We start from the raw sequence: 68,347 nt of genomic DNA, 5'->3' as shown, positions 1-68,347 counted from the left end.
TGGCCTGTGGCCTTTTCGGGGTCGATTCTCGTTTTGGGCATCAGAGCATGTTTCTTCTCCTAAAACCCAATATTTGTTTATTAAGTCTCGGAACACATTTTTGTTCTCGTGGACCCATCATGGGTCTTGGAACGCATTTGTGGTCCTTGGGTCCCATTTTGCATCCCGAAACTTGTGTTTTGGTGCTTGATCCGTATTTTGGGTGCCCACCTTGCACCAAGTGCGCACCCGGGGCAAACCGAGCGCCTTGGTGCACCGGGGCAAGATCGAGCGTGCACCCGAGGCGCCCCGAACATGCACCAAGGTGCACTCGGCCCACATGTGAGCGCAGGTCGTTGCGCCCGAGGTGGTGTGTGGGCACCGCGTTGCAGACGGGACACTGCACGCACACGACGCCCCGTCCAGGTGCACGCACGTAGGCCGGGCCGGGTGCACACCCGACGCCCTAGCAAGGTGCGCGCACCCGGGCAGGGCTCACACTTGGCGAACGGGGCGCACTTCGCGAGGGAGGGTGTGCACCTCGACGGGGGTGGGTGGCCGGGGTGGATTCGCACGTGGGTCGCGGTTTGCTAAGTACACACTGCGACAAGCTCATAACGGGTGCGATCATACCAGCGTTAGTGCACCGGATCCCATCAGAACTCCGCAGTTAAGCGCGCTTGGGCCGGAGTAGTACTGGGATGGGTGACCTCCCGGGAAGTCCCGGTGTTGCACCCTTTTTTAGTTTTTCGCCGGGCGTCGCAATGCTATTTGAATAAACCTTTTGCCCGTTTGCGTTCTCGTCGGGGCCGGGCCGGGCCGGGGTGCGCTGCCCGCACTACCGCGCGCGCGGGGGCGACACCGAGCGCGCACCCGAGGCGCCCCGAGCACACAGGCCACGGTGCAACCCGGGCGTTGTGCGCGCACCCCGGTGCGCCCGAGGTGCTGCGCGCGCACCCAGGTGAAATCGGTGTGCACCTCGGCCAGTGCGCGCTCGGTCGAGTCGCGCACGTTGGCCAAGGTGCACGGTGATGTTTCTTACTCTAAGGTTCCGCACCAGACGCCCGGGACAGGTGAGCGAAGCTGGGCGGGGCCGGGTGCGCGGCCGGGGCAGGTGCACGCAGCTGGAGAGAGCTTTGGAGCACACCAGAGGTGCGCACCTTGGAGCACACTTCGGAGCGCACCAATGATGCGCTCCATTCAAAAGTTTCCTGAAAAGGCAAAAAAAGTTGAGATTATAGAATTTCCCACTTGAGAGATTGTAAAAAAAAAAAATTTAAAATGAAGGAAACGCGGGTGCCAAGGTGTGCGCGCCCGGGTGCGCAGCCCAGCCAAGGTGTGCGCACCAAGGCGCCCACCCTGGCGAAGGTGCACGCAAGGTGCGCACCCGAGGCAAACCGGACAATTAACCCAACTTTCGACTTCGCGCGCACCTGCGCACCTTGGAGCGCACTTCGGAGCGCTCCTTGTTGCGCACCAATCTTGGGCACCTCGGAGTGCACCATGGCGCCCACCAAGGTGCGCACCCGGGGCAAACCGAGCTCCGACTTCGTGCGCACCTTGGAGCGCACGAAAGGTGCGCACCATGGCGCCCACCAAGGTGCGCAGCCCAGCCAAGGCGTGCGCATCAAGGTGCGCACCCTGGCGAAGGTGCGCACCCGGGGCAAACCGAGCTCCGACTTCGTGCGCACCTTGGAGCGCACAAAGGGTGCGCAACCCAGCCAAGGTGTGCGCACCCCGGGCAAACCGAGCTCCGAATCGTGCGCACCTTGGAGCACACTTCGGAGCCCTCCTTGGTGCGCACCGATGTTGCGCACCTCGGAGCGCACCCGGGGAAAACAATGCAATTAACCCGACTTTCGACTTCGTGGGCACCTCGGAGCGCTCTCGGGTTCGCACCTCGGAGCACACCGAGGTGCGCACCTTTGATGCGCTGCCTTCACCAATTTCCAGAAAAGGCAAGAAAACATTGAGAAGGTGTGCGCACCGAGGTGCCCACCCTGGCGAAGGTGCACGCGAGGTGCGCACCCGGGGCAAACCGGGCTCCGACTTCGTGCACGCCATGCTGCGCACCTTGGAGGGCCATGGTGCGCACCTTGGAGCACACTTCGGAGCGCTCAATGGTGCCCAACCCAGCCAAGGTGCCCACCGCGGCGAAGGTGCACGCGAGGTGCGCACCCGGGGCAAACCGGGCTCCGACTTCGTGCACGCCGCACCTTGGAGCACACTTCGGAGCGCTCCTTGGTGCGCACCAGGGCGCGCAACCCAGCCGAGGTGCCCACCCCGGCGAAGGTGCACGCGGGGTGCGCACCCGAGGCAAACCGGGCTCCGACTTCGTGCACGCCATGGTGCCCACCGCGGCGAAGGTGCACGCGAGGTGCGCACCCGGGGCAAACCGGGCTCCGACTTCGTGCACGCCGCACCTTGGAGCACACTTCGGAGCGCTCCTTGGTGCGCACCAGGGCGCGCAACCCAGCCGAGGTGCCCACCCCGGCGAAGGTGCACGCGAGGTGCGCACCCGGGGCAAACCGGGCTCCGACTTCGTGCACGCCATGGTGCCCACCGCGGCGAAGGTGCACGCGAGGTGCGCACCCGGGGCAAACCGGGCTCCGACTTCGTGCACGCCGCACCTTGGAGCACACTTCGGAGCGCTCCTTGGTGCGCACCATGGTGCCCACCAGGGCGCGCAACCCCGCCGAAGGTGCACGCGAGGTGCGCACCCGGGGCAAACCGGGCTCCGACTTCGTGCACGCCGCACCTTGGAGCACACTTCGGAGCGCTCCTTGGTGCGCACCAGGGCGCGCAACCCCGCCGAAGGTGCACGCGAGGTGCGCACCCGGGGCAAACCGGGCTCCGACTTCATGCACGCCATGGTGCGCACCAGGGTGCCCACCGCGGCGAAGGTGCGCACCCGGGGCAAACCGGGCTCCGACTTCGTGCACGCCGCACCTTGGAGCACACTTCGGAGCGCTCCTTGGTGCGCACCAGGGCGCGCAACCCAGCCGAGGTGCCCACCCCGGCGAAGGTGCACGCGAGGTGCGCACCCGGGGCAAACCGGGCTCCGACTTCGTGCACGCCATGGTGCCCACCGCGGCGAAGGTGCGCACCCGGGGCAAACCGGGCTAGGACTTCGTGCACGCCGCACCTTGGAGCACACTTCGGAGCGCTCCTTGGTGCGCACCATGGTGCCCACCAGGCCGCGCAACCCAGCCAAGGTGTGCGCACCAAGGTGCACGCGAGGTGCGCACCCGGGGCAAACCGGGGTCCGGCTTCGTGCACGCCGCACCTTGGAGCACACATCGGGGCGCTCCCGGGTTCGCACCGGCGTTGCGCACCGTGGTGGGCACCTCGGAGCGCACCGTGGTGGGCACCTCGGAGCACACCAAGGTGGGCAGCGAGGTGCGCACCTTTGATGCGATGCCTTCACTAATTTCCATAAAAGGCAAAAGAAAACGAGATTTTAAAATTTCCGTTTTGAAAGATAGTGAGAAAAAGGGAATGCTGGTGCCATCTTGAGCCCGCCCTGGTGCGCAGCCCAGCCAAGGTGTGCGCACCAAGGTGCCCACCCTGGCGAAGGTGCGCGCCCGGGCAATTAACCCAACTTCCAACTTCGCGCGCGCCAGGGTGGGAGCGCACCCAACAACCGGGCCTGGGAAGAGCCAATGCGAGAAACCCCACCAAACGCTCTGACAAAAAAAGAGGGGGCGCTCCAGTAACCCCGCTTCGGAGCGCACCCTGGGCAAACCCAGCCAGGGTGCCCACCCCGGCCAAGGTGCAGGCGAGGTGCGCACCCGGGGCAAACCGGGCTCCGACAACGTGCACGCCGCACCTTGGAGCACACTTCGTAGCGCTCCCGGGTGCGCACCTCAGAGCACACCAAGGTGGGCAGCGAGGTGCGCACCTTTGATGCGCTGCCTTCACTAATTTCCAGAAAAGGCAAAAAAAAGAGGAGATTTTAAAATTTCCGTTTTGAAAGATAGTGAAAAAAACGGAACGCGGGTGCCATCTTGAGCCCGCCCGGGTGCACAGCCCAGGTAAGGTGCCCACCCTGGCAAAGGTGCGCACCCGGGCAATTAACCCTACTTCCGACTTCGTGCGCGCCAGGGTGGCAACCGGGCCTGGGAAGAGCCAATGCGAGAAACCCCACCAAACGCTCCGACAAAAAAAGAGGCGGCGCTCCAATAACCCCGCTTCGGAGCGCAGCCGGGGCAAACCCAGCCAAGGTGCCCACCCCGACGAAGGTGCACGCGAGGTGCGCACCCGGGGCAAACCGGGCTCCGACAACGTGCACGCAGCACCTTGGAGCACACTTCGAAGCACTCCCGGGTGCCCACCGGCGTTGCGCACCGTGGTGGGCAGCGAGGTGCGCACCTTTGATGCGCTGCCTTCACTAATTTCCAGAAAAGGCAAAAAAAAATGAGATTTTAAAATTTCCGTTTTGAAAGATAGTGAAAAAAACGGAACGCGGGTGCCATCTTGAGCCCGCCCTGGTGCGCAGCCCAGGCAAGGCATGCGCACCAAGGTGCCCACCCGCGGTGCACGCCCGGGGCAAACCGGGCTCCGACTTCGTGCAGGCCGCACCTTGGAGCACACTTCGGAGCGCTCCTTGGTGCGCACCATGGTGCCCACCAGGGCGCACCCGGGGCAAACCGGGCTCCGACTTCGTGCACGCCGCACCTTGGAGCACACATCGGAGCGCTCCCAGGTTCGCACCAGCGTTGCGCACCTTTGATGCGCTGCCTTCACTAATTTCCAGAAAAGGCAAAAAAAAACGATATTTTAAAATTTCCGTTCTGAAAGATAGTGAAAAAAACGGAACGCGGGTGCCATCTTGAGCCCTTCCTGGTGCGCAGCCCAGGCAAGTTGTGCGCACCAAGGTGCCCACCCTGGCGGAGGTGCGCGCCCGGGGCAAACCGGGCTCCGACTTCGTGCACTGCATGGTGCCCACCAAGGCGCGCAACCCAGCCAAGGTGCCCACCGCAGCGAAGGTGCACGCGAGGTGCGCACCCGAGGTGCACACCCGGGGCAAACCGAGCTCCGACTTCGTGCACGCCGCACCTTGGAGCACACTTCAGAGCGCTCCTTGGTGCGCACCAGGGCGCGCAACCCAGCCAAGGTGCTCACCCCGGCGAAGGTGCACGCGAGGTGCGCACCCGGGGCAAGCCGGGCTCGGACTTCGTGCACGCCGCACCTTGGAGCACACATCGGAGCGCTCCCGGGTTCGCACCAGCATTGCGCACCTTTGATGCGCTGCCTTCACTAATTTCCAGAAAAGGCAAAAAAAAAAAAAAAACGAGATTTTAAAATTTCCGTTTTGAAAGATAGTGAAAAAAACGGAACGCGGGTGCCATCTTGAGCCCGCCCTGGTGTGCAGCCCAGGCAAGTTGTGCGCACCAAGGCACCCACCCTGGCCAAGGTGGGTCACGGGGTGGGTCCTAGGGTGGGTAACGGGGTGGGTACTAAGGTGCGTGCCAAGGTGGGTCATGGGGTGGGTGCCAAGGTGGGCACCAGGGTGGGTGTGCACCAACCCTAGCCAGGGTAGGTCACGGGGTGGTTGTCGGGGTGGGCGTCAAGGAGCCAAGGTGGGTGGCAAGTAGCCAAGTTGCGTGCCAAGGTGGGTGTCGGGGTGGGTGCCAAGGATCCAAGGTGGGTGCCAAGGAACCAAGGTGGGTGTCTGGGTGGGTGCCGAGGTGGGAGCCAGGGTGGGTCCCAAGGTGAGTGCAAAGGTGGGTGCCAGGGTCAAGGTGAGTGCCAATGTGGGTTCCAAGGTGCCAGGGTCAGGGTGAGTGCCAATGTGGGTTCAAAGGTGCTAAGTTGGGTGCGAGGTTGGGTGCGAGGGTGGGTGGGTGCCAAGGTGTGCTAGGTGGAAGCCCGGGTGGGTCGGCATCCCATGGGTGTCGAGTTGGGTGCCTGATGGGTGCTTCTTGTCAAGTTTTAGTCGTCGGGACTCATTTCGAGCCTTAGAGGTCGTTTCTTGTCCGGTTGCCCTGTCTTCGACCTGGGAACCCAATTTTGGTCCTCGGGTCCCATTTTTTTTTGTCTCGCATCCCACTTTTGGCCTGTGGCCTTTTCGGGGTCGATTCTCGTTTTGGGCATCAGAGCATGTTTCTTCTCCTAAAACCCAATATTTGTTTATTAAGTCTCGGAACACATTTTTGTTCTCGTGGACCCATCATGGGTCTTGGAACGCATTTGTGGTCCTTGGGTCCCATTTTGCATCCCGAAACTTGTGTTTTGGTGCTTGATCCCTATTTTGGGTGCCCACCTTGCACCAAGTGCGCACCCGGGGCAAACCGAGCGCCTTGGTGCACCGGGGCAAGATCGAGCGTGCACCCGAGGCGCCCCGAACATGCACCAAGGTGCACTCGGCCCACATGTGAGCGCAGGTCGTTGCGCCCGAGGTGGTGTGTGGGCACCGCGTTGCAGACGGGACACTGCACGCACACGACGCCCCGTCCAGGTGCACGCACGTAGGCCGGGCCGGGTGCACACCCGACGCCCTAGCAAGGTGCGCGCACCCGGGCAGGGCTCACACTTGGCGAACGGGGCGCACTTCGCGAGGGAGGGTGTGCACCTCGACGGGGGTGGGTGGCCGGGGTGGATTCGCACGTGGGTCGCGGTTTGCTAAGTACACACTGCGACAAGCTCATAACGGGTGCGATCATACCAGCGTTAGTGCACCGGATCCCATCAGAACTCCGCAGTTAAGCGCGCTTGGGCCGGAGTAGTACTGGGATGGGTGACCTCCCGGGAAGTCCCGGTGTTGCACCCTTTCTTAGTTTTTCGCCGGGCGTCGCAATGCTATTTGAATAAACCTTTTGCCCGTTTGCGTTCTCGTCGGGGCCGGGCCGGGCCGGGGTGCGCTGCCCGCACTACCGCGCGCGCGGGGGCGACACCGAGCGCGCACCCAAGGCGCCCCGAGCACACAGGCCACGGTGCAACCCGGGCGTTGTGCGCGCACCCCGGTGCGCCCGAGGTGCTGCGCGCGCACCCAGGTGAAATCGGTGTGCACCTCGGCCAGTGCGCGCTCGGTCGAGTCGCGCACGTTGGCCAAGGTGCACGGTGATGTTTCTTACTCTAAGGTTCCGCACCAGACGCCCGGGACAGGTGAGCGAAGCTGGGCGGGGCCGGGTGCGCGGCCGGGGCAGGTGCACGCAGCTGGAGAGAGCTTTGGAGCACACCAGAGGTGCGCACCTTGGAGCACACTTCGGAGCGCACCAATGATGCGCTCCATTCAAAAGTTTCCTGAAAAGGCAAAAAAAGTTGAGATTATAGAATTTCCCACTTGAGAGATTGTAAAAAAAAAAAATTTAAAATGAAGGAAACGCGGGTGCCAAGGTGTGCGCGCCCGGGTGCGCAGCCCAGCCAAGGTGTGCGCACCAAGGCGCCCACCCTGGCGAAGGTGCACGCAAGGTGCGCACCCGAGGCAAACCGGACAATTAACCCAACTTTCGACTTCGCGCGCACCTGCGCACCTTGGAGCGCACTTCGGAGCGCTCCTTGTTGCGCACCAATCTTGGGCACCTCGGAGTGCACCATGGCGCCCACCAAGGTGCGCACCCGGGGCAAACCGAGCTCCGACTTCGTGCGCACCTTGGAGCGCACGAAAGGTGCGCACCATGGCGCCCACCAAGGTGCGCAGCCCAGCCAAGGCGTGCGCATCAAGGTGCGCACCCGGGGCAAACCGAGCTCCGACTTCGTGCGCACCTTGGAGCGCACAAAGGGTGCGCAACCCAGCCAAGGTGTGCGCACCCCGGGCAAACCGAGCTCCGAATCGTGCGCACCTTGGAGCACACTTCGGAGCCCTCCTTGGTGCGCACCGATGTTGCGCACCTCGGAGCGCACCCGGGGAAAACAATGCAATTAACCCGACTTTCGACTTCGTGGGCACCTCGGAGCGCTCTCGGGTTCGCACCTCGGAGCACACCGAGGTGCGCACCTTTGATGCGCTGCCTTCACCAATTTCCAGAAAAGGCAAGAAAACATTGAGAAGGTGTGCGCACCGAGGTGCCCACCCTGGCGAAGGTGCACGCGAGGTGCGCACCCGGGGCAAACCGGGCTCCGACTTCGTGCACGCCATGCTGCGCACCTTGGAGGGCCATGGTGCGCACCTTGGAGCACACTTCGGAGCGCTCAATGGTGCCCAACCCAGCCAAGGTGCCCACCGCGGCGAAGGTGCACGCGAGGTGCGCACCCGGGGCAAACCGGGCTCCGACTTCGTGCACGCCGCACCTTGGAGCACACTTCGGAGCGCTCCTTGGTGCGCACCAGGGCGCGCAACCCAGCCGAGGTGCCCACCCCGGCGAAGGTGCACGCGGGGTGCGCACCCGGGGCAAACCGGGCTCCGACTTCGTGCACGCCATGGTGCCCACCGCGCCAAGGTGCACGCGAGGTGCGCACCCGGGGCAAACCGGGCTCCGACTTCGTGCACGCCGCACCTTGGAGCACACTTCGGAGCGCTCCTTGGTGCGCACCAGGGCGCGCAACCCAGCCGAGGTGCCCACCCCGGCGAAGGTGCACGCGAGGTGCGCACCCGGGGCAAACCGGGCTCCGACTTCGTGCACGCCATGGTGCCCACCGCGGCGAAGGTGCACGCGAGGTGCGCACCCGGGGCAAACCGGGCTCCGACTTCGTGCACGCCGCACCTTGGAGCACACTTCGGAGCGCTCCTTGGTGCGCACCATGGTGCCCACCAGGGCGCGCAACCCCGCCGAAGGTGCACGCGAGGTGCGCACCCGGGGCAAACCGGGCTCCGACTTCGTGCACGCCGCACCTTGGAGCACACTTCGGAGCGCTCCTTGGTGCGCACCAGGGCGCGCAACCCCGCCGAAGGTGCACGCGAGGTGCGCACCCGGGGCAAACCGGGCTCCGACTTCGTGCACGCCATGGTGCGCACCAGGGTGCCCACCGCGGCGAAGGTGCGCACCCGGGGCAAACCGGGCTCCGACTTCGTGCACGCCGCACCTTGGAGCACACTTCGGAGCGCTCCTTGGTGCGCACCAGGGCGCGCAACCCAGCCGAGGTGCCCACCCCGGCGAAGGTGCACGCGAGGTGCGCACCCGGGGCAAACCGGGCTCCGACTTCGTGCACGCCATGGTGCCCACCGCGGCGAAGGTGCGCACCCGGGGCAAACCGGGCTAGGACTTCGTGCACGCCGCACCTTGGAGCACACTTCGGAGCGCTCCTTGGTGCGCACCATGGTGCCCACCAGGCCGCGCAACCCAGCCAAGGTGTGCGCACCAAGGTGCACGCGAGGTGCGCACCCGGGGCAAACCGGGGTCCGGCTTCGTGCACGCCGCACCTTGGAGCACACATCGGGGCGCTCCCGGGTTCGCACCGGCGTTGCGCACCGTGGTGGGCACCTCGGAGCGCACCGTGGTGGGCACCTCGGAGCACACCAAGGTGGGCAGCGAGGTGCGCACCTTTGATGCGATGCCTTCACTAATTTCCATAAAAGGCAAAAAAAAACGAGATTTTAAAATTTCCGTTTTGAAAGATAGTGAGAAAAAGGGAATGCTGGTGCCATCTTGAGCCCGCCCTGGTGCGCAGCCCAGCCAAGGTGTGCGCACCAAGGTGCCCACCCTGGCGAAGGTGCGCGCCCGGGCAATTAACCCAACTTCCAACTTCGCGCGCGCCAGGGTGGGAGCGCACCCAACAACCGGGCCTGGGAAGAGCCAATGCGAGAAACCCCACCAAACGCTCTGACAAAAAAAGAGGGGGCGCTCCAGTAACCCCGCTTCGGAGCGCACCCTGGGCAAACCCAGCCAGGGTGCCCACCCCGGCCAAGGTGCAGGCGAGGTGCGCACCCGGGGCAAACCGGGCTCCGACAACGTGCACGCCGCACCTTGGAGCACACTTCGTAGCGCTCCCGGGTGCGCACCTCAGAGCACACCAAGGTGGGCAGCGAGGTGCGCACCTTTGATGCGCTGCCTTCACTAATTTCCAGAAAAGGCAAAAAAAAGAGGAGATTTTAAAATTTCCGTTTTGAAAGATAGTGAAAAAAACGGAACGCGGGTGCCATCTTGAGCCCGCCCTGGTGCACAGCCCAGGTAAGGTGCCCACCCTGGCAAAGGTGCGCACCCGGGCAATTAACCCTACTTCCGACTTCGTGCGCGCCAGGGTGGCAACCGGGCCTGGGAAGAGCCAATGCGAGAAACCCCACCAAACGCTCCGACAAAAAAAGAGGCGGCGCTCCAATAACCCCGCTTCGGAGCGCAGCCGGGGCAAACCCAGCCAAGGTGCCCACCCCGACGAAGGTGCACGCGAGGTGCGCACCCGGGGCAAACCGGGCTCCGACAACGTGCACGCAGCACCTTGGAGCACACTTCGAAGCACTCCCGGGTGCCCACCGGCGTTGCGCACCGTGGTGGGCAGCGAGGTGCGCACCTTTGATGCGCTGCCTTCACTAATTTCCAGAAAAGGCAAAAAAAAATGAGATTTTAAAATTTCCGTTTTGAAAGATAGTGAAAAAAACGGAACGCGGGTGCCATCTTGAGCCCGCCCTGGTGCGCAGCCCAGGCAAGGCATGCGCACCAAGGTGCCCACCCGCGGTGCACACCCGGGGCAAACCGGGCTCCGACTTCGTGCAGGCCGCACCTTGGAGCACACTTCGGAGCGCTCCTTGGTGCGCACCATGGTGCCCACCAGGGCGCACCCGGGGCAAACCGGGCTCCGACTTCGTGCACGCCGCACCTTGGAGCACACATCGGAGCGCTCCCAGGTTCGCACCAGCGTTGCGCACCTTTGATGCGCTGCCTTCACTAATTTCCAGAAAAGGCAAAAAAAAACGATATTTTAAAATTTCCGTTCTGAAAGATAGTGAAAAAAACGGAACGCGGGTGCCATCTTGAGCCCTTCCTGGTGCGCAGCCCAGGCAAGTTGTGCGCACCAAGGTGCCCACCCTGGCGGAGGTGCGCGCCCGGGGCAAACCGGGCTCCGACTTCGTGCACTGCATGGTGCCCACCAAGGCGCGCAACCCAGCCAAGGTGCCCACCGCAGCGAAGGTGCACGCGAGGTGCGCACCCGAGGTGCACACCCGGGGCAAACCGAGCTCCGACTTCGTGCACGCCGCACCTTGGAGCACACTTCAGAGCGCTCCTTGGTGCGCACCAGGGCGCGCAACCCAGCCAAGGTGCTCACCCCGGCGAAGGTGCACGCGAGGTGCGCACCCGGGGCAAGCCGGGCTCGGACTTCGTGCACGCCGCACCTTGGAGCACACATCGGAGCGCTCCCGGGTTCGCACCAGCATTGCGCACCTTTGATGCGCTGCCTTCACTAATTTCCAGAAAAGGCAAAAAAAAAAAAAAAACGAGATTTTAAAATTTCCGTTTTGAAAGATAGTGAAAAAAACGGAACGCGGGTGCCATCTTGAGCCCGCCCTGGTGTGCAGCCCAGGCAAGTTGTGCGCACCAAGGCACCCACCCTGGCCAAGGTGGGTCACGGGGTGGGTCCTAGGGTGGGTAACGGGGTGGGTACTAAGGTGCGTGCCAAGGTGGGTCATGGGGTGGGTGCCAAGGTGGGCACCAGGGTGGGTGTGCACCAACCCTAGCCAGGGTAGGTCACGGGGTGGTTGTCGGGGTGGGCGTCAAGGAGCCAAGGTGGGTGGCAAGTAGCCAAGTTGCGTGCCAAGGTGGGTGTCGGGGTGGGTGCCAAGGATCCAAGGTGGGTGCCAAGGAACCAAGGTGGGTGTCTGGGTGGGTGCCGAGGTGGGAGCCAGGGTGGGTCCCAAGGTGAGTGCAAAGGTGGGTGCCAGGGTCAAGGTGAGTGCCAATGTGGGTTCCAAGGTGCCAGGGTCAGGGTGAGTGCCAATGTGGGTTCAAAGGTGCTAAGTTGGGTGCGAGGTTGGGTGCGAGGGTGGGTGGGTGCCAAGGTGTGCTAGGTGGAAGCCCGGGTGGGTCGGCATCCCATGGGTGTCGAGTTGGGTGCCTGATGGGTGCTTCTTGTCAAGTTTTAGTCGTCGGGACTCATTTCGAGCCTTAGAGGTCGTTTCTTGTCCGGTTGCCCTGTCTTCGACCTGGGAACCCAATTTTGGTCCTCGGGTCCCATTTTTTTTTGTCTCGCATCCCACTTTTGGCCTGTGGCCTTTTCGGGGTCGATTCTCGTTTTGGGCATCAGAGCATGTTTCTTCTCCTAAAACCCAATATTTGTTTATTAAGTCTCGGAACACATTTTTGTTCTCGTGGACCCATCATGGGTCTTGGAACGCATTTGTGGTCCTTGGGTCCCATTTTGCATCCCGAAACTTGTGTTTTGGTGCTTGATCCCTATTTTGGGTGCCCACCTTGCACCAAGTGCGCACCCGGGGCAAACCGAGCGCCTTGGTGCACCGGGGCAAGATCGAGCGTGCACCCGAGGCGCCCCGAACATGCACCAAGGTGCACTCGGCCCACATGTGAGCGCAGGTCGTTGCGCCCGAGGTGGTGTGTGGGCACCGCGTTGCAGACGGGACACTGCACGCACACGACGCCCCGTCCAGGTGCACGCACGTAGGCCGGGCCGGGTGCACACCCGACGCCCTAGCAAGGTGCGCGCACCCGGGCAGGGCTCACACTTGGCGAACGGGGCGCACTTCGCGAGGGAGGGTGTGCACCTCGACGGGGGTGGGTGGCCGGGGTGGATTCGCACGTGGGTCGCGGTTTGCTAAGTACACACTGCGACAAGCTCATAACGGGTGCGATCATACCAGCGTTAGTGCACCGGATCCCATCAGAACTCCGCAGTTAAGCGCGCTTGGGCCGGAGTAGTACTGGGATGGGTGACCTCCCGGGAAGTCCCGGTGTTGCACCCTTTTTTAGTTTTTCGCCGGGCGTCGCAATGCTATTTGAATAAACCTTTTGCCCGTTTGCGTTCTCGTCGGGGCCGGGCCGGGCCGGGGTGCGCTGCCCGCACTACCGCGCGCGCGGGGGGCGACACCGAGCGCGCACCCGAGGCGCCCCGAGCACACAGGCCACGGTGCAACCCGGGCGTTGTGCGCGCACCCCGGTGCGCCCGAGGTGCTGCGCGCGCACCCAGGTGAAATCGGTGTGCACCTCGGCCAGTGCGCGCTCGGTCGAGTCGCGCACGTTGGCCAAGGTGCACGGTGATGTTTCTTACTCTAAGGTTCCGCACCAGACGCCCGGGACAGGTGAGCGAAGCTGGGCGGGGCCGGGTGCGCGGCCGGGGCAGGTGCACGCAGCTGGAGAGAGCTTTGGAGCACACCAGAGGTGCGCACCTTGGAGCACACTTCGGAGCGCACCAATGATGCGCTCCATTCAAAAGTTTCCTGAAAAGGCAAAAAAAGTTGAGATTATAGAATTTCCCACTTGAGAGATTGTAAAAAAAAAAAATTTAAAATGAAGGAAACGCGGGTGCCAAGGTGTGCGCGCCCGGGTGCGCAGCCCAGCCAAGGTGTGCGCACCAAGGCGCCCACCCTGGCGAAGGTGCACGCAAGGTGCGCACCCGAGGCAAACCGGACAATTAACCCAACTTTCGACTTCGCGCGCACCTGCGCACCTTGGAGCGCACTTCGGAGCGCTCCTTGGTGCGCACCAATCTTGGGCACCTCGGAGTGCACCATGGCGCCCACCAAGGTGCGCACCCGGGGCAAACCGAGCTCCGACTTCGTGCGCACCTTGGAGCGCACGAAAGGTGCGCACCATGGCGCCCACCAAGGTGCGCAGCCCAGCCAAGGCGTGCGCATCAAGGTGCGCACCCTGGCGAAGGTGCGCACCCGGGGCAAACCGAGCTCCGACTTCGTGCGCACCTTGGAGCGCACAAAGGGTGCGCAACCCAGCCAAGGTGTGCGCACCCCGGGCAAACCGAGCTCCGAATCGTGCGCACCTTGGAGCACACTTCGGAGCCCTCCTTGGTGCGCACCGATGTTGCGCACCTCGGAGCGCACCCGGGGAAAACAATGCAATTAACCCGACTTTCGACTTCGTGGGCACCTCGGAGCGCTCTCGGGTTCGCACCTCGGAGCACACCGAGGTGCGCACCTTTGATGCGCTGCCTTCACCAATTTCCAGAAAAGGCAAGAAAACATTGAGAAGGTGTGCGCACCGAGGTGCCCACCCTGGCGAAGGTGCACGCGAGGTGCGCACCCGGGGCAAACCGGGCTCCGACTTCGTGCACGCCATGCTGCGCACCTTGGAGGGCCATGGTGCGCACCTTGGAGCACACTTCGGAGCGCTCAATGGTGCCCAACCCAGCCAAGGTGCCCACCGCGGCGAAGGTGCACGCGAGGTGCGCACCCGGGGCAAACCGGGCTCCGACTTCGTGCACGCCGCACCTTGGAGCACACTTCGGAGCGCTCCTTGGTGCGCACCAGGGCGCGCAACCCAGCCGAGGTGCCCACCCCGGCGAAGGTGCACGCGGGGTGCGCACCCGGGGCAAACCGGGCTCCGACTTCGTGCACGCCATGGTGCCCACCGCGGCGAAGGTGCACGCGAGGTGCGCACCCGGGGCAAACCGGGCTCCGACTTCGTGCACGCCGCACCTTGGAGCACACTTCGGAGCGCTCCTTGGTGCGCACCAGGGCGCGCAACCCAGCCGAGGTGCCCACCCCGGCGAAGGTGCACGCGAGGTGCGCACCCGGGGCAAACCGGGCTCCGACTTCGTGCACGCCATGGTGCCCACCGCGGCGAAGGTGCACGCGAGGTGCGCACCCGGGGCAAACCGGGCTCCGACTTCGTGCACGCCGCACCTTGGAGCACACTTCGGAGCGCTCCTTGGTGCGCACCATGGTGCCCACCAGGGCGCGCAACCCCGCCGAAGGTGCACGCGAGGTGCGCACCCGGGGCAAACCGGGCTCCGACTTCGTGCACGCCGCACCTTGGAGCACACTTCGGAGCGCTCCTTGGTGCGCACCAGGGCGCGCAACCCCGCCGAAGGTGCACGCGAGGTGCGCACCCGGGGCAAACCGGGCTCCGACTTCGTGCACGCCATGGTGCGCACCAGGGTGCCCACCGCGGCGAAGGTGCGCACCCGGGGCAAACCGGGCTCCGACTTCGTGCACGCCGCACCTTGGAGCACACTTCGGAGCGCTCCTTGGTGCGCACCAGGGCGCGCAACCCAGCCGAGGTGCCCACCCCGGCGAAGGTGCACGCGAGGTGCGCACCCGGGGCAAACCGGGCTCCGACTTCGTGCACGCCATGGTGCCCACCGCGGCGAAGGTGCGCACCCGGGGCAAACCGGGCTAGGACTTCGTGCACGCCGCACCTTGGAGCACACTTCGGAGCGCTCCTTGGTGCGCACCATGGTGCCCACCAGGCCGCGCAACCCAGCCAAGGTGTGCGCACCAAGGTGCACGCGAGGTGCGCACCCGGGGCAAACCGGGGTCCGGCTTCGTGCACGCCGCACCTTGGAGCACACATCGGGGCGCTCCCGGGTTCGCACCGGCGTTGCGCACCGTGGTGGGCACCTCGGAGCGCACCGTGGTGGGCACCTCGGAGCACACCAAGGTGGGCAGCGAGGTGCGCACCTTTGATGCGATGCCTTCACTAATTTCCATAAAAGGCAAAACAAAACGAGATTTTAAAATTTCCGTTTTGAAAGATAGTGAGAAAAAGGGAATGCTGGTGCCATCTTGAGCCCGCCCTGGTGCGCAGCCCAGCCAAGGTGTGCGCACCAAGGTGCCCACCCTGGCGAAGGTGCGCGCCCGGGCAATTAACCCAACTTCCAACTTCGCGCGCGCCAGGGTGGGAGCGCACCCAACAACCGGGCCTGGGAAGAGCCAATGCGAGAAACCCCACCAAACGCTCTGACAAAAAAAGAGGGGGCGCTCCAGTAACCCCGCTTCGGAGCGCACCCTGGGCAAACCCAGCCAGGGTGCCCACCCCGGCCAAGGTGCAGGCGAGGTGCGCACCCGGGGCAAACCGGGCTCCGACAACGTGCACGCCGCACCTTGGAGCACACTTCGTAGCGCTCCCGGGTGCGCACCTCAGAGCACACCAAGGTGGGCAGCGAGGTGCGCACCTTTGATGCGCTGCCTTCACTAATTTCCAGAAAAGGCAAAAAAAAGAGGAGATTTTAAAATTTCCGTTTTGAAAGATAGTGAAAAAAACGGAACGCGGGTGCCATCTTGAGCCCGCCCTGGTGCACAGCCCAGGTAAGGTGCCCACCCTGGCAAAGGTGCGCACCCGGGCAATTAACCCTACTTCCGACTTCGTGCGCGCCAGGGTGGCAACCGGGCCTGGGAAGAGCCAATGCGAGAAACCCCACCAAACGCTCCGACAAAAAAAGAGGCGGCGCTCCAATAACCCCGCTTCGGAGCGCAGCCGGGGCAAACCCAGCCAAGGTGCCCACCCCGACGAAGGTGCACGCGAGGTGCGCACCCGGGGCAAACCGGGCTCCGACAACGTGCACGCAGCACCTTGGAGCACACTTCGAAGCACTCCCGGGTGCCCACCGGCGTTGCGCACCGTGGTGGGCAGCGAGGTGCGCACCTTTGATGCGCTGCCTTCACTAATTTCCAGAAAAGGCAAAAAAAAATGAGATTTTAAAATTTCCGTTTTGAAAGATAGTGAAAAAAACGGAACGCGGGTGCCATCTTGAGCCCGCCCTGGTGCGCAGCCCAGGCAAGGCATGCGCACCAAGGTGCCCACCCGCGGTGCACGCCCGGGGCAAACCGGGCTCCGACTTCGTGCAGGCCGCACCTTGGAGCACACTTCGGAGCGCTCCTTGGTGCGCACCATGGTGCCCACCAGGGCGCACCCGGGGCAAACCGGGCTCCGACTTCGTGCACGCCGCACCTTGGAGCACACATCGGAGCGCTCCCAGGTTCGCACCAGCGTTGCGCACCTTTGATGCGCTGCCTTCACTAATTTCCAGAAAAGGCAAAAAAAAACGATATTTTAAAATTTCCGTTCTGAAAGATAGTGAAAAAAACGGAACGCGGGTGCCATCTTGAGCCCTTCCTGGTGCGCAGCCCAGGCAAGTTGTGCGCACCAAGGTGCCCACCCTGGCGGAGGTGCGCGCCCGGGGCAAACCGGGCTCCGACTTCGTGCACTGCATGGTGCCCACCAAGGCGCGCAACCCAGCCAAGGTGCCCACCGCAGCGAAGGTGCACGCGAGGTGCGCACCCGAGGTGCACACCCGGGGCAAACCGAGCTCCGACTTCGTGCACGCCGCACCTTGGAGCACACTTCAGAGCGCTCCTTGGTGCGCACCAGGGCGCGCAACCCAGCCAAGGTGCTCACCCCGGCGAAGGTGCACGCGAGGTGCGCACCCGGGGCAAGCCGGGCTCGGACTTCGTGCACGCCGCACCTTGGAGCACACATCGGAGCGCTCCCGGGTTCGCACCAGCATTGCGCACCTTTGATGCGCTGCCTTCACTAATTTCCAGAAAAGGCAAAAAAAAAAAAAAAACGAGATTTTAAAATTTCCGTTTTGAAAGATAGTGAAAAAAACGGAACGCGGGTGCCATCTTGAGCCCGCCCTGGTGTGCAGCCCAGGCAAGTTGTGCGCACCAAGGCACCCACCCTGGCCAAGGTGGGTCACGGGGTGGGTCCTAGGGTGGGTAACGGGGTGGGTACTAAGGTGCGTGCCAAGGTGGGTCATGGGGTGGGTGCCAAGGTGGGCACCAGGGTGGGTGTGCACCAACCCTAGCCAGGGTAGGTCACGGGGTGGTTGTCGGGGTGGGCGTCAAGGAGCCAAGGTGGGTGGCAAGTAGCCAAGTTGCGTGCCAAGGTGGGTGTCGGGGTGGGTGCCAAGGATCCAAGGTGGGTGCCAAGGAACCAAGGTGGGTGTCTGGGTGGGTGCCGAGGTGGGAGCCAGGGTGGGTCCCAAGGTGAGTGCAAAGGTGGGTGCCAGGGTCAAGGTGAGTGCCAATGTGGGTTCCAAGGTGCCAGGGTCAGGGTGAGTGCCAATGTGGGTTCAAAGGTGCTAAGTTGGGTGCGAGGTTGGGTGCGAGGGTGGGTGGGTGCCAAGGTGTGCTAGGTGGAAGCCCGGGTGGGTCGGCATCCCATGGGTGTCGAGTTGGGTGCCTGATGGGTGCTTCTTGTCAAGTTTTAGTCGTCGGGACTCATTTCGAGCCTTAGAGGTCGTTTCTTGTCCGGTTGCCCTGTCTTCGACCTGGGAACCCAATTTTGGTCCTCGGGTCCCATTTTTTTTTGTCTCGCATCCCACTTTTGGCCTGTGGCCTTTTCGGGGTCGATTCTCGTTTTGGGCATCAGAGCATGTTTCTTCTCCTAAAACCCAATATTTGTTTATTAAGTCTCGGAACACATTTTTGTTCTCGTGGACCCATCATGGGTCTTGGAACGCATTTGTGGTCCTTGGGTCCCATTTTGCATCCCGAAACTTGTGTTTTGGTGCTTGATCCCTATTTTGGGTGCCCACCTTGCACCAAGTGCGCACCCGGGGCAAACCGAGCGCCTTGGTGCACCGGGGCAAGATCGAGCGTGCACCCGAGGCGCCCCGAACATGCACCAAGGTGCACTCGGCCCACATGTGAGCGCAGGTCGTTGCGCCCGAGGTGGTGTGTGGGCACCGCGTTGCAGACGGGACACTGCACGCACACGACGCCCCGTCCAGGTGCACGCACGTAGGCCGGGCCGGGTGCACACCCGACGCCCTAGCAAGGTGCGCGCACCCGGGCAGGGCTCACACTTGGCGAACGGGGCGCACTTCGCGAGGGAGGGTGTGCACCTCGACGGGGGTGGGTGGCCGGGGTGGATTCGCACGTGGGTCGCGGTTTGCTAAGTACACACTGCGACAAGCTCATAACGGGTGCGATCATACCAGCGTTAGTGCACCGGATCCCATCAGAACTCCGCAGTTAAGCGCGCTTGGGCCGGAGTAGTACTGGGATGGGTGACCTCCCGGGAAGTCCCGGTGTTGCACCCTTTTTTAGTTTTTCGCCGGGCGTCGCAATGCTATTTGAATAAACCTTTTGCCCGTTTGCGTTCTCGTCGGGGCCGGGCCGGGCCGGGGTGCGCTGCCCGCACTACCGCGCGCGCGGGGGGCGACACCGAGCGCGCACCCGAGGCGCCCCGAGCACACAGGCCACGGTGCAACCCGGGCGTTGTGCGCGCACCCCGGTGCGCCCGAGGTGCTGCGCGCGCACCCAGGTGAAATCGGTGTGCACCTCGGCCAGTGCGCGCTCGGTCGAGTCGCGCACGTTGGCCAAGGTGCACGGTGATGTTTCTTACTCTAAGGTTCCGCACCAGACGCCCGGGACAGGTGAGCGAAGCTGGGCGGGGCCGGGTGCGCGGCCGGGGCAGGTGCACGCAGCTGGAGAGAGCTTTGGAGCACACCAGAGGTGCGCACCTTGGAGCACACTTCGGAGCGCACCAATGATGCGCTCCATTCAAAAGTTTCCTGAAAAGGCAAAAAAAGTTGAGATTATAGAATTTCCCACTTGAGAGATTGTAAAAAAAAAAAATTTAAAATGAAGGAAACGCGGGTGCCAAGGTGTGCGCGCCCGGGTGCGCAGCCCAGCCAAGGTGTGCGCACCAAGGCGCCCACCCTGGCGAAGGTGCACGCAAGGTGCGCACCCGAGGCAAACCGGACAATTAACCCAACTTTCGACTTCGCGCGCACCTGCGCACCTTGGAGCGCACTTCGGAGCGCTCCTTGGTGCGCACCAATCTTGGGCACCTCGGAGTGCACCATGGCGCCCACCAAGGTGCGCACCCGGGGCAAACCGAGCTCCGACTTCGTGCGCACCTTGGAGCGCACGAAAGGTGCGCACCATGGCGCCCACCAAGGTGCGCAGCCCAGCCAAGGCGTGCGCATCAAGGTGCGCACCCTGGCGAAGGTGCGCACCCGGGGCAAACCGAGCTCCGACTTCGTGCGCACCTTGGAGCGCACAAAGGGTGCGCAACCCAGCCAAGGTGTGCGCACCCCGGGCAAACCGAGCTCCGAATCGTGCGCACCTTGGAGCACACTTCGGAGCCCTCCTTGGTGCGCACCGATGTTGCGCACCTCGGAGCGCACCCGGGGAAAACAATGCAATTAACCCGACTTTCGACTTCGTGGGCACCTCGGAGCGCTCTCGGGTTCGCACCTCGGAGCACACCGAGGTGCGCACCTTTGATGCGCTGCCTTCACCAATTTCCAGAAAAGGCAAGAAAACATTGAGAAGGTGTGCGCACCGAGGTGCCCACCCTGGCGAAGGTGCACGCGAGGTGCGCACCCGGGGCAAACCGGGCTCCGACTTCGTGCACGCCATGCTGCGCACCTTGGAGGGCCATGGTGCGCACCTTGGAGCACACTTCGGAGCGCTCAATGGTGCCCAACCCAGCCAAGGTGCCCACCGCGGCGAAGGTGCACGCGAGGTGCGCACCCGGGGCAAACCGGGCTCCGACTTCGTGCACGCCGCACCTTGGAGCACACTTCGGAGCGCTCCTTGGTGCGCACCAGGGCGCGCAACCCAGCCGAGGTGCCCACCCCGGCGAAGGTGCACGCGGGGTGCGCACCCGGGGCAAACCGGGCTCCGACTTCGTGCACGCCATGGTGCCCACCGCGGCGAAGGTGCACGCGAGGTGCGCACCCGGGGCAAACCGGGCTCCGACTTCGTGCACGCCGCACCTTGGAGCACACTTCGGAGCGCTCCTTGGTGCGCACCAGGGCGCGCAACCCAGCCGAGGTGCCCACCCCGGCGAAGGTGCACGCGAGGTGCGCACCCGGGGCAAACCGGGCTCCGACTTCGTGCACGCCATGGTGCCCACCGCGGCGAAGGTGCACGCGAGGTGCGCACCCGGGGCAAACCGGGCTCCGACTTCGTGCACGCCGCACCTTGGAGCACACTTCGGAGCGCTCCTTGGTGCGCACCATGGTGCCCACCAGGGCGCGCAACCCCGCCGAAGGTGCACGCGAGGTGCGCACCCGGGGCAAACCGGGCTCCGACTTCGTGCACGCCGCACCTTGGAGCACACTTCGGAGCGCTCCTTGGTGCGCACCAGGGCGCGCAACCCCGCCGAAGGTGCACGCGAGGTGCGCACCCGGGGCAAACCGGGCTCCGACTTCGTGCACGCCATGGTGCGCACCAGGGTGCCCACCGCGGCGAAGGTGCGCACCCGGGGCAAACCGGGCTCCGACTTCGTGCACGCCGCACCTTGGAGCACACTTCGGAGCGCTCCTTGGTGCGCACCAGGGCGCGCAACCCAGCCGAGGTGCCCACCCCGGCGAAGGTGCACGCGAGGTGCGCACCCGGGGCAAACCGGGCTCCGACTTCGTGCACGCCATGGTGCCCACCGCGGCGAAGGTGCGCACCCGGGGCAAACCGGGCTAGGACTTCGTGCACGCCGCACCTTGGAGCACACTTCGGAGCGCTCCTTGGTGCGCACCATGGTGCCCACCAGGCCGCGCAACCCAGCCAAGGTGTGCGCACCAAGGTGCACGCGAGGTGCGCACCCGGGGCAAACCGGGGTCCGGCTTCGTGCACGCCGCACCTTGGAGCACACATCGGGGCGCTCCCGGGTTCGCACCGGCGTTGCGCACCGTGGTGGGCACCTCGGAGCGCACCGTGGTGGGCACCTCGGAGCACACCAAGGTGGGCAGCGAGGTGCGCACCTTTGATGCGATGCCTTCACTAATTTCCATAAAAGGCAAAAGAAAACGAGATTTTAAAATTTCCGTTTTGAAAGATAGTGAGAAAAAGGGAATGCTGGTGCCATCTTGAGCCCGCCCTGGTGCGCAGCCCAGCCAAGGTGTGCGCACCAAGGTGCCCACCCTGGCGAAGGTGCGCGCCCGGGCAATTAACCCAACTTCCAACTTCGCGCGCGCCAGGGTGGGAGCGCACCCAACAACCGGGCCTGGGAAGAGCCAATGTGAGAAACCCCACCAAACGCTCTGACAAAAAAAGAGGGGGCGCTCCAGTAACCCCGCTTCGGAGCGCACCCTGGGCAAACCCAGCCAGGGTGCCCACCCCGGCCAAGGTGCAGGCGAGGTGCGCACCCGGGGCAAACCGGGCTCCGACAACGTGCACGCCGCACCTTGGAGCACACTTCGTAGCGCTCCCGGGTGCGCACCTCAGAGCACACCAAGGTGGGCAGCGAGGTGCGCACCTTTGATGCGCTGCCTTCACTAATTTCCAGAAAAGGCAAAAAAAAGAGGAGATTTTAAAATTTCCGTTTTGAAAGATAGTGAAAAAAACGGAACGCGGGTGCCATCTTGAGCCCGCCCGGGTGCACAGCCCAGGTAAGGTGCCCACCCTGGCAAAGGTGCGCACCCGGGCAATTAACCCTACTTCCGACTTCGTGCGCGCCAGGGTGGCAACCGGGCCTGGGAAGAGCCAATGCGAGAAACCCCACCAAACGCTCCGACAAAAAAAGAGGCGGCGCTCCAATAACCCCGCTTCGGAGCGCAGCCGGGGCAAACCCAGCCAAGGTGCCCACCCCGACGAAGGTGCACGCGAGGTGCGCACCCGGGGCAAACCGGGCTCCGACAACGTGCACGCAGCACCTTGGAGCACACTTCGAAGCACTCCCGGGTGCCCACCGGCGTTGCGCACCGTGGTGGGCAGCGAGGTGCGCACCTTTGATGCGCTGCCTTCACTAATTTCCAGAAAAGGCAAAAAAAAATGAGATTTTAAAATTTCCGTTTTGAAAGATAGTGAAAAAAACGGAACGCGGGTGCCATCTTGAGCCCGCCCTGGTGCGCAGCCCAGGCAAGGCATGCGCACCAAGGTGCCCACCCGCGGTGCACGCCCGGGGCAAACCGGGCTCCGACTTCGTGCAGGCCGCACCTTGGAGCACACTTCGGAGCGCTCCTTGGTGCGCACCATGGTGCCCACCAGGGCGCACCCGGGGCAAACCGGGCTCCGACTTCGTGCACGCCGCACCTTGGAGCACACATCGGAGCGCTCCCAGGTTCGCACCAGCGTTGCGCACCTTTGATGCGCTGCCTTCACTAATTTCCAGAAAAGGCAAAAAAAAACGATATTTTAAAATTTCCGTTCTGAAAGATAGTGAAAAAAACGGAACGCGGGTGCCATCTTGAGCCCTTCCTGGTGCGCAGCCCAGGCAAGTTGTGCGCACCAAGGTGCCCACCCTGGCGGAGGTGCGCGCCCGGGGCAAACCGGGCTCCGACTTCGTGCACTGCATGGTGCCCACCAAGGCGCGCAACCCAGCCAAGGTGCCCACCGCAGCGAAGGTGCACGCGAGGTGCGCACCCGAGGTGCACACCCGGGGCAAACCGAGCTCCGACTTCGTGCACGCCGCACCTTGGAGCACACTTCAGAGCGCTCCTTGGTGCGCACCAGGGCGCGCAACCCAGCCAAGGTGCTCACCCCGGCGAAGGTGCACGCGAGGTGCGCACCCGGGGCAAGCCGGGCTCGGACTTCGTGCACGCCGCACCTTGGAGCACACATCGGAGCGCTCCCGGGTTCGCACCAGCATTGCGCACCTTTGATGCGCTGCCTTCACTAATTTCCAGAAAAGGCAAAAAAAAAAAAAAAACGAGATTTTAAAATTTCCGTTTTGAAAGATAGTGAAAAAAACGGAACGCGGGTGCCATCTTGAGCCCGCCCTGGTGTGCAGCCCAGGCAAGTTGTGCGCACCAAGGCACCCACCCTGGCCAAGGTGGGTCACGGGGTGGGTCCTAGGGTGGGTAACGGGGTGGGTACTAAGGTGCGTGCCAAGGTGGGTCATGGGGTGGGTGCCAAGGTGGGCACCAGGGTGGGTGTGCACCAACCCTAGCCAGGGTAGGTCACGGGGTGGTTGTCGGGGTGGGCGTCAAGGAGCCAAGGTGGGTGGCAAGTAGCCAAGTTGCGTGCCAAGGTGGGTGTCGGGGTGGGTGCCAAGGATCCAAGGTGGGTGCCAAGGAACCAAGGTGGGTGTCTGGGTGGGTGCCGAGGTGGGAGCCAGGGTGGGTCCCAAGGTGAGTGCAAAGGTGGGTGCCAGGGTCAAGGTGAGTGCCAATGTGGGTTCCAAGGTGCCAGGGTCAGGGTGAGTGCCAATGTGGGTTCAAAGGTGCTAAGTTGGGTGCGAGGTTGGGTGCGAGGGTGGGTGGGTGCCAAGGTGTGCTAGGTGGAAGCCCGGGTGGGTCGGCATCCCATGGGTGTCGAGTTGGGTGCCTGATGGGTGCTTCTTGTCAAGTTTTAGTCGTCGGGACTCATTTCGAGCCTTAGAGGTCGTTTCTTGTCCGGTTGCCCTGTCTTCGACCTGGGAACCCAATTTTGGTCCTCGGGTCCCATTTTTTTTTGTCTCGCATCCCACTTTTGGCCTGTGGCCTTTTCGGGGTCGATTCTCGTTTTGGGCATCAGAGCATGTTTCTTCTCCTAAAACCCAATATTTGTTTATTAAGTCTCGGAACACATTTTTGTTCTCGTGGACCCATCATGGGTCTTGGAACGCATTTGTGGTCCTTGGGTCCCATTTTGCATCCCGAAACTTGTGTTTTGGTGCTTGATCCCTATTTTGGGTGCCCACCTTGCACCAAGTGCGCACCCGGGGCAAACCGAGCGCCTTGGTGCACCGGGGCAAGATCGAGCGTGCACCCGAGGCGCCCCGAACATGCACCAAGGTGCACTCGGCCCACATGTGAGCGCAGGTCGTTGCGCCCGAGGTGGTGTGTGGGCACCGCGTTGCAGACGGGACACTGCACGCACACGACGCCCCGTCCAGGTGCACGCACGTAGGCCGGGCCGGGTGCACACCCGACGCCCTAGCAAGGTGCGCGCACCCGGGCAGGGCTCACACTTGGCGAACGGGGCGCACTTCGCGAGGGAGGGTGTGCACCTCGACGGGGGTGGGTGGCCGGGGTGGATTCGCACGTGGGTCGCGGTTTGCTAAGTACACACTGCGACAAGCTCATAACGGGTGCGATCATACCAGCGTTAGTGCACCGGATCCCATCAGAACTCCGCAGTTAAGCGCGCTTGGGCCGGAGTAGTACTGGGATGGGTGACCTCCCGGGAAGTCCCGGTGTTGCACCCTTTTTTAGTTTTTCGCCGGGCGTCGCAATGCTATTTGAATAAACCTTTTGCCCGTTTGCGTTCTCGTCGGGGCCGGGCCGGGCCGGGGTGCGCTGCCCGCACTACCGCGCGCGCGGGGGCGACACCGAGCGCGCACCCGAGGCGCCCCGAGCACACAGGCCACGGTGCAACCCGGGCGTTGTGCGCGCACCCCGGTGCGCCCGAGGTGCTGCGCGCGCACCCAGGTGAAATCGGTGTGCACCTCGGCCAGTGCGCGCTCGGTCGAGTCGCGCACGTTGGCCAAGGTGCACGGTGATGTTTCTTACTCTAAGGTTCCGCACCAGACGCCCGGGACAGGTGAGCGAAGCTGGGCGGGGCCGGGTGCGCGGCCGGGGCAGGTGCACGCAGCTGGAGAGAGCTTTGGAGCACACCAGAGGTGCGCACCTTGGAGCACACTTCGGAGCGCACCAATGATGCGCTCCATTCAAAAGTTTCCTGAAAAGGCAAAAAAAGTTGAGATTATAGAATTTCCCACTTGAGAGATTGTAAAAAAAAAAAATTTAAAATGAAGGAAACGCGGGTGCCAAGGTGTGCGCGCCCGGGTGCGCAGCCCAGCCAAGGTGTGCGCACCAAGGCGCCCACCCTGGCGAAGGTGCACGCAAGGTGCGCACCCGAGGCAAACCGGACAATTAACCCAACTTTCGACTTCGCGCGCACCTGCGCACCTTGGAGCGCACTTCGGAGCGCTCCTTGGTGCGCACCAATCTTGGGCACCTCGGAGTGCACCATGGCGCCCACCAAGGTGCGCACCCGGGGCAAACCGAGCTCCGACTTCGTGCGCACCTTGGAGCGCACGAAAGGTGCGCACCATGGCGCCCACCAAGGTGCGCAGCCCAGCCAAGGCGTGCGCATCAAGGTGCGCACCCTGGCGAAGGTGCGCACCCGGGGCAAACCGAGCTCCGACTTCGTGCGCACCTTGGAGCGCACAAAGGGTGCGCAACCCAGCCAAGGTGTGCGCACCCCGGGCAAACCGAGCTCCGAATCGTGCGCACCTTGGAGCACACTTCGGAGCCCTCCTTGGTGCGCACCGATGTTGCGCACCTCGGAGCGCACCCGGGGAAAACAATGCAATTAACCCGACTTTCGACTTCGTGGGCACCTCGGAGCGCTCTCGGGTTCGCACCTCGGAGCACACCGAGGTGCGCACCTTTGATGCGCTGCCTTCACCAATTTCCAGAAAAGGCAAGAAAACATTGAGAAGGTGTGCGCACCGAGGTGCCCACCCTGGCGAAGGTGCACGCGAGGTGCGCACCCGGGGCAAACCGGGCTCCGACTTCGTGCACGCCATGCTGCGCACCTTGGAGGGCCATGGTGCGCACCTTGGAGCACACTTCGGAGCGCTCAATGGTGCCCAACCCAGCCAAGGTGCCCACCGCGGCGAAGGTGCACGCGAGGTGCGCACCCGGGGCAAACCGGGCTCCGACTTCGTGCACGCCGCACCTTGGAGCACACTTCGGAGCGCTCCTTGGTGCGCACCAGGGCGCGCAACCCAGCCGAGGTGCCCACCCCGGCGAAGGTGCACGCGGGGTGCGCACCCGGGGCAAACCGGGCTCCGACTTCGTGCACGCCATGGTGCCCACCGCGGCGAAGGTGCACGCGAGGTGCGCACCCGGGGCAAACCGGGCTCCGACTTCGTGCACGCCGCACCTTGGAGCACACTTCGGAGCGCTCCTTGGTGCGCACCAGGGCGCGCAACCCAGCCGAGGTGCCCACCCCGGCGAAGGTGCACGCGAGGTGCGCACCCGGGGCAAACCGGGCTCCGACTTCGTGCACGCCATGGTGCCCACCGCGGCGAAGGTGCACGCGAGGTGCGCACCCGGGGCAAACCGGGCTCCGACTTCGTGCACGCCGCACCTTGGAGCACACTTCGGAGCGCTCCTTGGTGCGCACCATGGTGCCCACCAGGGCGCGCAACCCCGCCGAAGGTGCACGCGAGGTGCGCACCCGGGGCAAACCGGGCTCCGACTTCGTGCACGCCGCACCTTGGAGCACACTTCGGAGCGCTCCTTGGTGCGCACCAGGGCGCGCAACCCCGCCGAAGGTGCACGCGAGGTGCGCACCCGGGGCAAACCGGGCTCCGACTTCGTGCACGCCATGGTGCGCACCAGGGTGCCCACCGCGGCGAAGGTGCGCACCCGGGGCAAACCGGGCTCCGACTTCGTGCACGCCGCACCTTGGAGCACACTTCGGAGCGCTCCTTGGTGCGCACCAGGGCGCGCAACCCAGCCGAGGTGCCCACCCCGGCGAAGGTGCACGCGAGGTGCGCACCCGGGGCAAACCGGGCTCCGACTTCGTGCACGCCATGGTGCCCACCGCGGCGAAGGTGCGCACCCGGGGCAAACCGGGCTAGGACTTCGTGCACGCCGCACCTTGGAGCACACTTCGGAGCGCTCCTTGGTGCGCACCATGGTGCCCACCAGGCCGCGCAACCCAGCCAAGGTGTGCGCACCAAGGTGCACGCGAGGTGCGCACCCGGGGCAAACCGGGGTCCGGCTTCGTGCACGCCGCACCTTGGAGCACACATCGGGGCGCTCCCGGGTTCGCACCGGCGTTGCGCACCGTGGTGGGCACCTCGGAGCGCACCGTGGTGGGCACCTCGGAGCACACCAAGGTGGGCAGCGAGGTGCGCACCTTTGATGCGATGCCTTCACTAATTTCCATAAAAGGCAAAAAAAAACGAGATTTTAAAATTTCCGTTTTGAAAGATAGTGAGAAAAAGGGAATGCTGGTGCCATCTTGAGCCCGCCCTGGTGCGCAGCCCAGCCAAGGTGTGCGCACCAAGGTGCCCACCCTGGCGAAGGTGCGCGCCCGGGCAATTAACCCAACTTCCAACTTCGCGCGCGCCAGGGTGGGAGCGCACCCAACAACCGGGCCTGGGAAGAGCCAATGCGAGAAACCCCACCAAACGCTCTGACAAAAAAAGAGGGGGCGCTCCAGTAACCCCGCTTCGGAGCGCACCCTGGGCAAACCCAGCCAGGGTGCCCACCCCGGCCAAGGTGCAGGCGAGGTGCGCACCCGGGGCAAACCGGGCTCCGACAACGTGCACGCCGCACCTTGGAGCACACTTCGTAGCGCTCCCGGGTGCGCACCTCAGAGCACACCAAGGTGGGCAGCGAGGTGCGCACCTTTGATGCGCTGCCTTCACTAATTTCCAGAAAAGGCAAAAAAAAGAGGAGATTTTAAAATTTCCGTTTTGAAAGATAGTGAAAAAAACGGAACGCGGGTGCCATCTTGAGCCCGCCCTGGTGCACAGCCCAGGTAAGGTGCCCACCCTGGCAAAGGTGCGCACCCGGGCAATTAACCCTACTTCCGACTTCGTGCGCGCCAGGGTGGCAACCGGGCCTGGGAAGAGCCAATGCGAGAAACCCCACCAAACGCTCCGACAAAAAAAGAGGCGGCGCTCCAATAACCCCGCTTCGGAGCGCAGCCGGGGCAAACCCAGCCAAGGTGCCCACCCCGACGAAGGTGCACGCGAGGTGCGCACCCGGGGCAAACCGGGCTCCGACAACGTGCACGCAGCACCTTGGAGCACACTTCGAAGCACTCCCGGGTGCCCACCGGCGTTGCGCACCGTGGTGGGCAGCGAGGTGCGCACCTTTGATGCGCTGCCTTCACTAATTTCCAGAAAAGGCAAAAAAAAATGAGATTTTAAAATTTCCGTTTTGAAAGATAGTGAAAAAAACGGAACGCGGGTGCCATCTTGAGCCCGCCCTGGTGCGCAGCCCAGGCAAGGCATGCGCACCAAGGTGCCCACTCGCGGTGCACACCCGGGGCAAACCGGGCTCCGACTTCGTGCAGGCCGCACCTTGGAGCACACTTCGGAGCGCTCCTTGGTGCGCACCATGGTGCCCACCAGGGCGCACCCGGGGCAAACCGGGCTCCGACTTCGTGCACGCCGCACCTTGGAGCACACATCGGAGCGCTCCCAGGTTCGCACCAGCGTTGCGCACCTTTGATGCGCTGCCTTCACTAATTTCCAGAAAAGGCAAAAAAAAACGATATTTTAAAATTTCCGTTCTGAAAGATAGTGAAAAAAACGGAACGCGGGTGCCATCTTGAGCCCTTCCTGGTGCGCAGCCCAGGCAAGTTGTGCGCACCAAGGTGCCCACCCTGGCGGAGGTGCGCGCCCGGGGCAAACCGGGCTCCGACTTCGTGCACTGCATGGTGCCCACCAAGGCGCGCAACCCAGCCAAGGTGCCCACCGCAGCGAAGGTGCACGCGAGGTGCGCACCCGAGGTGCACACCCGGGGCAAACCGAGCTCCGACTTCGTGCACGCCGCACCTTGGAGCACACTTCAGAGCGCTCCTTGGTGCGCACCAGGGCGCGCAACCCAGCCAAGGTGCTCACCCCGGCGAAGGTGCACGCGAGGTGCGCACCCGGGGCAAGCCGGGCTCGGACTTCGTGCACGCCGCACCTTGGAGCACACATCGGAGCGCTCCCGGGTTCGCACCAGCATTGCGCACCTTTGATGCGCTGCCTTCACTAATTTCCAGAAAAGGCAAAAAAAAAAAAAAAACGAGATTTTAAAATTTCCGTTTTGAAAGATAGTGAAAAAAACGGAACGCGGGTGCCATCTTGAGCCCGCCCTGGTGTGCAGCCCAGGCAAGTTGTGCGCACCAAGGCACCCACCCTGGCCAAGGTGGGTCACGGGGTGGGTCCTAGGGTGGGTAACGGGGTGGGTACTAAGGTGCGTGCCAAGGTGGGTCATGGGGTGGGTGCCAAGGTGGGCACCAGGGTGGGTGTGCACCAACCCTAGCCAGGGTAGGTCACGGGGTGGTTGTCGGGGTGGGCGTCAAGGAGCCAAGGTGGGTGGCAAGTAGCCAAGTTGCGTGCCAAGGTGGGTGTCGGGGTGGGTGCCAAGGATCCAAGGTGGGTGCCAAGGAACCAAGGTGGGTGTCTGGGTGGGTGCCGAGGTGGGAGCCAGGGTGGGTCCCAAGGTGAGTGCAAAGGTGGGTGCCAGGGTCAAGGTGAGTGCCAATGTGGGTTCCAAGGTGCCAGGGTCAGGGTGAGTGCCAATGTGGGTTCAAAGGTGCTAAGTTGGGTGCGAGGTTGGGTGCGAGGGTGGGTGGGTGCCAAGGTGTGCTAGGTGGAAGCCCGGGTGGGTCGGCATCCCATGGGTGTCGAGTTGGGTGCCTGATGGGTGCTTCTTGTCAAGTTTTAGTCGTCGGGACTCATTTCGAGCCTTAGAGGTCGTTTCTTGTCCGGTTGCCCTGTCTTCGACCTGGGAACCCAATTTTGGTCCTCGGGTCCCATTTTTTTTTGTCTCGCATCCCACTTTTGGCCTGTGGCCTTTTCGGGGTCGATTCTCGTTTTGGGCATCAGAGCATGTTTCTTCTCCTAAAACCCAATATTTGTTTATTAAGTCTCGGAACACATTTTTGTTCTCGTGGACCCATCATGGGTCTTGGAACGCATTTGTGGTCCTTGGGTCCCATTTTGCATCCCGAAACTTGTGTTTTGGTGCTTGATCCCTATTTTGGGTGCCCACCTTGCACCAAGTGCGCACCCGGGGCAAACCGAGCGCCTTGGTGCACCGGGGCAAGATCGAGCGTGCACCCGAGGCGCCCCGAACATGCACCAAGGTGCACTCGGCCCACATGTGAGCGCAGGTCGTTGCGCCCGAGGTGGTGTGTGGGCACCGCGTTGCAGACGGGACACTGCACGCACACGACGCCCCGTCCAGGTGCACGCACGTAGGCCGGGCCGGGTGCACACCCGACGCCCTAGCAAGGTGCGCGCACCCGGGCAGGGCTCACACTTGGCGAACGGGGCGCACTTCGCGAGGGAGGGTGTGCACCTCGACGGGGGTGGGTGGCCGGGGTGGATTCGCACGTGGGTCGCGGTTTGCTAAGTACACACTGCGACAAGCTCATAACGGGTGCGATCATACCAGCGTTAGTGCACCGGATCCCATCAGAACTCCGCAGTTAAGCGCGCTTGGGCCGGAGTAGTACTGGGATGGGTGACCTCCCGGGAAGTCCCGGTGTTGCACCCTTTTTTAGTTTTTCGCCGGGCGTCGCAATGCTATTTGAATAAACCTTTTGCCCGTTTGCGTTCTCGTCGGGGCCGGGCCGGGCCGGGGTGCGCTGCCCGCACTACCGCGCGCGCGGGGGCGACACCGAGCGCGCACCCGAGGCGCCCCGAGCACACAGGCCACGGTGCAACCCGGGCGTTGTGCGCGCACCCCGGTGCGCCCGAGGTGCTGCGCGCGCACCCAGGTGAAATCGGTGTGCACCTCGGCCAGTGCGCGCTCGGTCGAGTCGCGCACGTTGGCCAAGGTGCACGGTGATGTTTCTTACTCTAAGGTTCCGCACCAGACGCCCGGGACAGGTGAGCGAAGCTGGGCGGGGCCGGGTGCGCGACCGGGGCAGGTGCACGCAGCTGGAGAGAGCTTTGGAGCACACCAGAGGTGCGCACCTTGGAGCACACTTCGGAGCGCACCAATGATGCGCTCCATTCAAAAGTTTCCTGAAAAGGCAAAAAAAGTTGAGATTATAGAATTTCCCACTTGAGAGATTGTAAAAAAAAAAAATTTAAAATGAAGGAAACGCGGGTGCCAAGGTGTGCGCGCCCGGGTGCGCAGCCCAGCCAAGGTGTGCGCACCAAGGCGCCCACCCTGGCGAAGGTGCACGCAAGGTGCGCACCCGAGGCAAACCGGACAATTAACCCAACTTTCGACTTCGCGCGCACCTGCGCACCTTGGAGCGCACTTCGGAGCGCTCCTTGGTGCGCACCAATCTTGGGCACCTCGGAGTGCACCATGGCGCCCACCAAGGTGCGCACCCGGGGCAAACCGAGCTCCGACTTCGTGCGCACCTTGGAGCGCACGAAAGGTGCGCACCATGGCGCCCACCAAGGTGCGCAGCCCAGCCAAGGCGTGCGCATCAAGGTGCGCACCCTGGCGAAGGTGCGCACCCGGGGCAAACCGAGCTCCGACTTCGTGCGCACCTTGGAGCGCACAAAGGGTGCGCAACCCAGCCAAGGTGTGCGCACCCCGGGCAAACCGAGCTCCGAATCGTGCGCACCTTGGAGCACACTTCGGAGCCCTCCTTGGTGCGCACCGATGTTGCGCACCTCGGAGCGCACCCGGGGAAAACAATGCAATTAACCCGACTTTCGACTTCGTGGGCACCTCGGAGCGCTCTCGGGTTCGCACCTCGGAGCACACCGAGGTGCGCACCTTTGATGCGCTGCCTTCACCAATTTCCAGAAAAGGCAAGAAAACATTGAGAAGGTGTGCGCACCGAGGTGCCCACCCTGGCGAAGGTGCACGCGAGGTGCGCACCCGGGGCAAACCGGGCTCCGACTTCGTGCACGCCATGCTGCGCACCTTGGAGGGCCATGGTGCGCACCTTGGAGCACACTTCGGAGCGCTCAATGGTGCCCAACCCAGCCAAGGTGCCCACCGCGGCGAAGGTGCACGCGAGGTGCGCACCCGGGGCAAACCGGGCTCCGACTTCGTGCACGCCGCACCTTGGAGCACACTTCGGAGCGCTCCTTGGTGCGCACCAGGGCGCGCAACCCAGCCGAGGTGCCCACCCCGGCGAAGGTGCACGCGGGGTGCGCACCCGGGGCAAACCGGGCTCCGACTTCGTGCACGCCATGGTGCCCACCGCGGCGAAGGTGCACGCGAGGTGCGCACCCGGGGCAAACCGGGCTCCGACTTCGTGCACGCCGCACCTTGGAGCACACTTCGGAGCGCTCCTTGGTGCGCACCAGGGCGCGCAACCCAGCCGAGGTGCCCACCCCGGCGAAGGTGCACGCGAGGTGCGCACCCGGGGCAAACCGGGCTCCGACTTCGTGCACGCCATGGTGCCCACCGCGGCGAAGGTGCACGCGAGGTGCGCACCCGGGGCAAACCGGGCTCCGACTTCGTGCACGCCGCACCTTGGAGCACACTTCGGAGCGCTCCTTGGTGCGCACCATGGTGCCCACCAGGGCGCGCAACCCCGCCGAAGGTGCACGCGAGGTGCGCACCCGGGGCAAACCGGGCTCCGACTTCGTGCACGCCGCACCTTGGAGCACACTTCGGAGCGCTCCTTGGTGCGCACCAGGGCGCGCAACCCCGCCGAAGGTGCACGCGAGGTGCGCACCCGGGGCAAACCGGGCTCCGACTTCGTGCACGCCATGGTGCGCACCAGGGTGCCCACCGCGGCGAAGGTGCGCACCCGGGGCAAACCGGGCTCCGACTTCGTGCACGCCGCACCTTGGAGCACACTTCGGAGCGCTCCTTGGTGCGCACCAGGGCGCGCAACCCAGCCGAGGTGCCCACCCCGGCGAAGGTGCACGCGAGGTGCGCACCCGGGGCAAACCGGGCTCCGACTTCGTGCACGCCATGGTGCCCACCGCGGCGAAGGTGCGCACCCGGGGCAAACCGGGCTAGGACTTCGTGCACGCCGCACCTTGGAGCACACTTCGGAGCGCTCCTTGGTGCGCACCATGGTGCCCACCAGGCCGCGCAACCCAGCCAAGGTGTGCGCACCAAGGTGCACGCGAGGTGCGCACCCGGGGCAAACCGGGGTCCGGCTTCGTGCACGCCGCACCTTGGAGCACACATCGGGGCGCTCCCGGGTTCGCACCGGCGTTGCGCACCGTGGTGGGCACCTCGGAGCGCACCGTGGTGGGCACCTCGGAGCACACCAAGGTGGGCAGCGAGGTGCGCACCTTTGATGCGATGCCTTCACTAATTTCCATAAAAGGCAAAACAAAACGAGATTTTAAAATTTCCGTTTTGAAAGATAGTGAGAAAAAGGGAATGCTGGTGCCATCTTGAGCCCGCCCTGGTGCGCAGCCCAGCCAAGGTGTGCGCACCAAGGTGCCCACCCTGGCGAAGGTGCGCGCCCGGGCAATTAACCCAACTTCCAACTTCGCGCGCGCCAGGGTGGGAGCGCACCCAACAACCGGGCCTGGGAAGAGCCAATGCGAGAAACCCCACCAAACGCTCTGACAAAAAAAGAGGGGGCGCTCCAGTAACCCCGCTTCGGAGCGCACCCTGGGCAAACCCAGCCAGGGTGCCCACCCCGGCCAAGGTGCAGGCGAGGTGCGCACCCGGGGCAAACCGGGCTCCGACAACGTGCACGCCGCACCTTGGAGCACACTTCGTAGCGCTCCCGGGTGCGCACCTCAGAGCACACCAAGGTGGGCAGCGAGGTGCGCACCTTTGATGCGCTGCCTTCACTAATTTCCAGAAAAGGCAAAAAAAAGAGGAGATTTTAAAATTTCCGTTTTGAAAGATAGTGAAAAAAACGGAACGCGGGTGCCATCTTGAGCCCGCCCTGGTGCACAGCCCAGGTAAGGTGCCCACCCTGGCAAAGGTGCGCACCCGGGCAATTAACCCTACTTCCGACTTCGTGCGCGCCAGGGTGGCAACCGGGCCTGGGAAGAGCCAATGCGAGAAACCCCACCAAACGCTCCGACAAAAAAAGAGGCGGCGCTCCAATAACCCCGCTTCGGAGCGCAGCCGGGGCAAACCCAGCCAAGGTGCCCACCCCGACGAAGGTGCACGCGAGGTGCGCACCCGGGGCAAACCGGGCTCCGACAACGTGCACGCAGCACCTTGGAGCACACTTCGAAGCACTCCCGGGTGCCCACCGGCGTTGCGCACCGTGGTGGGCAGCGAGGTGCGCACCTTTGATGCGCTGCCTTCACTAATTTCCAGAAAAGGCAAAAAAAAATGAGATTTTAAAATTTCCGTTTTGAAAGATAGTGAAAAAAACGGAACGCGGGTGCCATCTTGAGCCCGCCCTGGTGCGCAGCCCAGGCAAGGCATGCGCACCAAGGTGCCCACCCGCGGTGCACGCCCGGGGCAAACCGGGCTCCGACTTCGTGCAGGCCGCACCTTGGAGCACACTTCGGAGCGCTCCTTGGTGCGCACCATGGTGCCCACCAGGGCGCACCCGGGGCAAACCGGGCTCCGACTTCGTGCACGCCGCACCTTGGAGCACACATCGGAGCGCTCCCAGGTTCGCACCAGCGTTGCGCACCTTTGATGCGCTGCCTTCACTAATTTCCAGAAAAGGCAAAAAAAAACGATATTTTAAAATTTCCGTTCTGAAAGATAGTGAAAAAAACGGAACGCGGGTGCCATCTTGAGCCCTTCCTGGTGCGCAGCCCAGGCAAGTTGTGCGCACCAAGGTGCCCACCCTGGCGGAGGTGCGCGCCCGGGGCAAACCGGGCTCCGACTTCGTGCACTGCATGGTGCCCACCAAGGCGCGCAACCCAGCCAAGGTGCCCACCGCAGCGAAGGTGCACGCGAGGTGCGCACCCGAGGTGCACACCCGGGGCAAACCGAGCTCCGACTTCGTGCACGCCGCACCTTGGAGCACACTTCAGAGCGCTCCTTGGTGCGCACCAGGGCGCGCAACCCAGCCAAGGTGCTCACCCCGGCGAAGGTGCACGCGAGGTGCGCACCCGGGGCAAGCCGGGCTCGGACTTCGTGCACGCCGCACCTTGGAGCACACATCGGAGCGCTCCCGGGTTCGCACCAGCATTGCGCACCTTTGATGCGCTGCCTTCACTAATTTCCAGAAAAGGCAAAAAAAAAAAAAAAACGAGATTTTAAAATTTCCGTTTTGAAAGATAGTGAAAAAAACGGAACGCGGGTGCCATCTTGAGCCCGCCCTGGTGTGCAGCCCAGGCAAGTTGTGCGCACCAAGGCACCCACCCTGGCCAAGGTGGGTCACGGGGTGGGTCCTAGGGTGGGTAACGGGGTGGGTACTAAGGTGCGTGCCAAGGTGGGTCATGGGGTGGGTGCCAAGGTGGGCACCAGGGTGGGTGTGCACCAACCCTAGCCAGGGTAGGTCACGGGGTGGTTGTCGGGGTGGGCGTCAAGGAGCCAAGGTGGGTGGCAAGTAGCCAAGTTGCGTGCCAAGGTGGGTGTCGGGGTGGGTGCCAAGGATCCAAGGTGGGTGCCAAGGAACCAAGGTGGGTGTCTGGGTGGGTGCCGAGGTGGGAGCCAGGGTGGGTCCCAAGGTGAGTGCAAAGGTGGGTGCCAGGGTCAAGGTGAGTGCCAATGTGGGTTCCAAGGTGCCAGGGTCAGGGTGAGTGCCAATGTGGGTTCAAAGGTGCTAAGTTGGGTGCGAGGTTGGGTGCGAGGGTGGGTGGGTGCCAAGGTGTGCTAGGTGGAAGCCCGGGTGGGTCGGCATCCCATGGGTGTCGAGTTGGGTGCCTGATGGGTGCTTCTTGTCAAGTTTTAGTCGTCGGGACTCATTTCGAGCCTTAGAGGTCGTTTCTTGTCCGGTTGCCCTGTCTTCGACCTGGGAACCCAATTTTGGTCCTCGGGTCCCATTTTTTTTTGTCTCGCATCCCACTTTTGGCCTGTGGCCTTTTCGGGGTCGATTCTCGTTTTGGGCATCAGAGCATGTTTCTTCTCCTAAAACCCAATATTTGTTTATTAAGTCTCGGAACACATTTTTGTTCTCGTGGACCCATCATGGGTCTTGGAACGCATTTGTGGTCCTTGGGTCCCATTTTGCATCCCGAAACTTGTGTTTTGGTGCTTGATCCCTATTTTGGGTGCCCACCTTGCACCAAGTGCGCACCCGGGGCAAACCGAGCGCCTTGGTGCACCGGGGCAAGATCGAGCGTGCACCCGAGGCGCCCCGAACATGCACCAAGGTGCACTCGGCCCACATGTGAGCGCAGGTCGTTGCGCCCGAGGTGGTGTGTGGGCACCGCGTTGCAGACGGGACACTGCACGCACACGACGCCCCGTCCAGGTGCACGCACGTAGGCCGGGCCGGGTGCACACCCGACGCCCTAGCAAGGTGCGCGCACCCGGGCAGGGCTCACACTTGGCGAACGGGGCGCACTTCGCGAGGGAGGGTGTGCACCTCGACGGGGGTGGGTGGCCGGGGTGGATTCGCACGTGGGTCGCGGTTTGCTAAGTACACACTGCGACAAGCTCATAACGGGTGCGATCATACCAGCGTTAGTGCACCGGATCCCATCAGAACTCCGCAGTTAAGCGCGCTTGGGCCGGAGTAGTACTGGGATGGGTGACCTCCCGGGAAGTCCCGGTGTTGCACCCTTTTTTAGTTTTTCGCCGGGCGTCGCAATGCTATTTGAATAAACCTTTTGCCCGTTTGCGTTCTCGTCGGGGCCGGGCCGGGCCGGGGTGCGCTGCCCGCACTACCGCGCGCGCGGGGGCGACACCGAGCGCGCACCCGAGGCGCCCCGAGCACACAGGCCACGGTGCAACCCGGGCGTTGTGCGCGCACCCCGGTGCGCCCGAGGTGCTGCGCGCGCACCCAGGTGAAATCGGTGTGCACCTCGGCCAGTGCGCGCTCGGTCGAGTCGCGCACGTTGGCCAAGGTGCACGGTGATGTTTCTTACTCTAAGGTTCCGCACCAGACGCCCGGGACAGGTGAGCGAAGCTGGGCGGGGCCGGGTGCGCGGCCGGGGCAGGTGCACGCAGCTGGAGAGAGCTTTGGAGCACACCAGAGGTGCGCACCTTGGAGCACACTTCGGAGCGCACCAATGATGCGCTCCATTCAAAAGTTTCCTGAAAAGGCAAAAAAAGTTGAGATTATAGAATTTCCCACTTGAGAGATTGTAAAAAAAAAAAATTTAAAATGAAGGAAACGCGGGTGCCAAGGTGTGCGCGCCCGGGTGCGCAGCCCAGCCAAGGTGTGCGCACCAAGGCGCCCACCCTGGCGAAGGTGCACGCAAGGTGCGCACCCGAGGCAAACCGGACAATTAACCCAACTTTCGACTTCGCGCGCACCTGCGCACCTTGGAGCGCACTTCGGAGCGCTCCTTGGTGCGCACCAATCTTGGGCACCTCGGAGTGCACCATGGCGCCCACCAAGGTGCGCACCCGGGGCAAACCGAGCTCCGACTTCGTGCGCACCTTGGAGCGCACGAAAGGTGCGCACCATGGCGCCCACCAAGGTGCGCAGCCCAGCCAAGGCGTGCGCATCAAGGTGCGCACCCTGGCGAAGGTGCGCACCCGGGGCAAACCGAGCTCCGACTTCGTGCGCACCTTGGAGCGCACAAAGGGTGCGCAACCCAGCCAAGGTGTGCGCACCCCGGGCAAACCGAGCTCCGAATCGTGCGCACCTTGGAGCACACTTCGGAGCCCTCCTTGGTGCGCACCGATGTTGCGCACCTCGGAGCGCACCCGGGGAAAACAATGCAATTAACCCGACTTTCGACTTCGTGGGCACCTCGGAGCGCTCTCGGGTTCGCACCTCGGAGCACACCGAGGTGCGCACCTTTGATGCGCTGCCTTCACCAATTTCCAGAAAAGGCAAGAAAACATTGAGAAGGTGTGCGCACCGAGGTGCCCACCCTGGCGAAGGTGCACGCGAGGTGCGCACCCGGGGCAAACCGGGCTCCGACTTCGTGCACGCCATGCTGCGCACCTTGGAGGGCCATGGTGCGCACCTTGGAGCACACTTCGGAGCGCTCAATGGTGCCCAACCCAGCCAAGGTGCCCACCGCGGCGAAGGTGCACGCGAGGTGCGCACCCGGGGCAAACCGGGCTCCGACTTCGTGCACGCCGCACCTTGGAGCACACTTCGGAGCGCTCCTTGGTGCGCACCAGGGCGCGCAACCCAGCCGAGGTGCCCACCCCGGCGAAGGTGCACGCGGGGTGCGCACCCGGGGCAAACCGGGCTCCGACTTCGTGCACGCCATGGTGCCCACCGCGGCGAAGGTGCACGCGAGGTGCGCACCCGGGGCAAACCGGGCTCCGACTTCGTGCACGCCGCACCTTGGAGCACACTTCGGAGCGCTCCTTGGTGCGCACCAGGGCGCGCAACCCAGCCGAGGTGCCCACCCCGGCGAAGGTGCACGCGAGGTGCGCACCCGGGGCAAACCGGGCTCCGACTTCGTGCACGCCATGGTGCCCACCGCGGCGAAGGTGCACGCGAGGTGCGCACCCGGGGCAAACCGGGCTCCGACTTCGTGCACGCCGCACCTTGGAGCACACTTCGGAGCGCTCCTTGGTGCGCACCATGGTGCCCACCAGGGCGCGCAACCCCGCCGAAGGTGCACGCGAGGTGCGCACCCGGGGCAAACCGGGCTCCGACTTCGTGCACGCCGCACCTTGGAGCACACTTCGGAGCGCTCCTTGGTGCGCACCAGGGCGCGCAACCCCGCCGAAGGTGCACGCGAGGTGCGCACCCGGGGCAAACCGGGCTCCGACTTCGTGCACGCCATGGTGCGCACCAGGGTGCCCACCGCGGCGAAGGTGCGCACCCGGGGCAAACCGGGCTCCGACTTCGTGCACGCCGCACCTTGGAGCACACTTCGGAGCGCTCCTTGGTGCGCACCAGGGCGCGCAACCCAGCCGAGGTGCCCACCCCGGCGAAGGTGCACGCGAGGTGCGCACCCGGGGCAAACCGGGCTCCGACTTCGTGCACGCCATGGTGCCCACCGCGGCGAAGGTGCGCACCCGGGGCAAACCGGGCTAGGACTTCGTGCACGCCGCACCTTGGAGCACACTTCGGAGCGCTCCTTGGTGCGCACCATGGTGCCCACCAGGCCGCGCAACCCAGCCAAGGTGTGCGCACCAAGGTGCACGCGAGGTGCGCACCCGGGGCAAACCGGGGTCCGGCTTCGTGCACGCCGCACCTTGGAGCACACATCGGGGCGCTCCCGGGTTCGCACCGGCGTTGCGCACCGTGGTGGGCACCTCGGAGCGCACCGTGGTGGGCACCTCGGAGCACACCAAGGTGGGCAGCGAGGTGCGCACCTTTGATGCGATGCCTTCACTAATTTCCATAAAAGGCAAAAAAAAACGAGATTTTAAAATTTCCGTTTTGAAAGATAGTGAGAAAAAGGGAATGCTGGTGCCATCTTGAGCCCGCCCTGGTGCGCAGCCCAGCCAAGGTGTGCGCACCAAGGTGCCCACCCTGGCGAAGGTGCGCGCCCGGGCAATTAACCCAACTTCCAACTTCGCGCGCGCCAGGGTGGGAGCGCACCCAACAACCGGGCCTGGGAAGAGCCAATGCGAGAAACCCCACCAAACGCTCTGACAAAAAAAGAGGGGGCGCTCCAGTAACCCCGCTTCGGAGCGCACCCTGGGCAAACCCAGCCAGGGTGCCCACCCCGGCCAAGGTGCAGGCGAGGTGCGCACCCGGGGCAAACCGGGCTCCGACAACGTGCACGCCGCACCTTGGAGCACACTTCGTAGCGCTCCCGGGTGCGCACCTCAGAGCACACCAAGGTGGGCAGCGAGGTGCGCACCTTTGATGCGCTGCCTTCACTAATTTCCAGAAAAGGCAAAAAAAAGAGGAGATTTTAAAATTTCCGTTTTGAAAGATAGTGAAAAAAACGGAACGCGGGTGCCATCTTGAGCCCGCCCTGGTGCACAGCCCAGGTAAGGTGCCCACCCTGGCAAAGGTGCGCACCCGGGCAATTAACCCTACTTCCGACTTCGTGCGCGCCAGGGTGGCAACCGGGCCTGGGAAGAGCCAATGCGAGAAACCCCACCAAACGCTCCGACAAAAAAAGAGGCGGCGCTCCAATAACCCCGCTTCGGAGCGCAGCCGGGGCAAACCCAGCCAAGGTGCCCACCCCGACGAAGGTGCACGCGAGGTGCGCACCCGGGGCAAACCGGGCTCCGACAACGTGCACGCAGCACCTTGGAGCACACTTCGAAGCACTCCCGGGTGCCCACCGGCGTTGCGCACCGTGGTGGGCAGCGAGGTGCGCACCTTTGATGCGCTGCCTTCACTAATTTCCAGAAAAGGCAAAAAAAAATGAGATTTTAAAATTTCCGTTTTGAAAGATAGTGAAAAAAACGGAACGCGGGTGCCATCTTGAGCCCGCCCTGGTGCGCAGCCCAGGCAAGGCATGCGCACCAAGGTGCCCACCCGCGGTGCACGCCCGGGGCAAACCGGGCTCCGACTTCGTGCAGGCCGCACCTTGGAGCACACTTCGGAGCGCTCCTTGGTGCGCACCATGGTGCCCACCAGGGCGCACCCGGGGCAAACCGGGCTCCGACTTCGTGCACGCCGCACCTTGGAGCACACATCGGAGCGCTCCCAGGTTCGCACCAGCGTTGCGCACCTTTGATGCGCTGCCTTCACTAATTTCCAGAAAAGGCAAAAAAAAACGATATTTTAAAATTTCCGTTCTGAAAGATAGTGAAAAAAACGGAACGCGGGTGCCATCTTGAGCCCTTCCTGGTGCGCAGCCCAGGCAAGTTGTGCGCACCAAGGTGCCCACCCTGGCGGAGGTGCGCGCCCGGGGCAAACCGGGCTCCGACTTCGTGCACTGCATGGTGCCCACCAAGGCGCGCAACCCAGCCAAGGTGCCCACCGCAGCGAAGGTGCACGCGAGGTGCGCACCCGAGGTGCACACCCGGGGCAAACCGAGCTCCGACTTCGTGCACGCCGCACCTTGGAGCACACTTCAGAGCGCTCCTTGGTGCGCACCAGGGCGCGCAACCCAGCCAAGGTGCTCACCCCGGCGAAGGTGCACGCGAGGTGCGCACCCGGGGCAAGCCGGGCTCGGACTTCGTGCACGCCGCACCTTGGAGCACACATCGGAGCGCTCCCGGGTTCGCACCAGCATTGCGCACCTTTGATGCGCTGCCTTCACTAATTTCCAGAAAAGGCAAAAAAAAAAAAAAAACGAGATTTTAAAATTTCCGTTTTGAAAGATAGTGAAAAAAACGGAACGCGGGTGCCATCTTGAGCCCGCCCTGGTGTGCAGCCCAGGCAAGTTGTGCGCACCAAGGCACCCACCCTGGCCAAGGTGGGTCACGGGGTGGGTCCTAGGGTGGGTAACGGGGTGGGTACTAAGGTGCGTGCCAAGGTGGGTCATGGGGTGGGTGCCAAGGTGGGCACCAGGGTGGGTGTGCACCAACCCTAGCCAGGGTAGGTCACGGGGTGGTTGTCGGGGTGGGCGTCAAGGAGCCAAGGTGGGTGGCAAGTAGCCAAGTTGCGTGCCAAGGTGGGTGTCGGGGTGGGTGCCAAGGATCCAAGGTGGGTGCCAAGGAACCAAGGTGGGTGTCTGGGTGGGTGCCGAGGTGGGAGCCAGGGTGGGTCCCAAGGTGAGTGCAAAGGTGGGTGCCAGGGTCAAGGTGAGTGCCAATGTGGGTTCCAAGGTGCCAGGGTCAGGGTGAGTGCCAATGTGGGTTCAAAGGTGCTAAGTTGGGTGCGAGGTTGGGTGCGAGGGTGGGTGGGTGCCAAGGTGTGCTAGGTGGAAGCCCGGGTGGGTCGGCATCCCATGGGTGTCGAGTTGGGTGCCTGATGGGTGCTTCTTGTCAAGTTTTAGTCGTCGGGACTCATTTCGAGCCTTAGAGGTCGTTTCTTGTCCGGTTGCCCTGTCTTCGACCTGGGAACCCAATTTTGGTCCTCGGGTCCCATTTTTTTTTGTCTCGCATCCCACTTTTGGCCTGTGGCCTTTTCGGGGTCGATTCTCGTTTTGGGCATCAGAGCATGTTTCTTCTCCTAAAACCCAATATTTGTTTATTAAGTCTCGGAACACATTTTTGTTCTCGTGGACCCATCATGGGTCTTGGAACGCATTTGTGGTCCTTGGGTCCCATTTTGCATCCCGAAACTTGTGTTTTGGTGCTTGATCCCTATTTTGGGTGCCCACCTTGCACCAAGTGCGCACCCGGGGCAAACCGAGCGCCTTGGTGCACCGGGGCAAGATCGAGCGTGCACCCGAGGCGCCCCGAACATGCACCAAGGTGCACTCGGCCCACATGTGAGCGCAGGTCGTTGCGCCCGAGGTGGTGTGTGGGCACCGCGTTGCAGACGGGACACTGCACGCACACGACGCCCCGTCCAGGTGCACGCACGTAGGCCGGGCCGGGTGCACACCCGACGCCCTAGCAAGGTGCGCGCACCCGGGCAGGGCTCACACTTGGCGAACGGGGCGCACTTCGCGAGGGAGGGTGTGCACCTCGACGGGGGTGGGTGGCCGGGGTGGATTCGCACGTGGGTCGCGGTTTGCTAAGTACACACTGCGACAAGCTCATAACGGGTGCGATCATACCAGCGTTAGTGCACCGGATCCCATCAGAACTCCGCAGTTAAGCGCGCTTGGGCCGGAGTAGTACTGGGATGGGTGACCTCCCGGGAAGTCCCGGTGTTGCACCCTTTTTTAGTTTTTCGCCGGGCGTCGCAATGCTATTTGAATAAACCTTTTGCCCGTTTGCGTTCTCGTCGGGGCCGGGCCGGGCCGGGGTGCGCTGCCCGCACTACCGCGCGCGAGCGGGGGCGACACCGAGCGCGCACCCGAGGCGCCCCGAGCACACAGGCCACGGTGCAACCCGGGCGTTGTGCGCGCACCCCGGTGCGCCCGAGGTGCTGCGCGCGCACCCAGGTGAAATCGGTGTGCACCTCGGCCAGTGCGCGCTCGGTCGAGTCGCGCACGTTGGCCAAGGTGCACGGTGATGTTTCTTACTCTAAGGTTCCGCACCAGACGCCCGGGACAGGTGAGCGAAGCTGGGCGGGGCCGGGTGCGCGGCCGGGGCAGGTGCACGCAGCTGGAGAGAGCTTTGGAGCACACCAGAGGTGCGCACCTTGGAGCACACTTCGGAGCGCACCAATGATGCGCTCCATTCAAAAGTTTCCTGAAAAGGCAAAAAAAGTTGAGATTATAGAATTTCCCACTTGAGAGATTGTAAAAAAAAAAAATTTAAAATGAAGGAAACGCGGGTGCCAAGGTGTGCGCGCCCGGGTGCGCAGCCCAGCCAAGGTGTGCGCACCAAGGCGCCCACCCTGGCGAAGGTGCACGCAAGGTGCGCACCCGAGGCAAACCGGACAATTAACCCAACTTTCGACTTCGCGCGCACCTGCGCACCTTGGAGCGCACTTCGGAGCGCTCCTTGGTGCGCACCAATCTTGGGCACCTCGGAGTGCACCATGGCGCCCACCAAGGTGCGCACCCGGGGCAAACCGAGCTCCGACTTCGTGCGCACCTTGGAGCGCACGAAAGGTGCGCACCATGGCGCCCACCAAGGTGCGCAGCCCAGCCAAGGCGTGCGCATCAAGGTGCGCACCCTGGCGAAGGTGCGCACCCGGGGCAAACCGAGCTCCGACTTCGTGCGCACCTTGGAGCGCACAAAGGGTGCGCAACCCAGCCAAGGTGTGCGCACCCCGGGCAAACCGAGCTCCGAATCGTGCGCACCTTGGAGCACACTTCGGAGCCCTCCTTGGTGCGCACCGATGTTGCGCACCTCGGAGCGCACCCGGGGAAAACAATGCAATTAACCCGACTTTCGACTTCGTGGGCACCTCGGAGCGCTCTCGGGTTCGCACCTCGGAGCACACCGAGGTGCGCACCTTTGATGCGCTGCCTTCACCAATTTCCAGAAAAGGCAAGAAAACATTGAGAAGGTGTGCGCACCGAGGTGCCCACCCTGGCGAAGGTGCACGCGAGGTGCGCACCCGGGGCAAACCGGGCTCCGACTTCGTGCACGCCATGCTGCGCACCTTGGAGGGCCATGGTGCGCACCTTGGAGCACACTTCGGAGCGCTCAATGGTGCCCAACCCAGCCAAGGTGCCCACCGCGGCGAAGGTGCACGCGAGGTGCGCACCCGGGGCAAACCGGGCTCCGACTTCGTGCACGCCGCACCTTGGAGCACACTTCGGAGCGCTCCTTGGTGCGCACCAGGGCGCGCAACCCAGCCGAGGTGCCCACCCCGGCGAAGGTGCACGCGGGGTGCGCACCCGGGGCAAACCGGGCTCCGACTTCGTGCACGCCATGGTGCCCACCGCGGCGAAGGTGCACGCGAGGTGCGCACCCGGGGCAAACCGGGCTCCGACTTCGTGCACGCCGCACCTTGGAGCACACTTCGGAGCGCTCCTTGGTGCGCACCAGGGCGCGCAACCCAGCCGAGGTGCCCACCCCGGCGAAGGTGCACGCGAGGTGCGCACCCGGGGCAAACCGGGCTCCGACTTCGTGCACGCCATGGTGCCCACCGCGGCGAAGGTGCACGCGAGGTGCGCACCCCGGGGCAAACCGGGCTCCGACTTCGTGCACGCCGCACCTTGGAGCACACTTCGGAGCGCTCCTTGGTGCGCACCATGGTGCCCACCAGGGCGCGCAACCCCGCCGAAGGTGCACGCGAGGTGCGCACCCGGGGCAAACCGGGCTCCGACTTCGTGCACGCCGCACCTTGGAGCACACTTCGGAGCGCTCCTTGGTGCGCACCAGGGCGCGCAACCCCGCCGAAGGTGCACGCGAGGTGCGCACCCGGGGCAAACCGGGCTCCGACTTCGTGCACGCCATGGTGCGCACCAGGGTGCCCACCGCGGCGAAGGTGCGCACCCGGGGCAAACCGGGCTCCGACTTCGTGCACGCCGCACCTTGGAGCACACTTCGGAGCGCTCCTTGGTGCGCACCAGGGCGCGCAACCCAGCCGAGGTGCCCACCCCGGCGAAGGTGCACGCGAGGTGCGCACCCGGGGCAAACCGGGCTCCGACTTCGTGCACGCCATGGTGCCCACCGCGGCGAAGGTGCGCACCCGGGGCAAACCGGGCTAGGACTTCGTGCACGCCGCACCTTGGAGCACACTTCGGAGCGCTCCTTGGTGCGCACCATGGTGCCCACCAGGCCGCGCAACCCAGCCAAGGTGTGCGCACCAAGGTGCACGCGAGGTGCGCACCCGGGGCAAACCGGGGTCCGGCTTCGTGCACGCCGCACCTTGGAGCACACATCGGGGCGCTCCCGGGTTCGCACCGGCGTTGCGCACCGTGGTGGGCACCTCGGAGCGCACCGTGGTGGGCACCTCGGAGCACACCAAGGTGGGCAGCGAGGTGCGCACCTTTGATGCGATGCCTTCACTAATTTCCATAAAAGGCAAAAAAAAACGAGATTTTAAAATTTCCGTTTTGAAAGATAGTGAGAAAAAGGGAATGCTGGTGCCATCTTGAGCCCGCCCTGGTGCGCAGCCCAGCCAAGGTGTGCGCACCAAGGTGCCCACCCTGGCGAAGGTGCGCGCCCGGGCAATTAACCCAACTTCCAACTTCGCGCGCGCCAGGGTGGGAGCGCACCCAACAACCGGGCCTGGGAAGAGCCAATGCGAGAAACCCCACCAAACGCTCTGACAAAAAAAGAGGGGGCGCTCCAGTAACCCCGCTTCGGAGCGCACCCTGGGCAAACCCAGCCAGGGTGCCCACCCCGGCCAAGGTGCAGGCGAGGTGCGCACCCGGGGCAAACCGGGCTCCGACAACGTGCACGCCGCACCTTGGAGCACACTTCGTAGCGCTCCCGGGTGCGCACCTCAGAGCACACCAAGGTGGGCAGCGAGGTGCGCACCTTTGATGCGCTGCCTTCACTAATTTCCAGAAAAGGCAAAAAAAAGAGGAGATTTTAAAATTTCCGTTTTGAAAGATAGTGAAAAAAACGGAACGCGGGTGCCATCTTGAGCCCGCCCTGGTGCACAGCCCAGGTAAGGTGCCCACCCTGGCAAAGGTGCGCACCCGGGCAATTAACCCTACTTCCGACTTCGTGCGCGCCAGGGTGGCAACCGGGCCTGGGAAGAGCCAATGCGAGAAACCCCACCAAACGCTCCGACAAAAAAAGAGGCGGCGCTCCAATAACCCCGCTTCGGAGCGCAGCCGGGGCAAACCCAGCCAAGGTGCCCACCCCGACGAAGGTGCACGCGAGGTGCGCACCCGGGGCAAACCGGGCTCCGACAACGTGCACGCAGCACCTTGGAGCACACTTCGAAGCACTCCCGGGTGCCCACCGGCGTTGCGCACCGTGGTGGGCAGCGAGGTGCGCACCTTTGATGCGCTGCCTTCACTAATTTCCAGAAAAGGCAAAAAAAAATGAGATTTTAAAATTTCCGTTTTGAAAGATAGTGAAAAAAACGGAACGCGGGTGCCATCTTGAGCCCGCCCTGGTGCGCAGCCCAGGCAAGGCATGCGCACCAAGGTGCCCACCCGCGGTGCACGCCCGGGGCAAACCGGGCTCCGACTTCGTGCAGGCCGCACCTTGGAGCACACTTCGGAGCGCTCCTTGGTGCGCACCATGGTGCCCACCAGGGCGCACCCGGGGCAAACCGGGCTCCGACTTCGTGCACGCCGCACCTTGGAGCACACATCGGAGCGCTCCCAGGTTCGCACCAGCGTTGCGCACCTTTGATGCGCTGCCTTCACTAATTTCCAGAAAAGGCAAAAAAAAACGATATTTTAAAATTTCCGTTCTGAAAGATAGTGAAAAAAACGGAACGCGGGTGCCATCTTGAGCCCTTCCTGGTGCGCAGCCCAGGCAAGTTGTGCGCACCAAGGTGCCCACCCTGGCGGAGGTGCGCGCCCGGGGCAAACCGGGCTCCGACTTCGTGCACTGCATGGTGCCCACCAAGGCGCGCAACCCAGCCAAGGTGCCCACCGCAGCGAAGGTGCACGCGAGGTGCGCACCCGAGGTGCACACCCGGGGCAAACCGAGCTCCGACTTCGTGCACGCCGCACCTTGGAGCACACTTCAGAGCGCTCCTTGGTGCGCACCAGGGCGCGCAACCCAGCCAAGGTGCTCACCCCGGCGAAGGTGCACGCGAGGTGCGCACCCGGGGCAAGCCGGGCTCGGACTTCGTGCACGCCGCACCTTGGAGCACACATCGGAGCGCTCCCGGGTTCGCACCAGCATTGCGCACCTTTGATGCGCTGCCTTCACTAATTTCCAGAAAAGGCAAAAAAAAAAAAAAAAACGAGATTTTAAAATTTCCGTTTTGAAAGATAGTGAAAAAAACGGAACGCGGGTGCCATCTTGAGCCCGCCCTGGTGTGCAGCCCAGGCAAGTTGTGCGCACCAAGGCACCCACCCTGGCCAAGGTGGGTCACGGGGTGGGTCCTAGGGTGGGTAACGGGGTGGGTACTAAGGTGCGTGCCAAGGTGGGTCATGGGGTGGGTGCCAAGGTGGGCACCAGGGTGGGTGTGCACCAACCCTAGCCAGGGTAGGTCACGGGGTGGTTGTCGGGGTGGGCGTCAAGGAGCCAAGGTGGGTGGCAAGTAGCCAAGTTGCGTGCCAAGGTGGGTGTCGGGGTGGGTGCCAAGGATCCAAGGTGGGTGCCAAGGAACCAAGGTGGGTGTCTGGGTGGGTGCCGAGGTGGGAGCCAGGGTGGGTCCCAAGGTGAGTGCAAAGGTGGGTGCCAGGGTCAAGGTGAGTGCCAATGTGGGTTCCAAGGTGCCAGGGTCAGGGTGAGTGCCAATGTGGGTTCAAAGGTGCTAAGTTGGGTGCGAGGTTGGGTGCGAGGGTGGGTGGGTGCCAAGGTGTGCTAGGTGGAAGCCCGGGTGGGTCGGCATCCCATGGGTGTCGAGTTGGGTGCCTGATGGGTGCTTCTTGTCAAGTTTTAGTCGTCGGGACTCATTTCGAGCCTTAGAGGTCGTTTCTTGTCCGGTTGCCCTGTCTTCGACCTGGGAACCCAATTTTGGTCCTCGGGTCCCATTTTTTTTTGTCTCGCATCCCACTTTTGGCCTGTGGCCTTTTCGGGGTCGATTCTCGTTTTGGGCATCAGAGCATGTTTCTTCTCCTAAAACCCAATATTTGTTTATTAAGTCTCGGAACACATTTTTGTTCTCGTGGACCCATCATGGGTCTTGGAACGCATTTGTGGTCCTTGGGTCCCATTTTGCATCCCGAAACTTGTGTTTTGGTGCTTGATCCCTATTTTGGGTGCCCACCTTGCACCAAGTGCGCACCCGGGGCAAACCGAGCGCCTTGGTGCACCGGGGCAAGATCGAGCGTGCACCCGAGGCGCCCCGAACATGCACCAAGGTGCACTCGGCCCACATGTGAGCGCAGGTCGTTGCGCCCGAGGTGGTGTGTGGGCACCGCGTTGCAGACGGGACACTGCACGCACACGACGCCCCGTCCAGGTGCACGCACGTAGGCCGGGCCGGGTGCACACCCGACGCCCTAGCAAGGTGCGCGCACCCGGGCAGGGCTCACACTTGGCGAACGGGGCGCACTTCGCGAGGGAGGGTGTGCACCTCGACGGGGGTGGGTGGCCGGGGTGGATTCGCACGTGGGTCGCGGTTTGCTAAGCACACTGCGACAAGCTCATAACGGGTGCGATCATACCAGCGTTAGTGCACCGGATCCCATCAGAACTCCGCAGTTAAGCGCGCTTGGGCCGGAGTAGTACTGGGATGGGTGACCTCCCGGGAAGTCCCGGTGTTGCACCCTTTTTTAGTTTTTCGCCGGGCGTCGCAATGCTATTTGAATAAACCTTTTGCCCGTTTGCGTTCTCGTCGGGGCCGGGCCGGGCCGGGGTGCGCTGCCCGCACTACCGCGCGCGCGGGGGCGACACCGAGCGCGCACCCGAGGCGCCCCGAGCACACAGGCCACGGTGCAACCCGGGCGTTGTGCGCGCACCCCGGTGCGCCCGAGGTGCTGCGCGCGCACCCAGGTGAAATCGGTGTGCACCTCGGCCAGTGCGCGCTCGGTCGAGTCGCGCACGTTGGCCAAGGTGCACGGTGATGTTTCTTACTCTAAGGTTCCGCACCAGACGCCCGGGACAGGTGAGCGAAGCTGGGCGGGGCCGGGTGCGCGGCCGGGGCAGGTGCACGCAGCTGGAGAGAGCTTTGGAGCACACCAGAGGTGCGCACCTTGGAGCACACTTCGGAGCGCACCAATGATGCGCTCCATTCAAAAGTTTCCTGAAAAGGCAAAAAAAGTTGAGATTATAGAATTTCCCACTTGAGAGATTGTAAAAAAAAAAAATTTAAAATGAAGGAAACGCGGGTGCCAAGGTGTGCGCGCCCGGGTGCGCAGCCCAGCCAAGGTGTGCGCACCAAGGCGCCCACCCTGGCGAAGGTGCACGCAAGGTGCGCACCCGAGGCAAACCGGACAATTAACCCAACTTTCGACTTCGCGCGCACCTGCGCACCTTGGAGCGCACTTCGGAGCGCTCCTTGGTGCGCACCAATCTTGGGCACCTCGGAGTGCACCATGGCGCCCACCAAGGTGCGCACCCGGGGCAAACCGAGCTCCGACTTCGTGCGCACCTTGGAGCGCACGAAAGGTGCGCACCATGGCGCCCACCAAGGTGCGCAGCCCAGCCAAGGCGTGCGCATCAAGGTGCGCACCCTGGCGAAGGTGCGCACCCGGGGCAAACCGAGCTCCGACTTCGTGCGCACCTTGGAGCGCACAAAGGGTGCGCAACCCAGCCAAGGTGTGCGCACCCCGGGCAAACCGAGCTCCGAATCGTGCGCACCTTGGAGCACACTTCGGAGCCCTCCTTGGTGCGCACCGATGTTGCGCACCTCGGAGCGCACCCGGGGAAAACAATGCAATTAACCCGACTTTCGACTTCGTGGGCACCTCGGAGCGCTCTCGGGTTCGCACCTCGGAGCACACCGAGGTGCGCACCTTTGATGCGCTGCCTTCACCAATTTCCAGAAAAGGCAAGAAAACATTGAGAAGGTGTGCGCACCGAGGTGCCCACCCTGGCGAAGGTGCACGCGAGGTGCGCACCCGGGGCAAACCGGGCTCCGACTTCGTGCACGCCATGCTGCGCACCTTGGAGGGCCATGGTGCGCACCTTGGAGCACACTTCGGAGCGCTCAATGGTGCCCAACCCAGCCAAGGTGCCCACCGCGGCGAAGGTGCACGCGAGGTGCGCACCCGGGGCAAACCGGGCTCCGACTTCGTGCACGCCGCACCTTGGAGCACACTTCGGAGCGCTCCTTGGTGCGCACCAGGGCGCGCAACCCAGCCGAGGTGCCCACCCCGGCGAAGGTGCACGCGGGGTGCGCACCCGGGGCAAACCGGGCTCCGACTTCGTGCACGCCATGGTGCCCACCGCGGCGAAGGTGCACGCGAGGTGCGCACCCGGGGCAAACCGGGCTCCGACTTCGTGCACGCCGCACCTTGGAGCACACTTCGGAGCGCTCCTTGGTGCGCACCAGGGCGCGCAACCCAGCCGAGGTGCCCACCCCGGCGAAGGTGCACGCGAGGTGCGCACCCGGGGCAAACCGGGCTCCGACTTCGTGCACGCCATGGTGCCCACCGCGGCGAAGGTGCACGCGAGGTGCGCACCCGGGGCAAACCGGGCTCCGACTTCGTGCACGCCGCACCTTGGAGCACACTTCGGAGCGCTCCTTGGTGCGCACCATGGTGCCCACCAGGGCGCGCAACCCCGCCGAAGGTGCACGCGAGGTGCGCACCCGGGGCAAACCGGGCTCCGACTTCGTGCACGCCGCACCTTGGAGCACACTTCGGAGCGCTCCTTGGTGCGCACCAGGGCGCGCAACCCCGCCGAAGGTGCACGCGAGGTGCGCACCCGGGGCAAACCGGGCTCCGACTTCGTGCACGCCATGGTGCGCACCAGGGTGCCCACCGCGGCGAAGGTGCGCACCCGGGGCAAACCGGGCTCCGACTTCGTGCACAGCCGCACCTTGGAGCACACTTCGGAGCGCTCCTTGGTGCGCACCAGGGCGCGCAACCCAGCCGAGGTGCCCACCCCGGCGAAGGTGCACGCGAGGTGCGCACCCGGGGCAAACCGGGCTCCGACTTCGTGCACGCCATGGTGCCCACCGCGGCGAAGGTGCGCACCCGGGGCAAACCGGGCTAGGACTTCGTGCACGCCGCACCTTGGAGCACACTTCGGAGCGCTCCTTGGTGCGCACCATGGTGCCCACCAGGCCGCGCAACCCAGCCAAGGTGTGCGCACCAAGGTGCACGCGAGGTGCGCACCCGGGGCAAACCGGGGTCCGGCTTCGTGCACGCCGCACCTTGGAGCACACATCGGGGCGCTCCCGGGTTCGCACCGGCGTTGCGCACCGTGGTGGGCACCTCGGAGCGCACCGTGGTGGGCACCTCGGAGCACACCAAGGTGGGCAGCGAGGTGCGCACCTTTGATGCGATGCCTTCACTAATTTCCATAAAAGGCAAAAAAAAACGAGATTTTAAAATTTCCGTTTTGAAAGATAGTGAGAAAAAGGGAATGCTGGTGCCATCTTGAGCCCGCCCTGGTGCGCAGCCCAGCCAAGGTGTGCGCACCAAGGTGCCCACCCTGGCGAAGGTGCGCGCCCGGGCAATTAACCCAACTTCCAACTTCGCGCGCGCCAGGGTGGGAGCGCACCCAACAACCGGGCCTGGGAAGAGCCAATGCGAGAAACCCCACCAAACGCTCTGACAAAAAAAGAGGGGGCGCTCCAGTAACCCCGCTTCGGAGCGCACCCTGGGCAAACCCAGCCAGGGTGCCCACCCCGGCCAAGGTGCAGGCGAGGTGCGCACCCGGGGCAAACCGGGCTCCGACAACGTGCACGCCGCACCTTGGAGCACACTTCGTAGCGCTCCCGGGTGCGCACCTCAGAGCACACCAAGGTGGGCAGCGAGGTGCGCACCTTTGATGCGCTGCCTTCACTAATTTCCAGAAAAGGCAAAAAAAAGAGGAGATTTTAAAATTTCCGTTTTGAAAGATAGTGAAAAAAACGGAACGCGGGTGCCATCTTGAGCCCGCCCTGGTGCACAGCCCAGGTAAGGTGCCCACCCTGGCAAAGGTGCGCACCCGGGCAATTAACCCTACTTCCGACTTCGTGCGCGCCAGGGTGGCAACCGGGCCTGGGAAGAGCCAATGCGAGAAACCCCACCAAACGCTCCGACAAAAAAAGAGGCGGCGCTCCAATAACCCCGCTTCGGAGCGCAGCCGGGGCAAACCCAGCCAAGGTGCCCACCCCGACGAAGGTGCACGCGAGGTGCGCACCCGGGGCAAACCGGGCTCCGACAACGTGCACGCAGCACCTTGGAGCACACTTCGAAGCACTCCCGGGTGCCCACCGGCGTTGCGCACCGTGGTGGGCAGCGAGGTGCGCACCTTTGATGCGCTGCCTTCACTAATTTCCAGAAAAGGCAAAAAAAAATGAGATTTTAAAATTTCCGTTTTGAAAGATAGTGAAAAAAACGGAACGCGGGTGCCATCTTGAGCCCGCCCTGGTGCGCAGCCCAGGCAAGGCATGCGCACCAAGGTGCCCACCCGCGGTGCACGCCCGGGGCAAACCGGGCTCCGACTTCGTGCAGGCCGCACCTTGGAGCACACTTCGGAGCGCTCCTTGGTGCGCACCATGGTGCCCACCAGGGCGCACCCGGGGCAAACCGGGCTCCGACTTCGTGCACGCCGCACCTTGGAGCACACATCGGAGCGCTCCCAGGTTCGCACCAGCGTTGCGCACCTTTGATGCGCTGCCTTCACTAATTTCCAGAAAAGGCAAAAAAAAACGATATTTTAAAATTTCCGTTCTGAAAGATAGTGAAAAAAACGGAACGCGGGTGCCATCTTGAGCCCTTCCTGGTGCGCAGCCCAGGCAAGTTGTGCGCACCAAGGTGCCCACCCTGGCGGAGGTGCGCGCCCGGGGCAAACCGGGCTCCGACTTCGTGCACTGCATGGTGCCCACCAAGGCGCGCAACCCAGCCAAGGTGCCCACCGCAGCGAAGGTGCACGCGAGGTGCGCACCCGAGGTGCACACCCGGGGCAAACCGAGCTCCGACTTCGTGCACGCCGCACCTTGGAGCACACTTCAGAGCGCTCCTTGGTGCGCACCAGGGCGCGCAACCCAGCCAAGGTGCTCACCCCGGCGAAGGTGCACGCGAGGTGCGCACCCGGGGCAAGCCGGGCTCGGACTTCGTGCACGCCGCACCTTGGAGCACACATCGGAGCGCTCCCGGGTTCGCACCAGCATTGCGCACCTTTGATGCGCTGCCTTCACTAATTTCCAGAAAAGGCAAAAAAAAAAAAAAAACGAGATTTTAAAATTTCCGTTTTGAAAGATAGTGAAAAAAACGGAACGCGGGTGCCATCTTGAGCCCGCCCTGGTGTGCAGCCCAGGCAAGTTGTGCGCACCAAGGCACCCACCCTGGCCAAGGTGGGTCACGGGGTGGGTCCTAGGGTGGGTAACGGGGTGGGTACTAAGGTGCGTGCCAAGGTGGGTCATGGGGTGGGTGCCAAGGTGGGCACCAGGGTGGGTGTGCACCAACCCTAGCCAGGGTAGGTCACGGGGTGGTTGTCGGGGTGGGCGTCAAGGAGCCAAGGTGGGTGGCAAGTAGCCAAGTTGCGTGCCAAGGTGGGTGTCGGGGTGGGTGCCAAGGATCCAAGGTGGGTGCCAAGGAACCAAGGTGGGTGTCTGGGTGGGTGCCGAGGTGGGAGCCAGGGTGGGTCCCAAGGTGAGTGCAAAGGTGGGTGCCAGGGTCAAGGTGAGTGCCAATGTGGGTTCCAAGGTGCCAGGGTCAGGGTGAGTGCCAATGTGGGTTCAAAGGTGCTAAGTTGGGTGCGAGGTTGGGTGCGAGGGTGGGTGGGTGCCAAGGTGTGCTAGGTGGAAGCCCGGGTGGGTCGGCATCCCATGGGTGTCGAGTTGGGTGCCTGATGGGTGCTTCTTGTCAAGTTTTAGTCGTCGGGACTCATTTCGAGCCTTAGAGGTCGTTTCTTGTCCGGTTGCCCTGTCTTCGACCTGGGAACCCAATTTTGGTCCTCGGGTCCCATTTTTTTTTGTCTCGCATCCCACTTTTGGCCTGTGGCCTTTTCGGGGTCGATTCTCGTTTTGGGCATCAGAGCATGTTTCTTCTCCTAAAACCCAATATTTGTTTATTAAGTCTCGGAACACATTTTTGTTCTCGTGGACCCATCATGGGTCTTGGAACGCATTTGTGGTCCTTGGGTCCCATTTTGCATCCCGAAACTTGTGTTTTGGTGCTTGATCCCTATTTTGGGTGCCCACCTTGCACCAAGTGCGCACCCGGGGCAAACCGAGCGCCTTGGTGCACCGGGGCAAGATCGAGCGTGCACCCGAGGCGCCCCGAACATGCACCAAGGTGCACTCGGCCCACATGTGAGCGCAGGTCGTTGCGCCCGAGGTGGTGTGTGGGCACCGCGTTGCAGACGGGACACTGCACGCACACGACGCCCCGTCCAGGTGCACGCACGTAGGCCGGGCCGGGTGCACACCCGACGCCCTAGCAAGGTGCGCGCACCCGGGCAGGGCTCACACTTGGCGAACGGGGCGCACTTCGCGAGGGAGGGTGTGCACCTCGACGGGGGTGGGTGGCCGGGGTGGATTCGCACGTGGGTCGCGGTTTGCTAAGTACACACTGCGACAAGCTCATAACGGGTGCGATCATACCAGCGTTAGTGCACCGGATCCCATCAGAACTCCGCAGTTAAGCGCGCTTGGGCCGGAGTAGTACTGGGATGGGTGACCTCCCGGGAAGTCCCGGTGTTGCACCCTTTTTTAGTTTTTCGCCGGGCGTCGCAATGCTATTTGAATAAACCTTTTGCCCGTTTGCGTTCTCGTCGGGGCCGGGCCGGGCCGGGGTGCGCTGCCCGCACTACCGCGCGCGCGGGGGCGACACCGAGCGCGCACCCGAGGCGCCCCGAGCACACAGGCCACGGTGCAACCCGGGCGTTGTGCGCGCACCCCGGTGCGCCCGAGGTGCTGCGCGCGCACCCAGGTGAAATCGGTGTGCACCTCGGCCAGTGCGCGCTCGGTCGAGTCGCGCACGTTGGCCAAGGTGCACGGTGATGTTTCTTACTCTAAGGTTCCGCACCAGACGCCCGGGACAGGTGAGCGAAGCTGGGCGGGGCCGGGTGCGCGGCCGGGGCAGGTGCACGCAGCTGGAGAGAGCTTTGGAGCACACCAGAGGTGCGCACCTTGGAGCACACTTCGGAGCGCACCAATGATGCGCTCCATTCAAAAGTTTCCTGAAAAGGCAAAAAAAGTTGAGATTATAGAATTTCCCACTTGAGAGATTGTAAAAAAAAAAAATTTAAAATGAAGGAAACGCGGGTGCCAAGGTGTGCGCGCCCGGGTGCGCAGCCCAGCCAAGGTGTGCGCACCAAGGCGCCCACCCTGGCGAAGGTGCACGCAAGGTGCGCACCCGAGGCAAACCGGACAATTAACCCAACTTTCGACTTCGCGCGCACCTGCGCACCTTGGAGCGCACTTCGGAGCGCTCCTTGGTGCGCACCAATCTTGGGCACCTCGGAGTGCACCATGGCGCCCACCAAGGTGCGCACCCGGGGCAAACCGAGCTCCGACTTCGTGCGCACCTTGGAGCGCACGAAAGGTGCGCACCATGGCGCCCACCAAGGTGCGCAGCCCAGCCAAGGCGTGCGCATCAAGGTGCGCACCCTGGCGAAGGTGCGCACCCGGGGCAAACCGAGCTCCGACTTCGTGCGCACCTTGGAGCGCACAAAGGGTGCGCAACCCAGCCAAGGTGTGCGCACCCCGGGCAAACCGAGCTCCGAATCGTGCGCACCTTGGAGCACACTTCGGAGCCCTCCTTGGTGCGCACCGATGTTGCGCACCTCGGAGCGCACCCGGGGAAAACAATGCAATTAACCCGACTTTCGACTTCGTGGGCACCTCGGAGCGCTCTCGGGTTCGCACCTCGGAGCACACCGAGGTGCGCACCTTTGATGCGCTGCCTTCACCAATTTCCAGAAAAGGCAAGAAAACATTGAGAAGGTGTGCGCACCGAGGTGCCCACCCTGGCGAAGGTGCACGCGAGGTGCGCACCCGGGGCAAACCGGGCTCCGACTTCGTGCACGCCATGCTGCGCACCTTGGAGGGCCATGGTGCGCACCTTGGAGCACACTTCGGAGCGCTCAATGGTGCCCAACCCAGCCAAGGTGCCCACCGCGGCGAAGGTGCACGCGAGGTGCGCACCCGGGGCAAACCGGGCTCCGACTTCGTGCACGCCGCACCTTGGAGCACACTTCGGAGCGCTCCTTGGTGCGCACCAGGGCGCGCAACCCAGCCGAGGTGCCCACCCCGGCGAAGGTGCACGCGGGGTGCGCACCCGGGGCAAACCGGGCTCCGACTTCGTGCACGCCATGGTGCCCACCGCGGCGAAGGTGCACGCGAGGTGCGCACCCGGGGCAAACCGGGCTCCGACTTCGTGCACGCCGCACCTTGGAGCACACTTCGGAGCGCTCCTTGGTGCGCACCAGGGCGCGCAACCCAGCCGAGGTGCCCACCCCGGCGAAGGTGCACGCGAGGTGCGCACCCGGGGCAAACCGGGCTCCGACTTCGTGCACGCCATGGTGCCCACCGCGGCGAAGGTGCACGCGAGGTGCGCACCCGGGGCAAACCGGGCTCCGACTTCGTGCACGCCGCACCTTGGAGCACACTTCGGAGCGCTCCTTGGTGCGCACCATGGTGCCCACCAGGGCGCGCAACCCCGCCGAAGGTGCACGCGAGGTGCGCACCCGGGGCAAACCGGGCTCCGACTTCGTGCACGCCGCACCTTGGAGCACACTTCGGAGCGCTCCTTGGTGCGCACCAGGGCGCGCAACCCCGCCGAAGGTGCACGCGAGGTGCGCACCCGGGGCAAACCGGGCTCCGACTTCGTGCACGCCATGGTGCGCACCAGGGTGCCCACCGCGGCGAAGGTGCGCACCCGGGGCAAACCGGGCTCCGACTTCGTGCACGCCGCACCTTGGAGCACACTTCGGAGCGCTCCTTGGTGCGCACCAGGGCGCGCAACCCAGCCGAGGTGCCCACCCCGGCGAAGGTGCACGCGAGGTGCGCACCCGGGGCAAACCGGGCTCCGACTTCGTGCACGCCATGGTGCCCACCGCGGCGAAGGTGCGCACCCGGGGCAAACCGGGCTAGGACTTCGTGCACGCCGCACCTTGGAGCACACTTTGGAGCGCTCCTTGGTGCGCACCATGGTGCCCACCAGGCCGCGCAACCCAGCCAAGGTGTGCGCACCAAGGTGCACGCGAGGTGCGCACCCGGGGCAAACCGGGGTCCGGCTTCGTGCACGCCGCACCTTGGAGCACACATCGGGGCGCTCCCGGGTTCGCACCGGCGTTGCGCACCGTGGTGGGCACCTCGGAGCGCACCGTGGTGGGCACCTCGGAGCACACCAAGGTGGGCAGCGAGGTGCGCACCTTTGATGCGATGCCTTCACTAATTTCCATAAAAGGCAAAAAAAAACGAGATTTTAAAATTTCCGTTTTGAAAGATAGTGAGAAAAAGGGAATGCTGGTGCCATCTTGAGCCCGCCCTGGTGCGCAGCCCAGCCAAGGTGTGCGCACCAAGGTGCCCACCCTGGCGAAGGTGCGCGCCCGGGCAATTAACCCAACTTCCAACTTCGCGCGCGCCAGGGTGGGAGCGCACCCAACAACCGGGCCTGGGAAGAGCCAATGCGAGAAACCCCACCAAACGCTCTGACAAAAAAAGAGGGGGCGCTCCAGTAACCCCGCTTCGGAGCGCACCCTGGGCAAACCCAGCCAGGGTGCCCACCCCGGCCAAGGTGCAGGCGAGGTGCGCACCCGGGGCAAACCGGGCTCCGACAACGTGCACGCCGCACCTTGGAGCACACTTCGTAGCGCTCCCGGGTGCGCACCTCAGAGCACACCAAGGTGGGCAGCGAGGTGCGCACCTTTGATGCGCTGCCTTCACTAATTTCCAGAAAAGGCAAAAAAAAGAGGAGATTTTAAAATTTCCGTTTTGAAAGATAGTGAAAAAAACGGAACGCGGGTGCCATCTTGAGCCCGCCCTGGTGCACAGCCCAGGTAAGGTGCCCACCCTGGCAAAGGTGCGCACCCGGGCAATTAACCCTACTTCCGACTTCGTGCGCGCCAGGGTGGCAACCGGGCCTGGGAAGAGCCAATGCGAGAAACCCCACCAAACGCTCCGACAAAAAAAGAGGCGGCGCTCCAATAACCCCGCTTCGGAGCGCAGCCGGGGCAAACCCAGCCAAGGTGCCCACCCCGACGAAGGTGCACGCGAGGTGCGCACCCGGGGCAAACCGGGCTCCGACAACGTGCACGCAGCACCTTGGAGCACACTTCGAAGCACTCCCGGGTGCCCACCGGCGTTGCGCACCGTGGTGGGCAGCGAGGTGCGCACCTTTGATGCGCTGCCTTCACTAATTTCCAGAAAAGGCAAAAAAAAATGAGATTTTAAAATTTCCGTTTTGAAAGATAGTGAAAAAAACGGAACGCGGGTGCCATCTTGAGCCCGCCCTGGTGCGCAGCCCAGGCAAGGCATGCGCACCAAGGTGCCCACCCGCGGTGCACGCCCGGGGCAAACCGGGCTCCGACTTCGTGCAGGCCGCACCTTGGAGCACACTTCGGAGCGCTCCTTGGTGCGCACCATGGTGCCCACCAGGGCGCACCCGGGGCAAACCGGGCTCCGACTTCGTGCACGCCGCACCTTGGAGCACACATCGGAGCGCTCCCAGGTTCGCACCAGCGTTGCGCACCTTTGATGCGCTGCCTTCACTAATTTCCAGAAAAGGCAAAAAAAAACGATATTTTAAAATTTCCGTTCTGAAAGATAGTGAAAAAAACGGAACGCGGGTGCCATCTTGAGCCCTTCCTGGTGCGCAGCCCAGGCAAGTTGTGCGCACCAAGGTGCCCACCCTGGCGGAGGTGCGCGCCCGGGGCAAACCGGGCTCCGACTTCGTGCACTGCATGGTGCCCACCAAGGCGCGCAACCCAGCCAAGGTGCCCACCGCAGCGAAGGTGCACGCGAGGTGCGCACCCGAGGTGCACACCCGGGGCAAACCGAGCTCCGACTTCGTGCACGCCGCACCTTGGAGCACACTTCAGAGCGCTCCTTGGTGCGCACCAGGGCGCGCAACCCAGCCAAGGTGCTCACCCCGGCGAAGGTGCACGCGAGGTGCGCACCCGGGGCAAGCCGGGCTCGGACTTCGTGCACGCCGCACCTTGGAGCACACATCGGAGCGCTCCCGGGTTCGCACCAGCATTGCGCACCTTTGATGCGCTGCCTTCACTAATTTCCAGAAAAGGCAAAAAAAAAAAAAAAAACGAGATTTTAAAATTTCCGTTTTGAAAGATAGTGAAAAAAACGGAACGCGGGTGCCATCTTGAGCCCGCCCTGGTGTGCAGCCCAGGCAAGTTGTGCGCACCAAGGCACCCACCCTGGCCAAGGTGGGTCACGGGGTGGGTCCTAGGGTGGGTAACGGGGTGGGTACTAAGGTGCGTGCCAAGGTGGGTCATGGGGTGGGTGCCAAGGTGGGCACCAGGGTGGGTGTGCACCAACCCTAGCCAGGGTAGGTCACGGGGTGGTTGTCGGGGTGGGCGTCAAGGAGCCAAGGTGGGTGGCAAGTAGCCAAGTTGCGTGCCAAGGTGGGTGTCGGGGTGGGTGCCAAGGATCCAAGGTGGGTGCCAAGGAACCAAGGTGGGTGTCTGGGTGGGTGCCGAGGTGGGAGCCAGGGTGGGTCCCAAGGTGAGTGCAAAGGTGGGTGCCAGGGTCAAGGTGAGTGCCAATGTGGGTTCCAAGGTGCCAGGGTCAGGGTGAGTGCCAATGTGGGTTCAAAGGTGCTAAGTTGGGTGCGAGGTTGGGTGCGAGGGTGGGTGGGTGCCAAGGTGTGCTAGGTGGAAGCCCGGGTGGGTCGGCATCCCATGGGTGTCGAGTTGGGTGCCTGATGGGTGCTTCTTGTCAAGTTTTAGTCGTCGGGACTCATTTCGAGCCTTAGAGGTCGTTTCTTGTCCGGTTGCCCTGTCTTCGACCTGGGAACCCAATTTTGGTCCTCGGGTCCCATTTTTTTTTGTCTCGCATCCCACTTTTGGCCTGTGGCCTTTTCGGGGTCGATTCTCGTTTTGGGCATCAGAGCATGTTTCTTCTCCTAAAACCCAATATTTGTTTATTAAGTCTCGGAACACATTTTTGTTCTCGTGGACCCATCATGGGTCTTGGAACGCATTTGTGGTCCTTGGGTCCCATTTTGCATCCCGAAACTTGTGTTTTGGTGCTTGATCCCTATTTTGGGTGCCCACCTTGCACCAAGTGCGCACCCGGGGCAAACCGAGCGCCTTGGTGCACCGGGGCAAGATCGAGCGTGCACCCGAGGCGCCCCGAACATGCACCAAGGTGCACTCGGCCCACATGTGAGCGCAGGTCGTTGCGCCCGAGGTGGTGTGTGGGCACCGCGTTGCAGACGGGACACTGCACGCACACGACGCCCCGTCCAGGTGCACGCACGTAGGCCGGGCCGGGTGCACACCCGACGCCCTAGCAAGGTGCGCGCACCCGGGCAGGGCTCACACTTGGCGAACGGGGCGCACTTCGCGAGGGAGGGTGTGCACCTCGACGGGGGTGGGTGGCCGGGGTGGATTCGCACGTGGGTCGCGGTTTGCTAAGTACACACTGCGACAAGCTCATAACGGGTGCGATCATACCAGCGTTAGTGCACCGGATCCCATCAGAACTCCGCAGTTAAGCGCGCTTGGGCCGGAGTAGTACTGGGATGGGTGACCTCCCGGGAAGTCCCGGTGTTGCACCCTTTTTTAGTTTTTCGCCGGGCGTCGCAATGCTATTTGAATAAACCTTTTGCCCGTTTGCGTTCTCGTCGGGGCCGGGCCGGGCCGGGGTGCGCTGCCCGCACTACCGCGCGCGCGGGGGCGACACCGAGCGCGCACACCGAGGCGCCCCGAGCACACAGGCCACGGTGCAACCCGGGCGTTGTGCGCGCACCCCGGTGCGCCCGAGGTGCTGCGCGCGCACCCAGGTGAAATCGGTGTGCACCTCGGCCAGTGCGCGCTCGGTCGAGTCGCGCACGTTGGCCAAGGTGCACGGTGATGTTTCTTACTCTAAGGTTCCGCACCAGACGCCCGGGACAGGTGAGCGAAGCTGGGCGGGGCCGGGTGCGCGGCCGGGGCAGGTGCACGCAGCTGGAGAGAGCTTTGGAGCACACCAGAGGTGCGCACCTTGGAGCACACTTCGGAGCGCACCAATGATGCGCTCCATTCAAAAGTTTCCTGAAAAGGCAAAAAAAGTTGAGATTATAGAATTTCCCACTTGAGAGATTGTAAAAAAAAAAAATTTAAAATGAAGGAAACGCGGGTGCCAAGGTGTGCGCGCCCGGGTGCGCAGCCCAGCCAAGGTGTGCGCACCAAGGCGCCCACCCTGGCGAAGGTGCACGCAAGGTGCGCACCCGAGGCAAACCGGACAATTAACCCAACTTTCGACTTCGCGCGCACCTGCGCACCTTGGAGCGCACTTCGGAGCGCTCCTTGGTGCGCACCAATCTTGGGCACCTCGGAGTGCACCATGGCGCCCACCAAGGTGCGCACCCGGGGCAAACCGAGCTCCGACTTCGTGCGCACCTTGGAGCGCACGAAAGGTGCGCACCATGGCGCCCACCAAGGTGCGCAGCCCAGCCAAGGCGTGCGCATCAAGGTGCGCACCCTGGCGAAGGTGCGCACCCGGGGCAAACCGAGCTCCGACTTCGTGCGCACCTTGGAGCGCACAAAGGGTGCGCAACCCAGCCAAGGTGTGCGCACCCCGGGCAAACCGAGCTCCGAATCGTGCGCACCTTGGAGCACACTTCGGAGCCCTCCTTGGTGCGCACCGATGTTGCGCACCTCGGAGCGCACCCGGGGAAAACAATGCAATTAACCCGACTTTCGACTTCGTGGGCACCTCGGAGCGCTCTCGGGTTCGCACCTCGGAGCACACCGAGGTGCGCACCTTTGATGCGCTGCCTTCACCAATTTCCAGAAAAGGCAAGAAAACATTGAGAAGGTGTGCGCACCGAGGTGCCCACCCTGGCGAAGGTGCACGCGAGGTGCGCACCCGGGGCAAACCGGGCTCCGACTTCGTGCACGCCATGCTGCGCACCTTGGAGGGCCATGGTGCGCACCTTGGAGCACACTTCGGAGCGCTCAATGGTGCCCAACCCAGCCAAGGTGCCCACCGCGGCGAAGGTGCACGCGAGGTGCGCACCCGGGGCAAACCGGGCTCCGACTTCGTGCACGCCGCACCTTGGAGCACACTTCGGAGCGCTCCTTGGTGCGCACCAGGGCGCGCAACCCAGCCGAGGTGCCCACCCCGGCGAAGGTGCACGCGGGGTGCGCACCCGGGGCAAACCGGGCTCCGACTTCGTGCACGCCATGGTGCCCACCGCGGCGAAGGTGCACGCGAGGTGCGCACCCGGGGCAAACCGGGCTCCGACTTCGTGCACGCCGCACCTTGGAGCACACTTCGGAGCGCTCCTTGGTGCGCACCAGGGCGCGCAACCCAGCCGAGGTGCCCACCCCGGCGAAGGTGCACGCGAGGTGCGCACCCGGGGCAAACCGGGCTCCGACTTCGTGCACGCCATGGTGCCCACCGCGGCGAAGGTGCACGCGAGGTGCGCACCCGGGGCAAACCGGGCTCCGACTTCGTGCACGCCGCACCTTGGAGCACACTTCGGAGCGCTCCTTGGTGCGCACCATGGTGCCCACCAGGGCGCGCAACCCCGCCGAAGGTGCACGCGAGGTGCGCACCCGGGGCAAACCGGGCTCCGACTTCGTGCACGCCGCACCTTGGAGCACACTTCGGAGCGCTCCTTGGTGCGCACCAGGGCGCGCAACCCCGCCGAAGGTGCACGCGAGGTGCGCACCCGGGGCAAACCGGGCTCCGACTTCGTGCACGCCATGGTGCGCACCAGGGTGCCCACCGCGGCGAAGGTGCGCACCCGGGGCAAACCGGGCTCCGACTTCGTGCACGCCGCACCTTGGAGCACACTTCGGAGCGCTCCTTGGTGCGCACCAGGGCGCGCAACCCAGCCGAGGTGCCCACCCCGGCGAAGGTGCACGCGAGGTGCGCACCCGGGGCAAACCGGGCTCCGACTTCGTGCACGCCATGGTGCCCACCGCGGCGAAGGTGCGCACCCGGGGCAAACCGGGCTAGGACTTCGTGCACGCCGCACCTTGGAGCACACTTCGGAGCGCTCCTTGGTGCGCACCATGGTGCCCACCAGGCCGCGCAACCCAGCCAAGGTGTGCGCACCAAGGTGCACGCGAGGTGCGCACCCGGGGCAAACCGGGGTCCGGCTTCGTGCACGCCGCACCTTGGAGCACACATCGGGGCGCTCCCGGGTTCGCACCGGCGTTGCGCACCGTGGTGGGCACCTCGGAGCGCACCGTGGTGGGCACCTCGGAGCACACCAAGGTGGGCAGCGAGGTGCGCACCTTTGATGCGATGCCTTCACTAATTTCCATAAAAGGCAAAAAAAAACGAGATTTTAAAATTTCCGTTTTGAAAGATAGTGAGAAAAAGGGAATGCTGGTGCCATCTTGAGCCCGCCCTGGTGCGCAGCCCAGCCAAGGTGTGCGCACCAAGGTGCCCACCCTGGCGAAGGTGCGCGCCCGGGCAATTAACCCAACTTCCAACTTCGCGCGCGCCAGGGTGGGAGCGCACCCAACAACCGGGCCTGGGAAGAGCCAATGCGAGAAACCCCACCAAACGCTCTGACAAAAAAAGAGGGGGCGCTCCAGTAACCCCGCTTCGGAGCGCACCCTGGGCAAACCCAGCCAGGGTGCCCACCCCGGCCAAGGTGCAGGCGAGGTGCGCACCCGGGGCAAACCGGGCTCCGACAACGTGCACGCCGCACCTTGGAGCACACTTCGTAGCGCTCCCGGGTGCGCACCTCAGAGCACACCAAGGTGGGCAGCGAGGTGCGCACCTTTGATGCGCTGCCTTCACTAATTTCCAGAAAAGGCAAAAAAAAGAGGAGATTTTAAAATTTCCGTTTTGAAAGATAGTGAAAAAAACGGAACGCGGGTGCCATCTTGAGCCCGCCCTGGTGCACAGCCCAGGTAAGGTGCCCACCCTGGCAAAGGTGCGCACCCGGGCAATTAACCCTACTTCCGACTTCGTGCGCGCCAGGGTGGCAACCGGGCCTGGGAAGAGCCAATGCGAGAAACCCCACCAAACGCTCCGACAAAAAAAGAGGCGGCGCTCCAATAACCCCGCTTCGGAGCGCAGCCGGGGCAAACCCAGCCAAGGTGCCCACCCCGACGAAGGTGCACGCGAGGTGCGCACCCGGGGCAAACCGGGCTCCGACAACGTGCACGCAGCACCTTGGAGCACACTTCGAAGCACTCCCGGGTGCCCACCGGCGTTGCGCACCGTGGTGGGCAGCGAGGTGCGCACCTTTGATGCGCTGCCTTCACTAATTTCCAGAAAAGGCAAAAAAAAATGAGATTTTAAAATTTCCGTTTTGAAAGATAGTGAAAAAAACGGAACGCGGGTGCCATCTTGAGCCCGCCCTGGTGCGCAGCCCAGGCAAGGCATGCGCACCAAGGTGCCCACCCGCGGTGCACGCCCGGGGCAAACCGGGCTCCGACTTCGTGCAGGCCGCACCTTGGAGCACACTTCGGAGCGCTCCTTGGTGCGCACCATGGTGCCCACCAGGGCGCACCCGGGGCAAACCGGGCTCCGACTTCGTGCACGCCGCACCTTGGAGCACACATCGGAGCGCTCCCAGGTTCGCACCAGCGTTGCGCACCTTTGATGCGCTGCCTTCACTAATTTCCAGAAAAGGCAAAAAAAAACGATATTTTAAAATTTCCGTTCTGAAAGATAGTGAAAAAAACGGAACGCGGGTGCCATCTTGAGCCCTTCCTGGTGCGCAGCCCAGGCAAGTTGTGCGCACCAAGGTGCCCACCCTGGCGGAGGTGCGCGCCCGGGGCAAACCGGGCTCCGACTTCGTGCACTGCATGGTGCCCACCAAGGCGCGCAACCCAGCCAAGGTGCCCACCGCAGCGAAGGTGCACGCGAGGTGCGCACCCGAGGTGCACACCCGGGGCAAACCGAGCTCCGACTTCGTGCACGCCGCACCTTGGAGCACACTTCAGAGCGCTCCTTGGTGCGCACCAGGGCGCGCAACCCAGCCAAGGTGCTCACCCCGGCGAAGGTGCACGCGAGGTGCGCACCCGGGGCAAGCCGGGCTCGGACTTCGTGCACGCCGCACCTTGGAGCACACATCGGAGCGCTCCCGGGTTCGCACCAGCATTGCGCACCTTTGATGCGCTGCCTTCACTAATTTCCAGAAAAGGCAAAAAAAAAAAAAAAAACGAGATTTTAAAATTTCCGTTTTGAAAGATAGTGAAAAAAACGGAACGCGGGTGCCATCTTGAGCCCGCCCTGGTGTGCAGCCCAGGCAAGTTGTGCGCACCAAGGCACCCACCCTGGCCAAGGTGGGTCACGGGGTGGGTCCTAGGGTGGGTAACGGGGTGGGTACTAAGGTGCGTGCCAAGGTGGGTCATGGGGTGGGTGCCAAGGTGGGCACCAGGGTGGGTGTGCACCAACCCTAGCCAGGGTAGGTCACGGGGTGGTTGTCGGGGTGGGCGTCAAGGAGCCAAGGTGGGTGGCAAGTAGCCAAGTTGCGTGCCAAGGTGGGTGTCGGGGTGGGTGCCAAGGATCCAAGGTGGGTGCCAAGGAACCAAGGTGGGTGTCTGGGTGGGTGCCGAGGTGGGAGCCAGGGTGGGTCCCAAGGTGAGTGCAAAGGTGGGTGCCAGGGTCAAGGTGAGTGCCAATGTGGGTTCCAAGGTGCCAGGGTCAGGGTGAGTGCCAATGTGGGTTCAAAGGTGCTAAGTTGGGTGCGAGGTTGGGTGCGAGGGTGGGTGGGTGCCAAGGTGTGCTAGGTGGAAGCCCGGGTGGGTCGGCATCCCATGGGTGTCGAGTTGGGTGCCTGATGGGTGCTTCTTGTCAAGTTTTAGTCGTCGGGACTCATTTCGAGCCTTAGAGGTCGTTTCTTGTCCGGTTGCCCTGTCTTCGACCTGGGAACCCAATTTTGGTCCTCGGGTCCCATTTTTTTTTGTCTCGCATCCCACTTTTGGCCTGTGGCCTTTTCGGGGTCGATTCTCGTTTTGGGCATCAGAGCATGTTTCTTCTCCTAAAACCCAATATTTGTTTATTAAGTCTCGGAACACATTTTTGTTCTCGTGGACCCATCATGGGTCTTGGAACGCATTTGTGGTCCTTGGGTCCCATTTTGCATCCCGAAACTTGTGTTTTGGTGCTTGATCCCTATTTTGGGTGCCCACCTTGCACCAAGTGCGCACCCGGGGCAAACCGAGCGCCTTGGTGCACCGGGGCAAGATCGAGCGTGCACCCGAGGCGCCCCGAACATGCACCAAGGTGCACTCGGCCCACATGTGAGCGCAGGTCGTTGCGCCCGAGGTGGTGTGTGGGCACCGCGTTGCAGACGGGACACTGCACGCACACGACGCCCCGTCCAGGTGCACGCACGTAGGCCGGGCCGGGTGCACACCCGACGCCCTAGCAAGGTGCGCGCACCCGGGCAGGGCTCACACTTGGCGAACGGGGCGCACTTCGCGAGGGAGGGTGTGCACCTCGACGGGGGTGGGTGGCCGGGGTGGATTCGCACGTGGGTCGCGGTTTGCTAAGTACACACTGCGACAAGCTCATAACGGGTGCGATCATACCAGCGTTAGTGCACCGGATCCCATCAGAACTCCGCAGTTAAGCGCGCTTGGGCCGGAGTAGTACTGGGATGGGTGACCTCCCGGGAAGTCCCGGTGTTGCACCCTTTCTTAGTTTTTCGCCGGGCGTCGCAATGCTATTTGAATAAACCTTTTGCCCGTTTGCGTTCTCGTCGGGGCCGGGCCGGGCCGGGGTGCGCTGCCCGCACTACCGCGCGCGCGGGGGCGACACCGAGCGCGCACCCGAGGCGCCCCGAGCACACAGGCCACGGTGCAACCCGGGCGTTGTGCGCGCACCCCGGTGCGCCCGAGGTGCTGCGCGCGCACCCAGGTGAAATCGGTGTGCACCTCGGCCAGTGCGCGCTCGGTCGAGTCGCGCACGTTGGCCAAGGTGCACGGTGATGTTTCTTACTCTAAGGTTCCGCACCAGACGCCCGGGACAGGTGAGCGAAGCTGGGCGGGGCCGGGTGCGCGGCCGGGGCAGGTGCACGCAGCTGGAGAGAGCTTTGGAGCACACCAGAGGTGCGCACCTTGGAGCACACTTCGGAGCGCACCAATGATGCGCTCCATTCAAAAGTTTCCTGAAAAGGCAAAAAAAGTTGAGATTATAGAATTTCCCACTTGAGAGATTGTAAAAAAAAAAAATTTAAAATGAAGGAAACGCGGGTGCCAAGGTGTGCGCGCCCGGGTGCGCAGCCCAGCCAAGGTGTGCGCACCAAGGCGCCCACCCTGGCGAAGGTGCACGCAAGGTGCGCACCCGAGGCAAACCGGACAATTAACCCAACTTTCGACTTCGCGCGCACCTGCGCACCTTGGAGCGCACTTCGGAGCGCTCCTTGGTGCGCACCAATCTTGGGCACCTCGGAGTGCACCATGGCGCCCACCAAGGTGCGCACCCGGGGCAAACCGAGCTCCGACTTCGTGCGCACCTTGGAGCGCACGAAAGGTGCGCACCATGGCGCCCACCAAGGTGCGCAGCCCAGCCAAGGCGTGCGCATCAAGGTGCGCACCCTGGCGAAGGTGCGCACCCAGGGCAAACCGAGCTCCGACTTCGTGCGCACCTTGGAGCGCACAAAGGGTGCGCAACCCAGCCAAGGTGTGCGCACCCCGGGCAAACCGAGCTCCGAATCGTGCGCACCTTGGAGCACACTTCGGAGCCCTCCTTGGTGCGCACCGATGTTGCGCACCTCGGAGCGCACCCGGGGAAAACAATGCAATTAACCCGACTTTCGACTTCGTGGGCACCTCGGAGCGCTCTCGGGTTCGCACCTCGGAGCACACCGAGGTGCGCACCTTTGATGCGCTGCCTTCACCAATTTCCAGAAAAGGCAAGAAAACATTGAGAAGGTGTGCGCACCGAGGTGCCCACCCTGGC

At 63.6% G+C, this 68,347-nt stretch overlaps 12 non-coding genes across 12 annotated transcripts; all 12 read left to right on the top strand.

Moving 5' to 3' along the window:
* Window positions 1-598: 598 nt before the first annotated feature.
* Window positions 599-717, top strand: LOC131867234 (5S ribosomal RNA). Its single transcript, XR_009365793.1, has one exon. It is a non-coding gene; the product is annotated as a 5S ribosomal RNA (ribosomal RNA).
* Window positions 718-6,632: 5,915 nt separating this feature from the next.
* On the top strand, window positions 6,633-6,751 carry LOC131867233 (5S ribosomal RNA). The gene has a single exon (XR_009365792.1). It is a non-coding gene; the product is annotated as a 5S ribosomal RNA (ribosomal RNA).
* Window positions 6,752-12,647: 5,896 nt separating this feature from the next.
* On the top strand, window positions 12,648-12,766 carry LOC131867232 (5S ribosomal RNA). Its single transcript, XR_009365791.1, has one exon. It is a non-coding gene; the product is annotated as a 5S ribosomal RNA (ribosomal RNA).
* A 5,916-nt stretch (window positions 12,767-18,682) lies between these two features.
* LOC131867231 (5S ribosomal RNA) lies at window positions 18,683-18,801 on the top strand. The gene has a single exon (XR_009365790.1). It is a non-coding gene; the product is annotated as a 5S ribosomal RNA (ribosomal RNA).
* A 5,916-nt stretch (window positions 18,802-24,717) lies between these two features.
* Window positions 24,718-24,836, top strand: LOC131867230 (5S ribosomal RNA). The gene has a single exon (XR_009365789.1). It is a non-coding gene; the product is annotated as a 5S ribosomal RNA (ribosomal RNA).
* Window positions 24,837-30,751: 5,915 nt separating this feature from the next.
* On the top strand, window positions 30,752-30,870 carry LOC131867228 (5S ribosomal RNA). The gene has a single exon (XR_009365787.1). It is a non-coding gene; the product is annotated as a 5S ribosomal RNA (ribosomal RNA).
* Window positions 30,871-36,785: 5,915 nt separating this feature from the next.
* Window positions 36,786-36,904, top strand: LOC131867227 (5S ribosomal RNA). Its single transcript, XR_009365786.1, has one exon. It is a non-coding gene; the product is annotated as a 5S ribosomal RNA (ribosomal RNA).
* Window positions 36,905-42,819: 5,915 nt separating this feature from the next.
* LOC131867226 (5S ribosomal RNA) lies at window positions 42,820-42,938 on the top strand. Its single transcript, XR_009365785.1, has one exon. It is a non-coding gene; the product is annotated as a 5S ribosomal RNA (ribosomal RNA).
* Window positions 42,939-48,855: 5,917 nt separating this feature from the next.
* Window positions 48,856-48,974, top strand: LOC131867225 (5S ribosomal RNA). The gene has a single exon (XR_009365784.1). It is a non-coding gene; the product is annotated as a 5S ribosomal RNA (ribosomal RNA).
* A 5,916-nt stretch (window positions 48,975-54,890) lies between these two features.
* LOC131867224 (5S ribosomal RNA) lies at window positions 54,891-55,009 on the top strand. The gene has a single exon (XR_009365783.1). It is a non-coding gene; the product is annotated as a 5S ribosomal RNA (ribosomal RNA).
* Window positions 55,010-60,925: 5,916 nt separating this feature from the next.
* LOC131867223 (5S ribosomal RNA) lies at window positions 60,926-61,044 on the top strand. Its single transcript, XR_009365782.1, has one exon. It is a non-coding gene; the product is annotated as a 5S ribosomal RNA (ribosomal RNA).
* A 5,917-nt stretch (window positions 61,045-66,961) lies between these two features.
* Window positions 66,962-67,080, top strand: LOC131867222 (5S ribosomal RNA). Its single transcript, XR_009365781.1, has one exon. It is a non-coding gene; the product is annotated as a 5S ribosomal RNA (ribosomal RNA).
* The last annotated feature ends 1,267 nt before the right edge of the window (window positions 67,081-68,347 follow it).

Source organism: Cryptomeria japonica, unplaced genomic scaffold, assembly GCF_030272615.1.
Source record: "Cryptomeria japonica unplaced genomic scaffold, Sugi_1.0 HiC_scaffold_166, whole genome shotgun sequence".
NCBI classification, from domain to species: domain Eukaryota; kingdom Viridiplantae; phylum Streptophyta; class Pinopsida; order Cupressales; family Cupressaceae; genus Cryptomeria; species Cryptomeria japonica.
Note: the sequence above shows the minus strand (reverse complement) of the source record. Positions and strands in the feature narration are given on the sequence as shown.